At 40.6% G+C, this 58,134-nt stretch overlaps 3 protein-coding genes across 3 annotated transcripts; 2 read left to right on the top strand and 1 right to left on the bottom strand.

Annotated features, from left to right (window-relative positions):
* Nucleotides 1-18,210: 18,210 nt before the first annotated feature.
* Nucleotides 18,211-24,536, top strand: LOC133126509 (cytochrome P450 7A1). Its single transcript, XM_061238798.1, has 6 exons — nt 18,211-18,322; nt 19,463-19,709; nt 20,934-21,526; nt 22,696-22,826; nt 23,214-23,392; nt 23,491-24,536. The coding sequence occupies exons 1-6, from the start codon at nt 18,243-18,245 to the stop codon at nt 23,791-23,793; spliced, it is 1,533 nt and encodes a 510-aa protein (XP_061094782.1). The 5' UTR covers nt 18,211-18,242; the 3' UTR covers nt 23,794-24,536.
* Nucleotides 24,537-24,774: 238 nt separating this feature from the next.
* On the top strand, nt 24,775-30,586 carry sdcbp (syndecan binding protein (syntenin)). Its single transcript, XM_061238799.1, has 9 exons — nt 24,775-25,134; nt 25,998-26,071; nt 26,264-26,348; nt 27,242-27,351; nt 27,833-27,994; nt 28,402-28,577; nt 28,684-28,855; nt 29,332-29,423; nt 29,856-30,586. Exons 2-9 carry the CDS (start codon nt 26,021-26,023, stop codon nt 29,908-29,910), a joined length of 903 nt encoding a protein of 300 aa, XP_061094783.1. The 5' UTR covers nt 24,775-25,134; nt 25,998-26,020; the 3' UTR covers nt 29,911-30,586.
* Nucleotides 30,587-31,238: 652 nt separating this feature from the next.
* Nucleotides 31,239-56,422, bottom strand: nsmaf (neutral sphingomyelinase (N-SMase) activation associated factor). Its single transcript, XM_061238776.1, has 31 exons — nt 56,129-56,422; nt 53,744-53,833; nt 53,121-53,199; nt 52,968-53,032; nt 52,851-52,887; nt 52,423-52,473; nt 52,054-52,125; nt 51,700-51,747; nt 51,389-51,441; nt 50,615-50,744; nt 50,241-50,312; nt 49,933-50,041; nt 48,878-49,054; nt 48,557-48,636; nt 47,228-47,318; nt 47,075-47,138; nt 46,522-46,573; nt 46,079-46,199; nt 45,708-45,839; nt 45,283-45,325; nt 43,747-43,913; nt 43,555-43,666; nt 41,705-41,763; nt 41,426-41,493; nt 41,101-41,168; nt 40,838-40,961; nt 36,119-36,202; nt 35,493-35,643; nt 34,302-34,404; nt 33,369-33,478; nt 31,239-32,654 (listed from the first exon to the last, which is right to left on the bottom strand). Exons 1-31 carry the CDS (start codon nt 56,164-56,166, stop codon nt 32,560-32,562), a joined length of 2,745 nt encoding a protein of 914 aa, XP_061094760.1. The 5' UTR covers nt 56,167-56,422; the 3' UTR covers nt 31,239-32,559.
* Between the last annotated feature and the right edge of the window lie 1,712 nt (nt 56,423-58,134).

Genomic DNA, 58,134 nt, shown 5'->3' with positions numbered 1-58,134 from the left:
ATGAATTTTCATGGGCCATTTATTTTACTAATTAATTGATTGTTATTTATATAGTTATTCACATAAACTATATTATTATAGTTTCAGCAGCAAGTTACTGATGATGGATTTATTTATTTATTTATGTATTTATATATGTGTTATGTGAGCAGACTGCCAAGGAATTATATTAAAGAAAAACAAACTTAAAATGTAATGAATAATCAATTTTCTGTGTTTGATCATATTGTCAAATTAGAGCAATGGATAGAGGTGGAGAGTCCAGGGGTCTGAAAATAAAAGTGCTGCTATGTGTTTCTTCCCCCCATGTGCCTAGCCTGCTGATTTCATTCATTAGTTCTACCTCCTGGCTGAAGAGTTGTGCTAATTAGCAAATCCAGTTGATTGGAGCAAAAATACTGGTGAAGACTTTTGCTTTCTGAACCTGGATTTTCTACCTCTGGCAATAGAACATTAATAAATATTAGTATCCACTTCATTTCTAATGGGGGCGAGTCTAAAAACAGGAAGGTTTGGATTGTTCCATGAATGAGTGTTCTGGCCTATGTTTTCCCCATGATGTCAGAAAACACAAGAATCAAAGAAAGCTGAGCTCTGTCCTGAAAGTCCTCATTTTATTTCACTGCAACGCAGACAAAGAGGCCTTTGACAGATTCCCACATCCTGGACCAAACTGCCCTGTCTTTTCCATGTTTGACTTTACGGTGTGCTTCGTAATGAAGGGTCTCTACATTCCTCCCCTCTAGTGCAGCCGAGGGTCTCTCTCTCGTTCCCATTTCAGCCACCCCCTACCCCGCCATGTTGGAAGGGACCTTCTGAATCACCCCACCGACGAGGCGCTCTGAAATGCCATGCACTCTGAAGCTCATTTGTAGCCGTCCTAAATGCTAATGGGAAACACTGCGCCTCACATGCATATGACCCTGTAAAGTAAACATTAGGAGCGAGAGGGGCCAGACTCCCTCCTCCTGTTGGTAAAGAGAGCCACTGCTGCTGGATCATTGTTCCCAGACAGGCAGAGAGCCAGCAGGCAACATGAGAGCCTTATCGGCCAGTCAGCGCGTTCCACCTCCTGACATTCAAGTCTGGGCCTGGGCCAAACGGGGCGTGTTGTGTTCCTGACCGCGCACGGTGGTGCCGGCCCTTACCCAGTGGGACCCCACACCCTCCGCTGCACGGCCTCGGTGGCCTGAATTCCGGAGCAGATGCCCAGAAACACGCGGGATGGGGGCTCTTCGTGGGAACCTGGCCGCCGGTCGCTCTCCTCTGTCCTCTTAACATAATCTGTGGTTATGACTGTTCGGATTTAATCACCATGGTCAAGGAAAGACAGGGAAAATGCAGGTTCTTAGTTGGGCGAATTTCATAGCCTGCACCAAAATGCAACTTTTCTCAAGCAGTTGTAGTTACTTGTCTTTTGGGTATGTAAAATAAAAAAGGAGTTGAAGAAAAAGGGGCAGCGATCTATTTTTCTCTCTGTCTAGTTGAATCCATTTGATTTTAATGAGCGTACTTGATATACCCTCAGTGAGCAATTTTTTTCTGCTGCTGTAGCCTATCCAATTAGAGGTTTGATGCGTTGTGTGTTCAGAGATGCTCTTCTGTATACCACTCTTGTAATGTGTGCTTATTTGCATTACTGTCACCTTCCTGTCAGCTTTGACCAGTCTGGCCTTTCTCCACTGACCTCTCTCATTAAAAATGGGTTTCTGCCTGCATAATTGCTGCTCACTGGATGTTCTCTTCAAACTCTAGAGAATGTTGTGTGTGAAAATCCCAAGAGATCAGCAGTTTCTGAGATACTCAAACCACACTGTCCGGCACCAATAATAATTCCACGGTCAAAGTCACTCAGATCACATTTCTTCCTCATGCTGACATTTGGTCTGAAAAACAGCTGAATCTTTTGACCACATCTGCATGCTTTTATGCATTTAGTTGCTGCCACATGATTGGCTGATTAAATATTTGCATTAACAAGCTGGTGTACAGGCAGCACGGATGGTGCAGTGGGTAGCACTGCCGCCTCACAGCAAGGAGATCCTGGGTTCGAATCCCCATTGGCTGGGGCCTCTCTGTGCGGAGTTTGCATGTTCTCCCTGTGTCTGCGTGGGTTTCCTCCGGGTACTCCGGTTTCCTCCCACAGTCCAAAGACATGCAGGTTAGGCTGATTGGAGAGTCTAAATTGCCTGTATGTATGAGTGTGTGCGTGAATGGTGTGTGTGCCCTGCGATGGACTGGCGACCTGTCCAGGGTGTATTCCTGCCTTTCACCCAATGTATGCTGGGATAGGCTCCAGCCCCCCTGCGACCCTGTTCAGGATAAGCGGGTTCAGATAATGGATGGATGGATGGAAGCTGGTGTACAGGTCCACCTAACAAAGTGCTCACTAAGTGTATTTGACCTGGGGCTCTGAGCAGGAATAAGCAGGTTAGATAATATATGGACAATATATATTTGGATAAAGTGATCTGGTTTTGGGTGCAATAATAAAAACTGGTCATGCACAGTATGTATATAGTATATTCTACATATCGATAATTGTCATACATTAGTAGGATTAAACATGCATTTACAAAAACTTCAAGACCTCTTCAGAAAGAAAACAATTTAATGGCCTGTCAGGTATAACATCTCTAAAATTAAATATCAGTAGCCAACACAACATTAGAATTCATGGGAGAGATGATGATTTACATTTAAAAGGGCATACAAAAAAGTAGCATGTCAAACACATTTACTACTTCATAGGTGATGATTCATTTGCTTCACATGTTGTGCTTGTTGCGCTCTCCAGCATTTCCTATAGTACACTTGTTTGCAAAATAGCAAGCTTGGGGAATGCAAATTTGGTTAAAGTTGACAGGAAGGCGACGGTAACTCCAATAGTGGTATGCAGAAGAGCATCTCTGAACACACAACACATTGAACCTTGCAGCAAATGGACTACAACAGCAGAATGCCAATAAGTCAAAAGTCTAAGGAATACCTAATGAAGTGGAGTGTATAATGCAGCTTATAATGTCTCGTTAAATGAAGAAGTTGTGCATAATGCTGTCTTCAGAACTGAAACATATGCATAGTAAAATGCTACAGTTAACGGTTCAGTGTTAAATCAACACTAAACATGGTCCCTACTGGACTCATACAGTGGGCTCCAGAATTAATGGCACCCTTGATAAATATGCGCAAAGAGTGCTGTAAACTAAAAAATAATCGTCATTGACGTGAGATTTATTTTCCAGCATAAGCTTAAAGTAGAGCACTTTATTAATGATTCAATGGAATCAACCAAAGTCTTACATTTTTCAAATGAAAAAAACAGGTTCCACAATTATTGGCCCCCCAATTTTTTCTGCAAACACCCCTGGCAAAGATGACAGCCACAAGTATTTTCCTGTAATTTGTGATAAGGCAAGAGAGCATATTTGGGGGTGGGGACTAAGATGGCTATTGCAGAACATGGTTGTTGTTTTTACTTAACATTTATGTGTGGATTTTGATGTATGCTTGGAATCTAACTACGATGACTCCAACCTGATTGCCTGCCAAGATTTCCTAATACTTTGTTGAGTTCATTGTTCTATTGATCTTAAACAGTGCCCCTGGACCACTGGCAGCAAAACACCTCCAAAAGAGCAATGACCCTCCGATATATTTATCAGGTCTGTAGAACAAGTGGCCCAGATACGAGACCAAGGTGTAGGATTTATATACAGGTGAAGAGAGGGAATGGCAATCAGGTGTGGGAAACAATCAAGAGGTGAAACAGGTCAAACGAATGAGTGAAGAGACAGGGCGGCCTGTAGCATAATAGTTGAGGTACATGACTGGGACCCTCAAAGTCACCAGTTCAATTCCCGGTGTGGCCACAATAAGATCAGCACAGTCGTTGGGCCTTTGAGCCGTTGGGCCCTTAAGCCGTTGGGCCCTTAACCCTGCATTGCTCCAGGGGGGATTGTCTCCTGCTTAGTCTAATCAACTGTACGTCACTCTGGATAAGAGCGTCTGCCAAATGCCAATAATGTAATGTAACGTAATGGTGTGCACAGAGGTAACAAAAACAGGGAAACGCTAATGACATAGAATACAAAACATGGAAAACACAAAACCTAACAATATTTCACAGTTGGTATGATGCATATGCTTCTCCTTGTATGCATTCCATTTTGCCACCAAAAATGTTGATGGTGTGTATGGCCAAGACATTCAATTTTGGTTTCATCACACTCTTCCAGTCATAATTCCAATGAGGTGTGGCAAACTCAAGATGCTTGGTCTTTTTTATCGTGCTCAGTAAAGGCTATCCTTGTGCCACCATTCCAAAAAGTTTGCTGGTATGAAGGTGCCATTCAATATAATTGTTTAGGCTTGGTGACCCCAAGACACATTTAATCTCTTCAATTTTTAAACTGTGATCCTTGGGTTACTTATGGCCTCCCTCACTATCTTCCTTCCATCCGTGGGGATAATATGCACTTGCTGCCTCTTCCTGGCGAGTTTGCAACCATTCCATATGTTTTACACCTTTTTATTATTGCTCTTACTGTGTTTTATTTATCCATTTATCAACTTTTTTTCATTGCCCTACTTGTAATTCCTATCTGTGTCTTCTGAATTGACAGTTCTTTGGCTTTTCCCATGCTGATGGTTGACAAAGGGATTTTGCATGCATGTTACCTAATTTTTTTATACTTTAGTGGAACAGAAAGTGATGGAATGACACAATATATTTCCTTTAGACTGAGATTAACTAAATTAAAGTCAAATTGTATAGCCAATCCCGCTTTGTTTGATTTTATCTACAAAAATGTTTTGATTGTTGTGGTTTTCAGAAAAAAATAGATTACTAAATAAACAACATTAAAACATGAGAGTAAATGCATTGAAAAAAAGGTATATAGTTTTCCTGCATGTTTGAACACAAAATATAGATCAATGTTGTTTATTATATGTAGCCTTTTTTCTCAATTTATGTTAAGGGTGCCAATAATTCTGGAGCCCACTGTATGTACTCGGTTAGAGTTGAATTTACACTGGACATCTTATTGTATGGGATAAGCTGGGGTGATATTTTAAATGCAGACTATCTGATAAGCAGCGCACGGGAGTACAGATTTCTCCTCACAGCCTTCTAGACATGATTGCTTTACAACACTCTCTTGGCTGTGCTACACCAACACCGGAGGAAGTAATGTTCTTTTGGCTGTTACTCAATCACTCATGATGTCATGGTCAGATTTTATTCCCCCCAGATGAGGATTTTACACAATTCTGCATCATTCCCTTATTTTTATTCCCAAGAATGCCAAACTCACTTACAATAAAATGTGTTTTATAGGTGCATTGGTTTTAATAAGAACCATATTGCATTCATTTATTTTATCATCCCACTTAAATGTGCTTCCTAGAACTATTCAAACAGCATTATATATCAAACTTTCTTGGTTTATCGCCCGTTTGAGAAAGAAATCTAATTTCAAAGACAATTAACCAAACAAATAATGGCAATCAACATCTAGGTATGAACAACAACAGTTAAACTTTTATTCACAGGACAAATATGCATTACCTAAAGCCTAGTCAAGCATTTACTACACTTTTCTTTATGGCATTTCCAGGGAAACTAAAGCATTTTGCAACTTGGAACTCAAACAAACTTCTGGTCCCCAAACAGTATGACAGAATACATTCAGTATTATCAGTTTGATCATTTTAAATACAATATAAGGCCACTCTTCCATAAAAGATCCTGTGATTTTATCAATGCAGATATTGAGCCTCATTCACAAAACTCTTCTTAAATTCTTCTTTTTTTTGTTCTTAAGAAATGTTCCCTCAAAAATCCAACATGGGCTTCATGAAAAATGCACAGACCATTTTTCAGCATTCTTGGTGTATCAGAGAATGAATGGCAGTTGTTCATAAATGTGCTTGTTCATGTGATTCACATAAGGCACTCGAGCCATCGCTTAAGAGGCAAGTTGACTTCAGGGTCCTGTGCACTCATAAGCCATTCACTGCTCTCTGAAAACATAACTGTGGGGTCCTGGAAGACATGCCATTTCCCCAAGATTGTTAGCCAAGTAATCCAAAAGCAGCAAGTAGCCATTGCTAAGTGTTGAAGTTTGAGTTTGATTGCATGCTTGTGGGTCATTATATATCCTCATCATTCATAATCTTCAGTGTTTTATCTTCATGTGTTCCCAACGCAGTTCTTATCTCAAACTAAAACCGAGAGGGAAAATACTGTCGTAAAAAATAAAAACGACAATCCAAACCTAAACTAGCAAACCCATTCTTAAAACTAACTAGATTAAAATGAATTTAAAATAAAATTGAAAACTAAAACTACTTGAATTGAGCTTAATCAGATCAATTGGTTAATGTAGGCCTACTGTAGTTAAATTCAATAGCCTATTTATGCCTATGACTGTATTGATCAATATTTTGTTGTTAATATAGGTCTGTAACTAACTGCCACTGCATATACATATAAAACATTGTAAATTGAAATGAGAAATAATGAGCGCTGAAACCATGCAAAAGTTCATACACACAATCTACAATCAAATCTGAACGATCTAAATCTAAAAAATTTTTGTCTTCAGATTTCTGCAGTGTATAAAAATATAAACGATCTTGTAACACAATAATATTTTGAGGAAAACGTCATTTTTGTGATGCTAAAATAGTTTCTTGTAAAAAAAAAAAAAAAAAACAATCTAAAAAATATGGTAAGGTATTTATGTATTTATTTACTCATTTATTTATTTATTTATTTATTTATTTGCCGAATGATGTAAACATTTAATCTGCCCAGCACAGCCATCTGAATGTGATTTATTTTATCCCACAGTCAAACAACATCCAACTGCAGAGAACCTCCCCAGGGGTGCTTTACTCTTTCCCAGAAACTACGGTGTTTTTTTTTTTCAAAGTATGATGCATTGTTTGTTCAAACTCTTGGTTTATAAGAAAACCTTTAGCTGAGACTTGTGCATAAGAAGCATACATGCTGGGAAAGAGATTCTGCAGAACTACCCCCATCTGCTTTGCATCTGTTACAGCATGAAACTCAATTACTAAACAACATGAGAAGGGTTTTAAATAATGGCAGTGTGTACTGACCTCCAAAAACAACATGTGGACTTCCTGTTCAATTGAAATACAGTTAAAATCCTCCTAAGTAATCACATCAAATTTAAATTTATGAAAAAGATATGAAGTATTTTTACAAAAGAAGTATTTCAGAGACTTCATCATCATCATCAAAAATGTGTTACAGTATTTACTGTAGTCCTGATGCTGAGTTACGTAATTCAAAAAAAGATTGTTATTACAAAGGGAACATTTCTCTGGAGGAGAACTATTTGGAACAGTTTCTCTGGAGAAAGAATAAATGGGAAGCAGATTTTCTCTCTGGAACCTGGAGAGGGCACAATTCCCATTCTCAGGCACACAAAATGACAGCATATTTTCACTTTCTTGACTGGGCCAGGTTATGTTCCTATGTTCTCTGTATTTTCCAGCTGATAACAGTATCATTGCAGTTTATTTTGCTCACTAGCAAAGGCTACTGACGTACCAGTCTAGAGAAAAGTCCCTGTCTCTTTATTTTTCCTCAGCGATAAGTTATTAATATATTTGAGGGAATATTCACAATTGTAATTGCTCTCGTGTTTGTGTAAATCTAAGAGATAATAACTCAAAAATGAACCCAACAGTTGGTGAGGGTAGAGCGGAAAACACAGGAAAGAGTCCTTCCAGAAATTTGAGAAATCCCATGGTACATGTTCTACAATATAAAGGCATACACACATAATTAGATAATTATAGTTCATTATAGGCAATTAAATGTAATTTGAAAGGAAATGATCTACTGTATTTCCCCAGGTCCAGGGATGAACTGGCGTCTGTGCCGCTGTTCACTCGGCACATGCCATGAGATATGGCTACAGCTCTTCATAATGTAGGGAAACAGGACTGCAGTGAAGTCTGAGCCACGGGAGCCTGAAGAGAAGCACATTATATCAAATGCTAATACATGCTGAAATGCTAATTATCCTACTGAAGAAAAACGCACTGTGACATTGTTCTAATATTTTCTTCTAGAATACACAGGTTTTTTTCTCCTTTCAGTTCCTTGTGACTTTGTTTAATATGTCATGGGAAACATTCACTCAACAAGCTATCGTTGCCTGTTATTCATAATCTTTGAATGAATTAATGAATACATGAATATATGTTGTTCTGTGGTTTAGTATGACGAGTGAAAATCAGCAGTTTTTGAGATATTCAAACCAACAACAACACCAACAATCCACGGTCACTTAGATCACCCCCATTCTGACATTTGGTCTGAAAAACAGCGGAACCTCTTGATCACATCTGCATGCTTTTATGTGTTTAGTTGCTGTCACATGATTGGCTGATGAAATATTTGCATTAACAAGCTGGTGTACAGGTCTACCTAATAAAGTGCTCACTGAGTGAACATTTGAGATGTCTGGTGCTGATAAGTCTGATGAAATAATTTAGATGATACTTTTTCAACAAACACATGATTTTATTTATATTTTTCAAAACTGTATTTCCACAAGTTTCCACATCCTTCTTCATGTGGGGTTATTTACAAAGAAAAATATTATGTAGAAAATTACGGTAAAAAAAAATGGGAAAAAAATGTGTAAAGTACAACGTTAAATTTTAAACTGATTTGAGAATGTTGCCAAAGAATGCGTAGGTTTCACACATTAGCCATGGAGTGGGTGCCTATTGTCAAACAGTCTTTCTCTGTTATAATAAATAATATTTATTATTAATTGTCATTGTGTCATTGTTGTTGCTTTAATTACTTTTTTCCAGTTAGTTCAGAATCCATTACTTTCCTACAAGAGGGTGGTATGATATACAGTAGTAATTACCATATATAGACCATGCTTAAGACTAAAAAACAACCATTGCAATTTTATCTGAATCTGAAACAGAGCCTCAACATAAACTGTATGTTTCATACAAGACTCCTCATTCAGTCTGCCTTTATTCTTTAATGATGCTCTTTTCAACTAGTGAATACAGTGTGGCAGCCACTGTATCCTGTGTCACAGTAGCACTGGCCCCAATGATCAAGCCTTTCAAGCGCTCAAACGTCCCAGTGCGCTCAGTGACGTATTCTGCAAATGTGCTCAGACATGAAACAGTGTGATATTGTCTCGTGAAGTGCCGCAGTGCCGTGATGGTCGTAGAATTTAGGGTAGGCAGTCGGGCAAGCCCATGATTGACCTAAAAACACACATCAAAGAGGGAAAGACTGAACTAATAGATATGGAATCCTCACCCATAGGAGAAAGCTGTTTTAATTGCATGCAATACAATGGGGCCACTATATACAGTAAAGACAAATTATACGAGTATATTATTTCTCTGCTACAGTGGACGGCTGAATTTCTCAGTGATCACCATGATATCGCGTCTGTTTTTCCTGAAAACAGCAATGTAAGCAAGGTCATTCACTCAGAAAAACAAACACAGTATGGCCACTTTTCTCGAGTGGTATCCAGTAAGTTTATATATCCAAAAGAGACTGAATCAATAAATAACAGCAGATGAAACAGTTAAAATATTATGACAGCTACTCAGTGTCCTGTGGTTTTTCTACAATATATAAGTATTATGTTTTCAAAGAAATGTAAATTGTTATTTTGGGTAGCAAAGTGTGTCCAAAAATGTTTTCCTCTAACAGTGTATAGTATATTTGTATTTTAATGCTAACAGATCAGAAAACTTCCCGTTTTAATCATACTATTTTTCATTAAAGGTCAACAGACTGGCTTGGTCTCATCTGTGCTGCCACTGTTTAGGACAAAGACACTGTGCAAGGGTAGTAATGGTGTGTGTGCGCGTGTGTGTGTGTGCGTGTGTGTGTTTGTGAGTGTGTGTGAGTGTATGTGTGAGTGTGTGTGTGTGTGAGTGTGTGTGTGTGTGTGTGAGTGTGTGTGTGTGTTTGGACACGTGTGTGTGTGTGTGTGTGAGTGTGCCTGCGCAAGTGTGTGTGTGAGTGTGTGTGAGTGTGTGTATGTGTGCGGTCAGCATCATCTGTTATATTTATCTTATTGTCCTGTTTGATTTTGTAAATGTTTGCATGCCCATATTTTTCATGGTTGCAAATTAGATTGCCCGAGCATCTAGACCATTGTTCCAACACCCTCTGCTTGTTCGGAAGAGTGCACACGAGTAGGCACATCTGCTCCAGCGTCTCTTTTCACCCTGCAATCCACCAACTCCACCATTCATTGCACCAATGAACTGTACAAATTACACAGCTGGTGCTGGCAGACTGCTGGCAACCTATCGCCAATTTGTTTCTGCAGGACAAAAAAAACAAAAAAACTTTCCCTCATACATTCTGTCTGGGCAATTATGTTTCACCCTATGGGACTCCCAGCCATACTGAAAACAGCTCTGGTAGGGTCAGGACAGGACTGGGATCCTGCTGGAACTCAATGCTGCTCCAAGGGCCACCCAGGGCCACATGACTGGCTCTGGATCAGAAAACGATAGCATCAGCATGTCTGTCTAATGTCACCAGAAACAACTGAGATTTTCACATAAATGCAATTTCACAGTTTTACAGGCTAGGTCTCAGGAGGAAAGCTGTTGGCACCTGATGGCCGGCCTATTGCTCTTCTGGTTTTAGATGTGTGCATCATGGGACTTCTGCTATTTCCGCTGTGAAAATACAACAGCTTCAGGCAAGAAAAAAAAAATGTGAGTCAGTCTACGGCCACCTGACCCTGATTCAACCCTGCTGAAGGGCGATATGGGACTGCCAGTACTTGCATCACATGGCAGTCGAGCAGTAATCATATGGTAGATTAAACTGAGCTAAGAAATCTCTGTGGCCTAGCAAGAGTCATCTACAACTACAGCTCCACAAGCTTATAGCCCAATGGAGTTCTACATTACTTCAGCTACAGACTCGAGCTTAAAGACAGGATGTGCAATTAACAATTAAATACATTGTAATTGATGAATTATCATCCCAGTGGCTCGTGGGAGCAGCGTTTCCTGCTTCCCTCATATAAATCTTTAATATTAGTACAGCTCAGCACAATGTACCATTGTTGGATTTCCCTATACACATGACTCACAGGATTCTCCTACAAGGTAACTAGAGATAAAGATATGTTTTTATCATTATTTATAATTATTCCAGCACATGCATGCTTTTCATCATGTTTTGCAGTAAATACTATAATCTATCTATAATGTGCTTATTTGATTTTACCAGCTGACAACCTTGAAGTGAAATACATGTATACGCATGTCATCGAAGGGTGACGCATGTTTACTTATGCATTATAATGATTATGATTAATAATAACATTGTTATTGTGAGTATGATTGTGAATGTGGAATAGCAGGTTATGAAAACAGCGTATGAGGTTGAAGTGAAGTGGTGTCACAGTATGTCAGTGCTGGCTGCTGCTTGCCATCTCAGTCTTCAGCCTCATGATGGCAGCAGAAGCACAAAGCAACGCTTTAAGCTGAGTCAGAGGCTCCTATGTGCATGCATGTGTAGGTCTGTATCTATGTGCGTGTGTGTGCGTGCGTGTGTGTGAGTGTGTGCATGCATGTGTGTGTGTGTGTGCGTGCATGTGTGTGTGTGCATGCATGTGTGTGTGTGCGTGCATGTGTGTGTGCATGCATGTGTGTGTGCATGTGTGTGTGTGCGTGCATGTGTGTGTGCATGCATGTGTGTGTGTTTGTGTGTGTGTGCGTGCATGTGTAAGTCTGTATCTATGTGCTTGTGTGTGCGTGCATGTGTGTGTGTGTGTGTGTGCGTGCATGTGTAAGTCTATATCTATGTGCTTGTATGTGCGTGCATGTGTGTGTGTGTGTGTGTGCGTGCATGTGTAAGTCTGTATCTATGTGCTTGTGTGTGCGTGCATGTGTGTGTGTGTGTGTGTGTGCGTGCATGTGTAAGTCTATATCTATGTGCTTGTATGTGCGTGCATGTGTGTGTGTGTGCGTGTGAGTGCATGTGTAAGTCTGTATCTTGATAGCAGATGTGGAAATGTGGGTATTATAACAAATATTTTTGCACCCTTATACTTATTCACATATGATGGTTGATACCTGGTTAAAAGTTTAAAACATGCAATAAATGCAGCTGAAAATCTCTTATTTTAATTTAATATGTCTATCTGCATGAAAGCATTTTGACACACATGAAATAAGTGGTAAGAACTGGTTTGTTTTCTAAGCATTGATTACACAACTGCATTTTTCCATGTATAATGAAATGGAGATAATATTTCAGTAATTTTAAAAATTTTAAGTTAATTATTTCAAAGAATACTGATATTGGATAGTTTATGACTTCAGCAAACAATAAACTTGGAATATTACCTTCTATTATACTTTTATATATCTTATTTTAATTGCCTTGTGTAATTCACATTTTAAGGACCATACTCAAAGAAGCAATTCTTATGGAAGCATTGCAAGGGCACACTAAAAGTCATAAGATTTATGAAGAATCCGGCACAAGGGCACTCTCAGGCTATTAGGCAACAGATAATGCTTGTCTTCAGAGACATCTTCTTTAAAATTCAAATCTACCATGAGGCAGCAACTACCTACAACGCAGCAGTTTTTTTTTACAAAAATGATTGTTTCCCATGTTCATTTTTTGTGTGTTATGAAGGGTATTTTAGATGCCTGAGGGCATGTGTTTGGTATAGGGTCATTCATACAGGGAGTTTGTGATTTAAACCAAGACAATGCACTTAAAGTAATTGAGGATTGTGTAGGGATCTTATGCTACCTCCTTCCAGTTCCATTTCTCACTACCCTCCTAATGTTCCAGTAAGGCTCCAGTGAGAAAGACCAGCTTCTGCCTCCATGTTGTTTTGGTGTTAATTCACGTTTCCCCTTCACCCCGGGCCTCACAGACTACGGTGCTTTGTTGCTCATTGTTGTATGCTCTAACTGTGGCTACAGTCCCAGAGAGCTGCAGGGCCCAGTTTCCACAGAGGCCTTCAGCAGGAGTTGTCAGCCATTAGCTTTACCACAGAGCCTGCTCAGCTCATCATGGAGCAGGTAGGCCCCGTACGCTGTCTGCATGCCATGGGACTGCAATGCATGGGAATCGCAACTTAAAATTATTTCTAGCATGAAATCGTTTCATTTGAGATTAGGTAATTTGATTTTTGTCCTTGTTCCTCTGTGGCATTACTCTCCATGGCAAGACCATGTGCTCATCCACCCTGTACGGCACCCTCCGGTGGACCAGAAGCAGATGCTGGCAGTGCTTGGAAACAGGATAACTATATATATATATATATATATATATATATATATATATATATATATATATATATATATATATATATATATATATATATATATATATATTAATAACTTTTTTATTTCAACTAAAAAGGTATTTAACAATTATTTTATTATAAATATATATATTTTTAAACCTAACCCTAATCCTAGCACTAACCCTAACACTAACATTGCTGAGCATGTCGTGGAGAACAACCTGGGAAAGGAACCAGTTGTTCATCCACTGTGGCCTCAGGCCCAGAAATATACAGGCACAGCAAGTACTCCGCCCACTCACAGCCCGCCACACAACTCTAATAGCAACCAGGTTGTCTTACTCACATGAACAGTGTGTGTGTGTGTGTGTGTGTGTGTGTGTGTGTGTGTGAGTGTGTGTGTGCATACACAAACTTACAGGCAGTCTTAAACTTGAGCTGAAATCTGTTCTTGCACTTTGCATTCACAATTACCACCCTCTATTACTTGGGTCAAATTTGACCCTGAACAGTATGTTTGTACAAATATATTGTACCAATTCTACAAAAACATGAAAATGGTAATTTTACATGTTCATATGCACACTATTGAGGATGTCATCACGTTTCATGATGAGACAATAAAAGTATTTTTTGGGGTGTTTCAATTACCTTATAGTCTGAAACAGATCCATTTTCATCCAATCATAACAGGAGGGTTAACCATGAAGCACCAGTGAGATACAATATGTAAATATATTTTTGCACTGAAGACTTAGATTTTTTATGACTTTGACAGAATTCAATTCAACAATTTCAACAGTTCCTATGAAATGAGTGCAACGAGACACTGCAGTCTGTAATCCATTATCTGATATACCTAAGTGTCTCAACTAGATGCCGCCTAGGGGCCCCAAATTGCCGCCTGGGGGCCCCAAAAAGGTAGCATTGCCAAGGGCCCCATCTGATGAAGGAATGCCGAGATTAGCAGGATCACTTCCTGTTAACCACTGTGCCAGGCCCAGTCATTCTGTAGATCCTGGGGGAACAGTTTTGTAATATGAACTCTGTGAATGACGAAATTAAGAAATACATAATAATTACATTACATTATTGGCATTTGGCAGACGCTCTTATCCAGAGTGACATACAGTTGATTAGACTAAGCAGGAGACAATCCACCCCTGGAGCAATGCAGGGTTAAGGGCCTTGCTCAGGGGCCCAACGGCTATGCGGATCTTATTGTGGCTACACCGGGATTAGAACCACCGACCTTGGTGTCCCAGTCATGTACCTCAACCATTACGCTACAGGCCGCCCCAATAAATGAGGTCATAAACAATGCTAGAGTTTTTGCAAGTTGGAAAACAAATTATCAATAGAATATTCATGTTCCTAAAAAGGATAATCTCTTGATTAAAATGAGCTACGAAAATACACACTGAGAATTGGGTTGGATTTGCATTTGATTTAAGATTTGAGTTCTGTAAAATTAGATTTTGAGGTAATATCATACAATAAATCCAAAATAATACATAGACAGTCTTCTTGTATCAACAAATTGAAGAAGTGAAGAAAACTGTGAAGAGCTTTACAGATTAGGAGTCCAGAGCTGGCAGATGGAGAAGTTTGGCTGGTGTTTAGGGTCTGATTATCTTTTGAAAATATAAAGGGGCTAAAGAGTCTTTAACTTCCTTAGTCTTTTAAACTTTAACTTCCTCATCGGCTAGTACCGAGGCTTATAATTTTTATGTATAGCTTATCTGTTGGGTTAGAGGATTAAAAGGACGTGGACGTTGTACCATGGCACAATCACAAAATAACCACACACAAAATAACCACAATGACACAGTTAGAGCCATGCTGTGGGTCTATACTGACTATGGTTTACTGTGTAGTGACTATGGTTTCCTGCTGCCACCCTCTGGTATCTCCCCAGAACAACACTGAATTTAAGACAGCTGCCCCTGGCATCCACATAGCACAGTAGGAGATGTGATTAGCTCACTGAACTAATGCTACAGTAAGGGATCTAAATGCACACATATTATGTCTTGAAATGGGGACTTTACCTTCAATAGTGGATGTTAGTCTGAGCTCATTTACTCAATTACATTTTTCATGATGCAGCATATTGATGGAAACGCCAAGCAACACTCAACCAGAAACGTTGTGCTGTTCTCTAACAGTATTTCAGAAATAGGAAAGTAAATAAATAATACATCCCATTTACAGACTTAAATAATGTGTCCCTATTTTCTTCATTTTCTGTATCAAATTCCCACCCTAAATTGGAATGCCCTACTATGTGTACCCATAGCAGCCATGTTCATGTACAAACCCAACTGCTGATTTGACATCTGTTGGTTTCCTCAGACACAAATGGCATTACGAAATGTTTCTTTTCACAGTACAGTAACTACAGCTCACACAGAGCATACTACAGTAACTACAGCTAAGCTCACACAAAGCAGACTACAGTAACTACAGCTAAGCTCACACAGAGCAGACTACAGTAACTACTGCTAAGCTCACACAGAGCAGACTACAGTAACTACAGCTAAGCTCACACAGTGCAGACTACAGTAACTACAGCTAAACTCACACAGAGTAGACAACAGTATCTACAGCTAAGCTCACACAGAGCAGACTACAGTAACTACAGTTAAGCCCACAGAGCAGACTATAGTAACTACAGCTAAACTCACAGAGCAGACTATAGTAACTACAGCTAAGCTCACACAGTGCAGACTACAGTAACTACAGCTAAACTCACACAGAGCAGACTACAGTAACTACAGCTAGACTCACACAGAGCAGAGCTGGAGGAAGGTCTTTCATACTGTGCCGGTATGCTACTTTAGCATGCAGTCCACGGGTCCCCGATTTACTGGTGGGGGCGGCTGGATAGCAAAGAAACACAGACACCTATACGGCTGATCCCCCTCAAACCTCTCCCATTCCAACTGCACATCGCCCTATGGAGCCACTGCACAAAGTCGTCGCTGATTCAATCTAAGACCATGGGGTTCATCCCCGCACCATAGCTTGGTTACAAAATGAGCCACCCAACAGCTCTGAGAACTGAGGACTCATTTTAAATCACCCCCTTTTGTACTTCCACATTTCTGGAAGTACTAGATATGGTGGTCATGGCTGTAGACAACTAACAACTGCACATTTTACCTTATTCAACCCATGTTCTGTGGTTGTTACTATGAGCTTAGGTATTAACTTATTGTACGTCATTTTGGATAAAAGCATCTATAAATACATGTAATGTAATGTACTGTAATGGTATGCTTACATGTACACTCATACACTAACATTATTGCAAATAAGGCAATAAGTCTTACAGTACATTCATCAGGTTGAGGCTCTTACTGACATTGAGGCAGTGGCAATGAATATGGGTTCAGTAGTAAAATGCCGGAAAATAAATACTTGTTAGTGAACAACATTTTAAGCAAAGATCATTCTGGGTTTGTGTCTAGGTAGACATCACAAGCACCCTTGATTAAAAGAGAAAGCGTGGTGCTGCACCTGTTGACTTGTCGAGGGAATCTATATGCTGTTGGCCATACACTGTTATTAGCCACTCTAGCATTGGTCTAAACTCTATGGTTGTCAGTTGGTTCAAGAAATATCTTACAGATAGAAACCAATGGACTTTCTCAAGAGGCTATCAATCAAGCTTCCTTGGGATAAACAGGTGTTCCTCCAGGTTCAATTTTGGCCCTCTCTTTTTCATTTTAGTCAATGATTTGTGGAGATCCTTCAACTCCAAAATACAGCTCTATGATGATGATATTGTCATTTATACAGAAGTTTCTTCTCCAACACAAGCAGCCAACAAGCTTCATGATCTAAAACTACTGTTGACTACTGTTATCTTTAATAAGGCTCACTCTGAGCTTACTGACCCAAACATCACCACATCTGGAGGAACACCCATTGAAAGGGTATCTTCATACAAATACTTTGGCATTTGGTTGGATGTGAAGTTGTCATTTCACACCCACATAGATTAATTGTATGCTGTTTGTTGCATATGCGTTGTTGTACATGTGAAGTTTCATTGTACAATGTGTATGGCTTGCCACTCTTATTATTGTAAAATATACATTTTGGATCTCAATTTTGGATTTAATAAAATAAATAAATCTCTTATTATCTTCATCTGATTTTAAAGATGATATCAGAATTTATAATAGCACCTTGGTTTCTTACTTATATTCTTTGAGTTTACAGTATATTCATTTGTGGGAGTTTTTGGTCCTTTGATCCAACTAAGGGAAACTAAGGCTTACAGTATAAAAGCAAATGGCAATAAGCCAGACTTGCACAGTAACCTCCTTTAGTACACACACATTGTGGGATTGACCGGACCTAGAGAATAGAACAGTGTTTGATTTACAAGATTCTTACATTCCAAAAAAGATAAATACTTTTGTGCCGTAAACTTATCTCTCTTATTTGGCAGCAGTTGCGCACACCTGGTAATGATAATCTGAGATAAATTGTATTATTTTAATAAACTGTATCCTGACATGTTGTAACAGGATTACAGAATAAACACACCCTATTGCCGATAAATGTGTGGGTTTAGTGACAGATTAAGTTTGAGAGTTTGGGATGAGAAAACTGATGGGTATGGAATGAATCCAATAGAAGTTCAACTTGCCATGGTGACTTTTTGGCTGAAATTAAAGAGGCTCCTAACTTCCGAAAATATCCTAAAATGACTCCCACGTTGTTCTATGCTGGACATTCAGACATAATTTAGAATTCCCTCTTGGTCATGCAGCACACAACATTCGGTTAGATTCCGCTGTACTTTCCCATTGCCTCATCGCGGGGAGGAGCGAACACTGAAAGACATTCTTGCACAGTTCTGTCCCCCCCGGATCAGATGAGCTTAATTTTGACATGGCTGAGTTCACTATCTGCGTTGTGGTTATTTTGTTTTCCATAATATTGACCTGGCTGTTCGGGGTCTCAAGGAAGAGGTAAGGCTGAATACTACATACTATATGCAAAAAACGCTGTGATAATTGCTAAATGAACCTGAACTTAACTGAAACTGAATTGAAACTGTTTTCACCGATACGTCGGAAGACAGTGATTTTGTCCTGGAAATAATTTTACTCGGCTACAACTCCAATAGCCTACAGTAGATATAAATCACCCATGGTATTATTTTTTTCGAATTAACATTGAGACTTACGTAAGGATTAAGACATATGCATTTAGTTGGAAATGGCTCGGAAGAAATATATGAATTCAAAAACTGTATCATGGCATTAAGTACTCTTTTGTGGTTAGGTTAATGCAGATATACAAGCAGTAGTTTCTGGTCCAATTGAAATTGTAAATGTTATTTCTGAAGACAAATTGGCCCGTGTATTTTCAAAAGTGTATTTGAATAAACATTTTAAAAATGCTGAGTAACTAAGACCATATTTATATACTATTCTATTCCAAGTTACTTTATTTCAAATAACATTTACACATCTACATTACATGCATGTTGCTAATGTAATATTTATTCAACGTTGATGTAGATACTTTGTGGCTATATTACATGTGTAAACTGAATATTATTTCGGTCCAAAAATTGATTGGGGAAACCTCCTAATTTTAACCTTGTATCGCTTTCTTTTTAATAATGAAAATGGTGCTCATTTCATGACCACTTACTGTCTGGAACTTCGGCAGCTTTACAGCAGATAAACGGGAGTACTTATTCAATTACTCCTTCGTGTAATGGTACTGACTCATATAATGGATAAAAACTTAAACTCGCGTAAGTGCATCCGCAGTACAAACATTTCATGACGGGAGGCTGGTCAAAATAGTCTCTTCGTTATTTCCTCTGGAATTGATTCTATCACGTCACCCAAATCTCTTCATACACTGTTTTTCATTGCTATTTAAAAAAAAGTAATAAACATTGTCTTGTACATGAATGATATAATGAAAGCTGTTCTGGGATTTACTTAGTTCTAATGCAGTTATCCAAGTAACTCAGTAATCCTGCTTCGTGAAACGGGGATCTGTGTTCAGGGTTACATGTCATGTCGAATGTCATAATGTTTATGTTTATTTTAAAATTCTAATTTTAACAATTGGCATCTCTCTTCTCCAAGGCAACCACGTGCAAATGAACCTCCACTGGTGAATGGCTGGATTCCTTTCCTCGGAGTTGCACTTAGCTATGGGAGAAATCCGCTAGCCTTCCTTAGATCGACTCAGAAGAAGCATGGAGATATTTTCACTTGTAAAATTGCTGGGAAGTACATTACCTTCATTACAGATCCTTTCTCATACAGTGCTGTATTTCGCCAGGGAAGGAACCTTGATTTTCAAAAGTTTGCCCTTGGATTCGCAAGCAAGGTAAATGTAAGAAACAACTGTTCCACCAAGACTTGTAAGAGTTGTCAATGCATGCTTTGTACATATCAGGCAATACAATCCTGTTGCGACATAATACATGGCTATAGAATTTAAGCTAATATTCAGAAGGTGGTATTCCTTCCAATCTAATGACATTACATTACATTACATTAATGGATTATGGCAGACACTCTTATCCAGAGCGACGTACAGTTGATTAGACTAAGCAGGAGACAATCCTCCCCTGGTCCAACGGCTGTGCAGATCTTATTGTGGCTACACCGGGGATCGAACCATCGACCTTATTTCCTTTCATTATTCTTTCTTTAACTTTTGCCTGATTATGTGCCATGGCAACAAGGTGCAGGGTGCAAGATCACAGGCTTTTAATGGCCCAAACATTCCTCACTTGATGGAAACCGAAACAATAAAAGGAAGTGGGGCAGATTAATTGCTAGTGCACTGCATTTATAGAGCTTGTTCTTCGTGATCTGTCATCATTAGCATTGAACACAATTATAATCTTGTTTTATTTAGCAATTGCACCCAGGTAATTATCACTTCCTACTTAGTGTTACATTTTCTTTCATTTGAAGTTCATGAAGCTGCTTGTATCAAGTGCATATTTATTGTGGATTGTCTGTTACAAATCATTTTAACAATTTCACTACATATTTATTTAACTCACTGGCTCCATTAAAGGAATGCTTAAGATGTTTTTGCAAGACAAAATATTTTGCCAAATGTGAATTGCTTTATTTCTGAATGCTTTTCTTACAGTATTGCAGAGTGCTTTGCTATAAAAAATAATACAGATTGGAAACAGATAAAGAAAAAAATGTACCAGTACTCTCAAGAACTAATTTATAAAATTTTTAAATCAATTCTAAATGAGATTAGAAACCAATGATATTGGTTATATGAAATCTCTCATTTGTTTTGGTGAGAAGCCTCACAGCTGAATTCTGCTCTATTTCTGGCAGTTATCAAGACAAGAAAAGATGAACATATGTATGACTTTTTCTGAATCTTTGACAGAGGGGAAGGGTCTAATCTTGTACATGTTTCTCAAGACTGGACTGGACTAGTTTCTTTGTTTTGTATATAGGTCAAAGGGTAAGTCAGGTCAAAGATAATGCCAAGATTCACAGAGGCAGCTTTAATGCAGCTTTAAAGGCTGCCTCTACACCTTGATAATGCGTAATTCATGTCTTTTTGTCTTAGGTTTTTGGACATGCAGATTTCAGCGATCCTGCGTACAGCGGCAGCTACGATGGCATTCATTCCATTTTTCGTCAGACGCTTCAAGGCCCGGCCTTGGAACAGTTAACCACCAGCATGATGGATAATACACAGATCGTCATGCAAAGAAATACGCTGCCTGGGTGGATGAAGGAGGGACTGCAAAAGTTCACCAATCGAATCATGTTTGAGGCAGGATATATGACATTATTTGGCAAGGATGAGAGGGTCCTAGCAGAGGAAGACAGTGTGGAAAAAAGGCCCTTGATGCAGAAAATCATTGAGGACTTCCTTGTGTTTGATAAGGCCTTTCCTGAGATGGCTGCTGGGGTGCCCATTCACTTCTGCTTGAGAGCTTTTAGAGCCAGAGAGGCCTTGGCTGAAATGCTTCATCACAAACACTTAAGAAGGAACCACTGCCTGTCAGCGCTCATTGAGAGAAGAATTGATGCTTTTGACCGGATTAGCCACGTCATAGATGAACTGGGAAAGGCAAGAACGCATTTGAGCATGTTGTGGGCATCTCAAGCCAATACATTACCTTCAGCCTTCTGGAGCCTCTATTACATGCTAAGGTAAAGATACAGTACTGTTCAATGGGTCCACATAACCTGGTGTATGTCTAATTCTGATAGTGTTCCTTGTTTTCCGATGTTGTTATAGGCTGATATTCGCAACACAATCTGTACAGCCTGCCTTGTTCTATATCCCCAAGACTTACAAGTCCAGTCCTGCTCCTGCTACACCACCCCGCTCATGCTGTAGCAAAATGTCTCTAAGCTTTTGCTGAGAATGCTTTCACTTTCACACTTTCAATAACTCATGGAAGGCACTGTGTTTCTTTGGCAATGCTTTTTGTTATACAGTGTCCTCAAAAATGATTTGAAGATTAATAAAAGACCATAAATTAATCAAGTACTAAGCTATATTCTAATTCTCAAACATGTGGAAAAATGTGCTACTTCAATAATCATTAATTGGAATAAACCAAAACATGTTTCTCAAATTATAAATATATTTCTTAAACAAACATTCAAATCTGTTTTCAGTACATAGAAGCACACTTCCTTCAGGAGGAAAACACCACTGACTGGTCTTCTATAGTGCTTTATGAGATTGGCAACATCGGGTGTATGGGGGAGCCATACATAATATTTCAAGATCCTTCGGCGTCTTTGGTCGAAATTTGTACACCACCTTCTTTAATATAAACCACCATTTTTTATTGATGCCAAGTCTATAGGTTGATTTTGAGTTATGCCTGAGATCATTGTTTTGCTGAAAGTTTTGTGGTCAAGCTGGAGCTTTCTGGCACTTGTGCTGCTCCCTGTGAATGCACAATTGTTGAAAGCGGAAAATGTTGTGAGGTTCTTATTTATCGTTATGTTACTTTTGGCAGTTATCTGTCCCTTCCCTTGTGACGATATGGAATTTACGTGTGTGTCACCTTATATTTATACATCAGTGAAGCAGGAAGCCAGTGTTGGCCACAATACAAAAAACATGTCAGTTCAAGTTTATTTTTGTTGGAGTTAAAACTAATAATAAGGGGTGTGAATCATTCAGATCTTTCAAGGAATAAAAACTTTTTTTTTTATCTGAGCAATTATTCTTGTTATATTATTTTAAAATGTATAAGTAAGGCCAAAAAACTTACTTGGTCAGGAGGGGTTTTATTTATTTTATTTTTTTTGCATGTATTTCAGTATAATACAGACTAAAATCCCATCTTTTCATACTGCAGGTCACCCGGAGCTTTGAACGCTGCTCAAAGAGAAGTAGACAGGGTGCTGAGGGAGTCAGATCATAATCCAGTCATCCCTGGGAGACCACTCATCCTCTCTAAAGAACAGCTAGACAGCATGTCTGTCTTGGGTACATTGTACACTGTGCACAAGCTGAAAGCTGAAAGGCAGCAGTGCTGATAACGCAATGCTGAGCATTAGAAGCTGAAATCTTACCTGTGACACTGAACATCTGTTCCAGATATTCCCTGTTTTGGGGATGGACTGTAGTCTGGGATGTAAAAATCTGAGCAGCCATTTCCTTCATTTCATTTTTTCTTGTGGTTGTTTTGTGCAAGCAAATATAGTTCCACACCACTGAATTAAATGGATGCAATACTTTGCTAACCACTGTATCTTATATGAAGTGTGTTCTGGAAGCATGCACGGTCTCAATCATGAATTTACTGAAATTCATCATTATTATTGAATATTATTATGCAGTGACATATGTTTGTTTAACTCTGGTTCATTTCAGGCAGCATTATTGAGGAAGCCTTACGTCTTTCCAGTGCATCAATAATGATTCGTGTAGTGAATCATGACTTCACCTTGGCCTTGGATTCAGGATTGACACGTGACATTCGCAAAGGGGACTACATTGCTATGTACCCCCAGATGATACACATGGACCCAGAAATCTATGAAAATCCCACGGTATGCTTTAGTCTTTCAGAATTAAAGGATATTTCTTGGGGATCTTCAGTATTTTATAAGATAAGTAATACAATACAAATATTTTTGGTTCTTCACAGGAATTCCGATTTGACAGGTATTTGGATGAAAATGGACAAAAGAAGACAGATTTCTACAAAAATGGAAGAAGGCTGAAGCAGTTCCTGATTCCATTTGGGTCTGGGACCAGTGAGTGCCCTGGACGGTTTTTTGCCATGTGTGAAATAAAGCAGTTTTTGGCTCTGGTGGTTTGGCACTATGAAATGGAGTTGGAGGATGTGGAAAACAGTCCCTTGACCACAGACAGTACCCGCGCAGGCTTGGGAATCCTCCCACCAAAGCGCGACGTTGAGCTGCGATACCGGAGCAGAGAGCATGCCTGAACCAACGGAGGGGAGACCTCGCAGTAGCTAACTCGGCCTGGTGAACACCTAATGGTGTCATAGCACGACATGTGTCTTTCCTGCACATTTTGATTGCTGTTGCACTTGAGCATTCGGTATTATGTCTCAGTGGGTGTATTTTTACAGCATATAGTTACAGCTTAGCTCGAGGTGGAGAGACTGGGCCATGTCTGGGCTAGTACTGCATGCTCTATGTGTTTCTCTAACATTTCTAATGGACACCTTCATGAGGCAACTACTGTTAAAAACCTGCAATGGACTAGACTGTCAGTATTTAACAAGGTATGTATTCAATGTGCACATATGCCTACCCTTCCTACAGAAGAAATAGCCTATCCTGTCATACCAATACCAATGTTTCATTGTTAACTTGTAATAACCGAACACTGCAACTGCAAACTATATTAATGTTCATGTTAATCCTGCCTGAATTTCAAAATGTGCATGATTGGACAGTGAGCAATATGCCTGTGTAAATGGCTATATGGTGATATCATACCCCTAGGGTAAGTATTAAATATTATCAAAAAAGTTGAATAACTGTGATGATCAGCATTAACACTCTTATGTTCCTGTGGCCATGTGTGTGCACTTGACTATTGTCAGCAGTAATAACAAAGATATCGAAAAAATAATAAGGCACTATATTGTTTCAGGCTGGCACTTGAATGTATTTCAATCGTAAATATATCTTCCTGAAATAAAGCTGTATTAAAACGTGAGTCTCGTATTGTCATATCTGTACGGAGTTTTAAATAAATTATGACACTACAGTCTCCATGAACAGACATTGAGAGGTATTATGGTTGGAAATCGTAGCCCAAATAATCGTCAAGCGTGTTTCTAGATGCGATTTTGATGGTAAATGTTTGTTATCACCACTGACCTCTAAACTGATGAATTGCTGAATTGTATTACTACATACTGTTTTTCTCCTGGTGCTTGTGTTCATAAGAAGCTGAAGCAGTGTTGTGTTGTGTTGTATGACCGGGACTGGAGATTAGAACTCTGGACCAGTTATGTGAACACACTTCGGCCACCATCGCGTCAGCAGGCAGGGCGCTCCTAGAGGTGAAGTAACAGTTCTGCGCCTGATACCTTATGGAGCCTCGGATGCGATGTACAAGGTCGTAGTCCTGGGTGTAAATAGAGCAACATCGGGAGCAGAAAAGGGGACTGTGCAGTTGCTGGGCAGTATTTGCCATTTATCCTTGACGATATTTTAAATCGAAGCACAAACGGGGATATAGCTAAATTAGCCTACCAGATCATCAGACCAAGAAAAACGCACACGAACTGCAAACATATAGCATCCTCAAGGTGAGTGACAGCGTTTGGTTGCTTGCAGTACTTGTCATATAACGTTGCTTTAGTGTTGTGCCTACGATGTTCAAAAATGCCTAAAATAAAGCTCACAGACTGTATTGCGAACCAATACGATCTGAATTGAAGTAGCCTACTGTATAATCTCATAAATAGGAGTAGGAGTAGAAATAGGCTACTACTCCCTGTTTTCCTTCGAGTGTTCATTAGCGTCGCACTATAAAGCGCTCTAAATCATAAGATGCGAAGAGCTTTTTTTGCTGAATTTTGCTGATAATTGTTTTTATTTTATTTTTTTGTGCAATTTGTAGTTATGGTGTGTATGAAAACGGAAACGTAAACCGATCAAGAACGTAAACGCTCATTCCCACTCAAAGGCGATCAATACCAATATGGCCAGCTCTACATTGACTCACAATTCCCGTTGTTCTCACTATCCTGTTGTAAAATTTTGACGCATGATACATAGCGGGAAAACGCATGTTTGCGTTAATAATGGCCATTTGTGTCGATTGTGGTGGACCTGATTACCCAATTTTTCTTTTTTCCAAGTGGTTGGGGCCATCCATTATTTATGTCCCTACGGAAATGCTTTTGGATAAATTTGACTGTGCATTGATGGTACTGCATTAGCCCACTATTAACCTGTTGTAATGCTAGTATATTTGTTTGTTTCAGATCCTATATCGGCTATGCCGTGCATAAAATAAGCAATGTGAGCCAAATAATTATTTATAACACTCCGTTTCAAAACAAAGCGGACGAGGGCTTGCTTTGCATCAACTCACTGCACCATAACACGCCCTACAGTACCACATGGATGTAATACCCGCTGTGGCTTACGTTTTATTGTCTTTCAGAATCAGTCAAGTGCATCAGAAAAATGTCGCTGTATCCGTCGTTAGAGGACATGAAGGTGGATAAAGTCTTGCAGGTATGTTTAGCCTTTAAGTTCATATGTGTCATTGTTTCAGTGCTAATGCCAAGGTGGAATCAGTTCTCTCGTATGTTTTTGTTTTTCAGAATTAAAACTATCTGGTGTATTTTGTTTTTATGTACCTATATTGTGCACAGTCGATAAGTTGTTCCATTGTGCTTGTTTTCTCCTTTCATAAATGTTGCTCAGGCTCAGAGTGCTTATGCAGCAAGCCCATCAAAGCCAGCTGCACTACCAGAGGCATCCAATCTGAATTCTGCTGAGGAGAGTAATGGTAGGGTACTGCTTTATGATGCATTGTAAAGACTACTGAGACAACTTAACTGATTTAAAATACAGGATACCTTTTAGCAACATCAATACATTATAAAAGAATCTCAAGCAACATTGACACTTCCATGACCTTATCTGTATGGTGCATTGTTGTTAAGAGGGGGTTGTTGACATAAATCATGTATTGATTTTTTTTTTTCTCCAAGGTTTTTCTGTGGCTAGGAGTTTTGCAGTATAAAGCACTAATTTTGACACACCTATACCTTGACTTGTCTTTAGATGTAACCAATTCCCAGTATTTAATATACACTATTAGGCATACCTGTACACCAGCTTGTTAATGCAAATATTTAATCAGCCAATCATGCAGTAACTAAATGCATAAAAGCATACAGGTCAAGAGGTTTAGCTGTTTTTCAGACCAATTATCAGAATCGGGAAGAATGTGACTTTGACTTTGACTATGGAATGATTGTTTGTGCCAGACAGTGTCATTTGAATATCCCAGAAACCGCTGATCTTCTGGGCTTTACATGCACAACATTCTTTGCAGAGTTTGCAGAGAAAGGTGCAAAAAACAGCAGCAGAAGACCAATAACTAAAAGATATGTAGTATCTTTGTAAAATGCTTGTGGTTTCTGGCCCATGAATCTAGTTCCCAGGCACAGAAAAAGCTGCATAGTTGCATATTGAGCAGAGAACATTTACACTAAGCAGACAAATGCACTTTCAAAGAGTCAGAAAACTGACAAAAGATTACACTTTACACAAGTCATGACATGAGTGTTCTATTTATTTATTTTTTCATAACACAGATGATAAAGGTCATAGGAATGTTTATATTGCATGACAGTTTGACAGGAACATTTTTTTTCTTGATTTCTTCCCCCCCAGGCCTGTACCCAAGACTGTACCCAGAGCTGACAGAGTTTATGGGTCTGAATCTGACAGAGGATGCTCTGCAGCAGGCATTTTCAGTGGTACCAGCAGACAGTTACTCTGGGGTAAATCGTCCCCAGTGAAATCAAGTTGTTGTAGTCTCACCAAAAAATTTGATTATTCTGTGTTTAGTTTCATTTGTTAATCAGTGGAACAGGGGCCTTAGTTAGATGAATAACTGCAGAAACTAAAACTTGGAACAGCAATTTTGACTTCAGTTCATGCTCTAAATTTGGGCAGGGCCTGGGTTTTACTCAGTGCAGTTATCTGGCAAACTCAATAATCCAGCGTTTTGTCTCATGGTGTATGAAGTAAACTAGTAAATTAGAAGTAGCTTTAATTCTATTGTACCCTTTAAATGATCCTTTTATCCATTTATCCCACTATCCCCTTTTTGAAATTTTAAAATAGTAATCAGGAAAACGAAAAGCATTTTCGTTAAATTTTCCAGGAATAGAGCTGTGGTTAATCCATAATTCCTTTGTGTTTACCCTGCGTTCTTTGTTGTTCACTCTCTAACACATCCCATTCTTTTCTTACTGGCAGCAAATTGCAACAAGGTCCTCAGCTCTGAGTTACATGACTGCCCCGATCACAGGGAATGACTGTGGATTGCGCAGGGCTGAGATAAAGCAGGGCGTCAGGGAGGTGATCCTGTGCAAAGACATGGAGGGCAAGATCGGCCTGCGCTTGAAATCTGTGGATAATGTAAGACACCAATGCTACCATACCAACGAGCCTTTCAGTCAGTGGAACACTGTTCAGGTTTATTTCAAATATAAGAAGAGTTTGACTACTTTAGATTTGAAAAAATAAATGCAATTCATTTTGTATGATATATTTAATCTGTACAGGTCTACAGCCTGCCATTTTGAACATCCAAATTCACCATTGTAAGTGTTTATAAAAGTGTATTTTACAGTCTGCACTTTAATGTTTATATGTTGTGTGTGCTTTCTATGTATGAGTAAAGCTATTGTCCTTGGCAACATGGACAGGATTGTTGTAGTTCAAGGGAAGCAAGCCACAGATGTGTTGGTGCTGATTAACCGGTTGCACGACACAGAGACACAGGCCCATGGCTGTGTTACAATGTGGCAGGTGATGTTTTGCAGGGAGTGTTTGTCCAGCTTGTGCAAGCGAACACAGCCGCCGCACTGGGGGGGCTGCGTTTTGGGGACCAGGTGCTCCAGGTCAACGGGGAGAACTGCGCAGGGTGGAGCACAGACAAAGCCCACAAGGTGCTGAAGAACGCGCCCGCTGAAAGGATAGCATTTGTGCTGCGGGATAGGTAAGGGCTTCTCCCTGCATTATTTATGTCTGGTGACAGTTGCGTCGCTGAAATATTCATCTGGTCACTAACCCAGCACCGACCTTCCCCCCGCCTCTTGTGACAGGCCGTTCGAGCGCTCAATCACCCTCCACAAAGACGCCAACGGACAGCTGGGCTTCATTTTCAAAAAGGGGAAGATAACGTTCATCGTTAAGGACAGTTCTGCTGCCCGAAATGGGCTTCTCACTGACCACCACATTTGTGAAGTGAATGGACAGAACGTTATTGGGCTCAAGGTAACCAAGGCCGCATACGTACCTATCTGCTAACTCATTTTGCTCCTTTAACAAGCTTTTTTTCAAAAGTAAAACAGTATGAAATAATTTTGCCTGATTACAGGATTCTCATAGTCAGTGAGCAGCTTTCCTGCTTAGTCAGGCAGTAGGCTCACTTCAAAACATCAGTCTGTACTGTAGTTATCACACGCATGACATATTCTATTTTCCTAGACATAGTGAAGTGTAACCCTAATAAAGTAATTTTGTATTAGCAGTGTTCTCTTGTACGATGATTTTAGCTGTGACTCGAGATAAGTCAAATCACAGCTACAGTACTCAAGGTTTCCCTAGCACTACAAGCACTCTCTCAAAAGCTTCCATTGTTTGTGTAACTTCTTATATCTTCTTTTCACTTGTTTATATTGGATGGTCATTTGAAATATTCAAACTGTCTGAAAGAGCTGTTGGTGTTTTGCCTGTTTTTATTCTCACAGGATCCTCAGATTTCTGACATTCTGAATTCGGCTGGAAATGTAATTACAGTAACTATCATGCCCACAGTTATCTTTGAACACATGATGAAAAAGTGAGTATTACTGATGAAATCAAGGGCTACAACTGGATAATCCATTAAAACATCTTTCACAAAAAGGCACAGCTTGTGTACAGTTGGCTGAAATTGACCTTTTGTCTCCAACCTTCACTGAACTTGCATGTACACACAAACACACACAGGCAAACACACGTGTACACAAATCCTAAAGTAACACATATATTGTCCAACTATGATTTTTGCATGATTTTAATAAATATATATAGCATTATTTCTCCATGTTCTGTACAAATAAACTCTGCGATAGGGCAAATGTTTTGTGTCCTTAAAGGTGGAAATATCGTTAACAAATCTGATGCAACATTTTCCCTTCCTTTAAAACATACTGTATGTACAGTGCTTAATGGCAATCACTGGAAATGGATCAAGCCAAATTATGCTGACATTGTCGTCTTCCCTATACAGGATGTCTTCGAGCATTGTGAAGAGCTTAATGGACCACTCCATTCCTGAGGTATAAAGGTCAAGTCATGCGTCTGAGAGCTCCTGTTGGGTTTCCCTTATTTCCCCCATCGGGATTCCACGAGTCCCTGCTTCACAACAGCTTCCTGCCTTTAGACAGCCCAAAACCCTGTCTGTACCCTGTATTAAAAACAACTACTGCTGCAGCTAGTTTTTTTGTTGTTGTTGTTTTAAATTGTTGCACAAGTATGTGTGCTCAACCCAGGACTCAACAACACCTTTTTTTTTTCCAGCAGAGTAATCTTCAATCTTGCCGGTTTGAAAAATCTCTTAATATTTTGTGCTGTCTGCATAAATGTCAGGAACGGACATTTTATGGGTGTTGTTTTACGCAGAGGTTCATTTCAGTCCTAGACCTCTAAACATTTATGCCTTGATTTTCAATGTCTACAATGTTGCCTTTTTGTTTAATAAAACCCATTTGTTGAGCAAGTCTATATTTAATCTTGATCACATTTAGAGGGATAAACTATATTATTTGGTTGAAGTATGTTCTGTTAATTATTGTATTGTGCTCCATATATCTTTGGGGAGTTTCCTCCCTACAGTCTCCTCTCCTCCAGCCTTCAGATGCTGGGACAGTAACTCATGTGAACTCTACCAATGCACATTGGTTGACTGCTCTGTGATTGAAATTTCTCTTTGAAAGCCATTAAAAAAAATCAGCTATGAAATTGATTCAATGTATTTTTTAAAATATTTTTAGAATTAATATATTTACAAAAATATTTAGCATAATGCGAAGAATTATATTTTTATTTTTCATAACATAACTTGTAATTAAAAATATGCTAGCGCATAAGCTTATGTGATATTTACCACGGTTGTGGTGCTTTGTTACTCATTTCCCACATTGGTTCAATGTGTTGCCACAGCAGCACAAAGGTACATACATACCACAAATCTATACAATGACATATTCATTTCATCCAGGAATCTTCACTGAAAAAACATTAACCAAAAAAACAGAAAATGGTCAATTTCAACATTCTCATGTTCTTGTTTCAAAAATGAATACTTTGTGTTATTTGCATTTAAAAAGGCTGATGTTTTTATTTATAAACATGATAGAGAAATGTACTATGCTGGCCTTATGACTCCAAAGCGTCCCGTTCTGAAGGGGATTGACTATTCTGAGCATCCAGGAATGCAGTTTAAACACCGATCTGAAACCAGGGCATTCAGGAAATGGAGGCATAACGGACATCTTGAATGTACAGTGTGACTGAAAGCTGCAGGTAATCTGACATGATCTCCAAGTAAAGGTGACCAGCCTCACACACAGATTAACTTGATTCCATATACTTCCATATCTTGAAACAGAAAGAGGTTATATTTTAGTTTTATTTCATTCATGGCATCAAAGTACACTCAGATGCTTTTCATCCAGGGGGAAAAAAATGGTTAACACTAATACTACTGCAATCAGGTTCTGCATGAAAAAAATAAAAATACAATAAAATTAGACTATTAGAATGCACATGCTAACAACGATTAGACCTACATTACAGTGACATACACCTATTCTTTTAAGATGTATGAATCTCCTTTCCACATTTCCAAAGTAAATATATGATAGTCAATATATAACTGGCATACAATAATAACTTGAACATCCATGTACAATTGATGTTGAGAACACAATTTTGGTCTTAAATCAATATTCTCTGCTTGTTAGAAGTTTTCACAAATATAATCAGTTACTGTGCGCATATGAGTATTTCTGCATTTAATGTATCATACAGTGTTTTGTATACATATCTTTATCTGTATATTTATATATATATATAATACACAGTGAGGTTTACATGCATTACCATCATTGTAAAAACATGAAATTCCAGATGCTAGAGAAAGCATACAATGAAATGAATACATGTCGAAGCTCAACAAGAAAAATAGATTACATTTCAATACAAACAGCATTTCAAGTTGTTGCAACACTGAACGACATGAAGAATCAGTTTTGTCTGTCAGAACAGGATGGTAGACGAATACATGTTCGGTTGGAATTTGTTTGAAATATTATAAATATGAAGACGTTATTGATGTGTAGCATGTATACTTACTTGTACTCATAATGGACACAATACAGACAGTTCAGCAAATCCATTCCTCTTCAGAAATAGTTCTGCTTTCTTTGCTAATACAGCTTCAGTTTTTAGACAATAAATGCTTGCTTCATGGAAAAAAATAAGCTTCTCTGATACAGACACTAAGGCACATACTTCAAGAAAAAACCCTGAAATTACACCACACGCAACAGAGAACTACATATTTTGTACAAGGTTGCACAATAAAAAGCAGTTTCAGAAGAAACAACATTGACCTGTGTACAGAGGCTTGACAGAATGGCAAAGCATTTAGTGCAAATAATTTTTGTATTATTGCAAATAAATAATCTTAGATTGTTTGGAAAATTGACAAAAAACCCAGTGGGAGACGCATTTCTGTGCCTACAACAGAAAGAAAAGTATTAAATGAGCGTACTGAAATGATGCAACGGGTCATGAGTCTCATCGTGAATGAGGGATGCAGAGTAGGAGCACAGTGTGGGAGAGTCAGTGGGAGCACTGGGTGGGAGAGCCAGTGGGAGCACTGGAAGCACTGGGTGAGAGGGCAGAAAGGCACTTTAGACCTGTCAGTATCAGTACTGGGGCTTCCAGAAAAGGATCTGCTTATCCTCCCCTCCAGTAATAATGCTGCTGCACTGCTCATTCATCCACATGGCTGTCACTCCACCTGCGGACGGACCAGCAGAAAACACACCTTATTACAGCACTGCCACCTGTCCGCAGATTACACCCCCATGAGGGCCCAAAATAACAGCCCTCGAATAAACTTCCCAGAGGCTCGGTTGATGAAGGAGCTCACAGTGAGTCAGCACACATAACGTCCTGCAGGCTTTCATTACCAAACTGGCAGACCTGATTCTACTCATTAGGACCTCAACAAGATCTCCAGCGGTTGAATGAGGTGTGAGTGAAAGCCCACAGGATGGTAGATCTCCTGGATCAGGGTTGGGCAGCCCTGCCCCATAACAGCACGGGTTGAAGAGTAAGCTTGTCATTAGCTCAGAAACAGGCACACACACACACACACGTCTCATTTCTGGATTCACGGTGCTGTTTCTTGGTCTGAAGCGTGGGAACAGTGACTGGCATGAGTGCATGTTCAGCAGGAGCCCTGGTCCCTGCATGTGTATCAATAATGGCATTTTGGCAGACGCTCTTATCCAGAGCGACCAGTACGACAGCAGCCCCCATGACCTGAATGACACAGATTACTGTTGTCCTGTCCCTTATTTTAATGTCACAAGCAAATCATTCGGGAACTTTTTGAAGGGCGGGGAATGGACTTTCCTGACGTCAAATGAGCAGAGTGAAGAATGCACGCAGCTGCGTGAAAGAATATTGATTTGAACTGACAAACATGATACTGAACTGAGGATCTCACCTGAATGGCCAGGGATCTTCTCAGTAACCTTGGCAGCCATGAGGTCCCAGACCAGCAGGTCCCCTGACTGGTCCCCGGACAGCACCGTGTTGCCGTCCCAGCAGAAACACCTGTCCCGCACAGAGAGGGAGGGAGGTGAGCGGGCCTGTGCATTATTCACCAGCGTGTTTGGTAAAGGGAGGTGAGCGGGCCTGTGCATTATTCACAAGCGTGTTTGGTAAAGGGAGGGGGAGCGGGCCTGTGCATTACTCACCAGCGTGTTTGGTAAAGGGAGGGGGAGCAGGCCTGTGCATTATTCACCAGCGTGTTTGGTAAAGGGAGGGGGAGCAGGCCTGTGCATTATTCACCAGCGTGTTTGGTAAAGGGAGGGGGAGCAGGCCTGTGCATTATTCACCAGCGTGTTTGGTAAAGGGAGGGGGAGCGGGCCTGTGCATTACTCACCAGGGTGTGCGGTAAAGGGAAGTGAGCAGGCCTGTGCATTATTCACCAGCGTGTTTGGTAAAGGGAGGTGAGCGGGCCTGTGCATTATTCACCAGCGTGTTTGGTAAAGGGAGGGGGAGCGGGCCTGTGCATTATTCACCAGCGTGTTTGGTAAAGGGAGGGGGAGCAGGCCTGTGCATTATTCACCAGCGTGTTTGGTAAAGGGAGGTGAGCAGGCCTGCGCATTATTCACCAGCGTGTTTGGTAAAGGGAGGTGAGCGGGCCTGTGCATTATTCACCAGCGTGTTTGGTAAAGGGAGGTGAGCGGGCCTGTGCATTACTCACCAGCGTGTTTGGTAAAGGGAGGTGAGCGGGCCTGTGCATTACTCACCAGCGTGTTTGGTAAAGGGAGGTGAGCGGGCCTGTGCATTACTCACCAGCGTGTTTGGTAAAGGGAGGTGAGCGGGCCTGTGCATTATTCACCAGCGTGTGCGGTAAAGGGTATTGCCTCACCTCTGCTGCTCGTCAGCTGTCACCGTGGAAATGAGCATGCCCGTCTGCACGTCCACCACTCTGAGGGAGCGGTCCTCCCCCGCACTCAGAACATGCCTGCTGTCTGTGCACACACACACACAGTACAGTCTCACAGCACAGTCCTGGGGCCACATGGCTCAGGCAGTAAGAGCAGTCGTCTGGCAGTCGGAGGGTTGCCGGTTCGATCCCCCGCCCGGGCTGTGTCGAAGTGTCCCTGAGCAAGACACCTAACCCCCAAAATGCTCCTGACGAGCTGGTCGGGGCCTTGCAACGCAGCCAATCGCCGTCAGTGTGTGAGTGTGTGTATGAATGGGTGAATGGAGAAGCATCAATTGTACAGCACTTTGGATATAGGCGCTATATAAATGCCTGCCATTTACCATTTACCAAATCACAAGGTCACGTCCTCAACCCCCCTCTTGCACTATGGGATATGGAACCTACCGTTACTTTGTAGGTTAGTGTACTGATGACTGCTGTTGGGTGTGATAATAATGGTTTGCCATTGTCTGATCCTGCCTGAATGCACTGCTGTGAGCTGCTCTGGATAAGAGCAGCTGCTAAATGTCTGACTGTGAATGTAGAGGTAAAATAAACTGGGCCTCTGGCCCTGATCTTCTGAAAGGGACACCTCACCCCCCAGCTTAATACTCAGTGTTCCATTTCCCCAGGACAATATGGCAGCAGCCTGCAGAGCCCTGCACAAGCGCCTCAGTTACACTTAGGCCTGGTGTTGGATGACACTAATTTCATACCCAGTTACATCACTCCACTATAGTTGTTCTGCCCTGAACCCCGCAGTGTAACTGCACTGTTTGTGTAAACGTCAACTGTGGAAATATGATACATTCAAAATGACACATCACTCATGCTTTTAAAGAACCTGCATGACATTTTACAAAACTCACTGTAGGGAACACTGTAGAGTTCTTATGCTTAGGGGCATAGAAAAAAAAAATGAACAAATACGTTTATTCACTACGTTGGATTTTTGGATACCAGATACTTCCTAAGACCTGTCAGTCAGGCTGTGCAACCAGAGAGAAAGGTTCACGTTCAAGCTGCAGATTTATGGGCCACAAAATACGTAAGGTGAGGAAAAAGAAAAATAAGTGTTTTCAGCTGGATGTAAAGGAAGCACAAATGCACAAGCAAATGCAGCATACATACCAGGGCTGAATGCAATGTCGTGGATTGTCCCTGAATGGCACTGCACTTGGTGTAACAGCACAAAGTTAGTGGTGTCCCATATGCTGACGGCCCCTTCCTTCGAGCCAGAGGCTAAGAGAGTACCTGCTTGGTTGAGGTTGATTGTGTTTACCTGAAAGATGGAATAACGGAATTTGATTGGATGCAGGGGGCAATCAGAATCAAATTGTAACCGTGGGAAACAGCAGTCATCATGAAGTCATCATGAATGAAAGACTAAACCAGATGGATGTCTCCTTAGAAGGGACAGCACAGTGCTGGCTAGTGGACTGATAATCGGAAAGTGACATGCATAAAACCAAGCTGGCATATTGTGCAAAAGATTGAATGTGAATCACATCAGTAAATATCCAGCTGGTTTAAGGGTAGCTCGGGTAAGGACACGCGCTATGCAAAAAACACCAGTATTCACCATAAACAAGTGTTTACAGCCATTCTACAGTACAAACACATTTCAGACATGCATTTGCAGTGATTTTGACATTAGTTGAATACAATTTACTAGCTGGACTACTTTTATACTGATTTCTAGTAATCAAATGAATGGCTTGTACATTAAATAATAATGTTCCACAGACAGGACTCACCCCAGCATCATGTTCAAACTCAGCCAGCAGCTCAAACTGGCTCCTCTTATTACTTGTGATGTCAGTGGAAACGCACCTCCACACCTTCAAATACAAAGAGGCTACACGTTACTTCACTAATAATCTAACAGCGAGGCCAGATTTGACCAAAGCTATTGTTAAATATTGCAATTGCTTTTTGAATGCAAAAGCATTCGCTACAAGGTTGCAATATCCACATTAGATTTACTAAATTATCACTGTTAGGATGTGATTTGCAGGGATCACTTCACTGTAACTTTCCATTTTAATGAAATGTATTCATGCTTGTGTACACCTGGGGTGAACACGATTTGGTAAATTAGGTTACGGGATGCAATTTTAGATATGAAAGCATGCGTAAATTGCCACTCTCATCTTTGTCTATGGATTTTAAGAACTCCTGAAAGCAGGCAGTAATTTGTGAGCACTGATATGGCATAATTCACATCTCGTCTATAAAAGCCAGGTTCAAAAGGAGTTCTCTCTCCCAAGCATGGTAGCAGTCATCTGAGCCAGGAGAAGACAGAGGACAAAGGCAATACAGAAGAGGGTCTTATCCAAGATCGGCCCTCTTTCAGTTAACTGAACAGCAAAGAGTGAGGACACACAGCCAAGTTTCACAGAAACCTTACAGACACACAATTGGAGGATTCAAAAGAGGAACTTGATCCACAGACTCAAAGATAATGAAATTCTCCCCCAGCTCTCAACTTCACATTAACTTAGTCAGGATGTTTTCAAACTGCCTGCGTCCCTATTCCAGCCGAGTCTGTCCTTTCCCCAAAACATTGCTCATTTTGCAGGGGAGTGTCTGTTGTGCGCTGCCTGACACAATATCAACTGCTCGTTTTGTTATGTTAACTGTGTTTGTGATGTCATTGCAAACGTCTCTCCTCTCTGGCGGTTTGGTTTTCCTACTATATGCTGTACTGTAAATGTAAGTAAAATGTTACCAGGCTGCCTCACTATTGGTGTCTCTTTGCCCTGCATCCACTCCTCCACACCATGAGTGACCTGCTCGCATTCAATGTAGTGCTCCATCAATTTCTTAATAAATCTATCCCTTAGTGTTGGAAACATGACAACGTCTTTTGCTGGCGTTCAATAAACTGTTTAAGGGTACTTGTAAGTACTGTACAAAATGTAATTAATTTTGATTTATAGTCTCAAAGATCGTCAAGAGTTCACAGTCTCATGAACTGATGAAATCATTGTGATGAACTCAATGACGCAACTCAAAACCCCCAACATGTTCTGCTTCCTAAAACTGCAGAAAGGCTGAACTCTTGATGTAGGAACATGATAAGGAAACTTAACACAGAAACAAGAAAGACAATACATGAGTCAGTCAGCTTCTTAGAAGTGACTTCAAAGAAATGTGAAAACATCTTAGTCATTATCAAAGGAACAAGTAACACTGTAAAAACATAACTTCTTCTATTGTGTCAGAAAAATAGGCTAATGTGCTCCAAAACCAATGTTTGCAAACCTACAGACCTGCATTACTGAAATATTTTTTATCACAGTATCACTATCATATGTCAACTATTGTGTATCCCATAAGGCCAATTGATACAGGCAAGTACACTACATTACATTACATTATTGGCATTTGGCAGACGCTCTTATCCAGAGCGACGTACAACAAAGTGCATACCCATAACCAGGGATAAGTTCGCTGAAAGACCCTAGAGGGAAGTACAATTTCAACTGCTACCTGTACAACAAAGATAAGGACGAGGGCCTTTTTTATATATATTTTTTTTTTGAGAACAAAGAAACAAACAAACAGAGCAAAAGTGACCAAAGTTAACTATCCAAACACTGCTTACCTAGCCAACTAAAAATACCGATACACAAAGCAACAGAGACAACAATTAAGGTTCACAGGGAGGTAGGGAGGGATGGGGAGAGGTGCTGCTTGAAGAGGTGTGTCTTCAGCTTGCGCTTGAAGGTGGGGAGAGATTCTACAGTTCTGACCTCAACGGGGAGTTCGTTCCCCCGGTGGAGGTTCGGAGAGGGGGAGGTGCCAAGCGGCCTGTGGAGGCTGAACGAAGAGGTCTGGCAGGGGTGTAGGGTCTGATGATTTTTTGTAGATAAGCTGGGGAAGACCCTTTAACTGCTTGGAAGGCTAGCACCAATGTTTTGAATTTGATGCGAGCCATGACAGGCAGCCAGTGGAGGGAAGTAAGCAGGGGGGTGACGTGTGAGTATTTGGGAAGGTTGAAGACCAGACGGGCTGCTGCATTCTGGATGAGTTGGAGGGGTCTGATGGCGGACGCTGGGAGGCCAGCCAAGAGGGAATTGCAGTAGTCCAGGCGGGACAGAACCATCGCTTGGACCAGGAGCTGGGTCGAGTAGGGGGTGAGAAAGGGGCGGATTCTCCGTATGTTGTATAGGAAGAACCTGCATGACCGGATCACCGCCGCAATGTTCTTGGAGAGGGACAGTCTGCTGTCCATCACCACGCCGAGGTTCCTTGCACTGGGTGACGGCGTGAGTGTGGTATCCCCGAGGGAAATGGAGAGATCCAGATGGGGAGAGGTTTTAGCAGGGATGAATATCATTTCAGTCTTGCCTGGGTTGAGCTTTAGATGGTGGTTGTCCATCCAGCTCTGGATGTCCCTCAGGCAAGCAGAGATAAGGGCTGAAACCTGCGTATCAGATGGCGGGAACGAGACGAAGAGTTGGGTATCGTCCGCGTAGCAGTGGTAGGATAGCCCATGTGCAGTGATCACAGGGCCAAGGGAGCGAGTGTAAAGAGAAAAAAGAAGCGGGCCTAGGACTGAGCCCTGGGGAATTCCTGTGGCAAGGGGCCGAGGTGTCGATACCGAACCAGCCCAGGCAACCTGGAAGGAGCGACCAGAGAGGTAGGACTCAATCCAGTCCAGGGCTGTGCCACAGATGCCCGTTGCTGACAGGGCAGACAGGAGGATGGAGTGATCCACAGTGTCGAAGGCAGCAGAGAGATCTAGAAGAATGAGGACAGAGGAGAGGGAGGCTGCTCGTGCGGCATGGAGTGACTCACTGACGGAGAGGAGCGCAGTCTCTGTCGAGTGGCCCGATCTGAAGCCAGACTGATGGGGGTCTAGCAGGTTGTTGTTAGACAAGAAAGAAGAAAGTTGAGTAGAAGCGGCTCGTTCTATAGTTTTAGAAAGGAAAGGAAGAAGAGATACCGGGCGGTAGTTCTGGATGATGGAGGGATCCAGAGTAGACTTTTTTAGCAGCGGAGTGATGTGGGCCCTCTTGGAGGATGCCGGAAAACAGCCGGAAGACAGGGAGGAGTTGACAAGGGAGGTGACAAATGGGAGAATGTCAGGTGTGATAGTTTGGAGAAGAGAAGAGGGGATAGGGTCAAGGGCACAGGTTGTAGGGCGGTGGCAGAGCAGGAGTTGAGAAACATCAGAGTCTGCAAGGGGGGAGAAAGTGGAAAAGGAAGGGATGGGCCTAGAGGGGGGGAATGGCACAGTGAGGGGGGCGGTGGTTGTAAAGGATCTACGGATGACTGTGACCTTCTCATCGAAGAAATCAGCAAAGTCATCAGCAGCAAAGGAGGACTGAGGAGGAGGAGGCAGTGCATTGAGGAGAGAGGAGAAAATAGAGAAAAGTTTCCGGGGGTTAGAACTGGAGTTCTGAATTTGTGTTTGAAAGTATTTTGCTTTGGCGGCAGTGACAGCGGAAGAGAATGCCGCCAGGAGAGACTGGTAAGTCGTGAGGTCTGAAGCGTCTCTGGATTTCCCCCACTTCCTCTCTGCTGCGCGGAGGCTGGCCCTGGAGGTACGGAGGGTGTCAGATATCCAAGGACTCAGACACAGACACTAGTGGATCACTAGTATCACTAGTGTCTGTGTCTGAGGAATATCTCACTGAGGAATATATATACCTTCTATATACTGTGGGTGAAAGTATGGACTACAGCTGACTACAGCAATGCAATTGAAGGGAATGTGTGGTGCTTTTGCCTGGCTTTATTCAGATTAGCTACCAACAGAGCATTTTGCTTGTCTGGCAGCGTACTTACAAAACAACCACTAAGACTAGCTGGTTAGCCAGTGACATATTGTTATTTACTTTTGTTACATGGCTCCCTATCTGTCTGGCTAACTAGCTAGCTACCAACCTATGCTTCAAGTGCGCCATTAACAACATTGCACTTGCTAGCTTTCCTGTGTCATGTCTACAGCTACAGCCTACTTGCTAGCTAAAGCAAGATATCTACTGCTAGCTGCTTTTCCGGAAGCTACTAAAGCTAATGGAGTGCAATACAACAGTTAAATAGAACAATACAAAATATCCTTCAAAACAGCATGCTTATTTCAACTAACTTGACTGAAACAACATGTAGTAATATGGGTAGAATCAACAGTGAAACATAATCAACAAAACAGTTACCAATGGCCTAGATTGTGTGGCAATAAAAGACTATTCTAGTCTAACCTAAGCTTTATAATGTATTTTCTATCTGCCAACAGTTAGTTGACACATTTGCTCCCTTGTGGTTCCAGGCGTACCCCGCATTAGATTTAAAGGCATGGAGCAAGTGAGCAAAGCTGCCTACGTATGTAGCGCCTACATTTACCGTAAGTACACATCAAGCCCCAGAGCCTGTGATACAGAAGGCTGACCGGCACAGAAACTCAGACAGGCCCAGACTGCACGGGGGGGGGGGATCTTGGTCAGCACTCCCCAGACACTGACCTTCACCGTGGAGTCCCAGGATGCTGTGAAGAGCTGATTGTCCCGCCAGCACATTTTACTGATTGCATCATCATGTCCCATGATGGTATCCTGTCGCCGCCCGTAGGCTATCGAGTAAAAATACCTACAAAGGCAGAACGATGGAATGTAAACACCAATATTGTGCTTCGTAAGTGATCATTTCAATGATGTGCTTAAGTGTCACAGTGGCTCAGAAGCATCAGAAGCAGGAGGGCTGCAGGAGAGGGGAGGTGAATCCGTACACATTGTTGTCCCACGAGGAGCACACCACGGTGGCGTCTTCTGGCAGCATCAGGCAGGAGGACAGAGCCTGCAGAGAAAGAACACAGCCTGTATCCATACTCACATACTGCGCACAGGAAACGGGTCTCTCAGTTACAGTATCAGAGGAGTTGCATCATTATGCTCTTAACCGCTAACTACGCATACTGAAACATAACACACATAACACATAACAACTGAAAACCATCAAGTGCAAATATTATGGTATTATATTATATATGATATGATAAAATATGATTATATGATACTGTGGTGTTGTACTTGACAATAATTCTGAAACCGTACCATATTGGAGAAGGACATGCTTCTCTGTAATGTGCTGGACTCTTTGGAAAACATCTTTAGTGTGGAATCTGTATAAAAAGTAGCACACTACATTACATAAAGATTCAAACAAGGCCCAACCTGTCAGTGAGAAACTGGTTAGACCATTACACAAACTATCACAGACTTCAGATTGCTATACTGCAATACACCAATGTTGGCAGTGCACAAACATCATATCAATATCTGAAACATATCAATATCTGACACATATTTTAAATATGTGGAAGTGTCTCAAACCTTGTGATGTTGTGAAAACAGAGGTTCCGCTTCGAGTCACTGCTATTCCAGTGATAGCTCTGTAGATCGAAGAAGCAGCGATTTAAGGGCATGCACATTTTCACACAATATTCACAATGTATGCAGTACACCCACAGACATGTTATCAGCTACAGTATCTAAAACGATAGCCATAGAACATAGCTGATTCAACAACCTGAATGAACCATTTGTCTTGAATAGAGTCATCCTTGCATGGCTTAAATTACATATTGTCATTGAAATTAATGTAATTTGTCTGTTCATGATTCATGTATTTTATAATCAGCCTTTTCCAATTAACTGGTGCTAGCCACTGGCAGACGGGCTTCCCCTCTGAGTCAGGTTTTGCTTGAGGTTCTTCCCATGACCAGCCAGGAACATCTTCCTGGCCACTGTCACCCAAGGATTGCTCTTTGGGGTTCAGGCTCAGATCTCTGTAAAGCTGTTTTGTGACAGTGCCCTTTGAAAAAAGCTTGATACACCACAACAGGCTGAAGTAAACTGGGTATGTTTAAACAGTGTACTACAATTGTGTAACACCTTTGGCAAAAATGCAAGTGCAATGGCATGTAGCAATGGCATGTAGAGATAAAAGTGATGTTGCTGCAGCAACTGTGGTGAAAGAGTAGTATTGTGATAAAGCTAAAGCTATGCCGTCACACTGTGCACATAGTCAGAGCAGTACTCTGTGATACAACTGAAGCTGTTCAGTCACTGGGCACACAGCTCAGAGTAATACTCTGTGATACAACTGAAGCTGTTCAGTCACTGGGCACACAGCTCAGAGTAATACTCTGTGATATATCTGAAGCTGTTCAGTCACTGTGCACACAGCTCAGAGCAATACTCTGTGATATATCTGAAGCTGTTCAGTCACTGTGCACATAGTCAGAGCAGTACTCTGTGATATACCTGAAGCTGTTCAGTCACTGTGCACACAGCTCAGAGCAATACTCTGTGATATATCTGAAGCTGTTCAGTCACTGTGCACATAGTCAGAGCAGTACTCTGTGATATATCTGAAGCTGTTCAGTCACTGTGCACACAGCTCAGAGTAATACTCTGTGATACAAGTGAAGCTGTTCAGTCACTGGGCACACAGCTCAGAGCAGTACTCTGTGATATATCTGAAGCTGTTCAGTCACTGGGTGCGCACAGAATCGTACAAACATGCACAGGAAACCCTCAAAACATAACAAGGCTATAGTACTGAGAACTTCCTTTCACCACAAGCGCACAGAAACCTTTAAACAAAGCTACTTTTCCAGTAACCCATAAAACAAACAGGGGTAGACTGTTTAGTTTAGTCTCACCCAGCCCAGTAAAACAACAGCTTTGTTATGTTTTCATTGGAGCATACTTCAACTTGGTGCCCACAATATATTTAAAAACACTTCACTTCACTGGAAGATTAGCTACCAACACTTCATTATCACTGGAAAATATTTTAGGGGACTAAACTAGTTTAGTCTTGTTACAGTGGGTTTGTATTTATTTAGTTTGGCAAAGTCTCATTTGTGAAAAGTGAACTCAATGAGATTTTAAGCCTTGTGTTTTTCTACCTCTCTGTGCTATAAAGCAATCTCCAGAATTCTGTAAATGATTAAACACACTAGTACACTGACGGTGGGTGCTGCATGCAAATGCTCTGTTCAAAGTTCATTACAAATCTCTGAGAATTGCCGTAAATGATCAATTCCAGTTGTATTACTCTCACAGTATTACTAGGGATCATTCCAGGACAGAATGAAACATCTGGTACAAAATGGAGGGCTTCATCATATCCAAAGAGGTTTGAGAAATTCCATGATTGTGTAAAATTCACTCACTCTTTATGGATTTTGTGGCTGGACACCAGTTTCAGCTTGGTCATATTGCTCCACGAGAGCTTCTTGCTCTCCTCCGTCAGGTCTTCAAAGGATGAGTCCTCACTGGGGGAGACTGAGACATGGCACCATGTAAGCACACGGCCGCGGGTATCCGGCACGTCTCTCATCCAGCAGGGAACAGCGGAGCGTTACCTGGGGACAGCTCACTGAGGGAGGCATTCTGGCTCGGCGTCCGGGACATGCACTGGAATTTGGGCGTGATCCTCTGAGGATGAGGAGAGCTGAACAGCTGCTTCGGTGTCTGTCCAAACTCCAGAATCTGGGTCAGCATTGCGATCTTCTGATCCGGATCTTCAATGCTACAAAGGAAAATAAGACACGATGAACAAACAAACTGTAACCGTGTAACCACACTTTTCAGTTCAAAATTTAATGTAACCAATAGCTTTCAGATACACACGTGGACAAAATTGTTGGTACCCCTCTGTTAATGAAAGAAAAACCCACAATGGTCACTGAAATAACTTGAAATTGACAAAAGTAATAATACATTTTTTTTACTGAAAATTAACCAATGAAAATCAGACATTGCTTTTGAATTGTGGTTCAACAGAATCATTTTAAAAAACAAACTAATGAAACAGGCCTGGACAAAAAATGATGGTAACCCTAGAAAAGATTGAAAATAATTTGACCATAGGGACATGGCAGACAAGCATGTTAAAGGTAAAGGCTATAAGACCATCTCCAAGCAGCTTGATGTTCCTGTGACTACAGTTGCACATATTATTCAGAAGTTTAAGGTCCACGGGACTGTAGCCAATCTCCCTGGACGTGGCCGCAAGAGGAAAATTGATGACAAATTGAAGAGACGGATAATACGAATGGTAACCAAAGAGCCCAGAACAACCTCCAAAGAAATTAAAGGTGAACTCCAAGGTCAAGGTACATCAGTGTCAGATCGCACAATCCGTCGTTGTTTGAGCCAAAGTGGACTTCATGGGAGACGACCAAGGAGGACACCACTGTTGAAAGCAAATCATAAAAAAAGCGAGACTGGATTTTGCCAAAATGCATATTGACAAGCCACAAAGCTTCTGGGAGAATGTCCTTTGGACAGATGAGACAAAACTGGAGCTTTTTGGCAAGGCACATCAACTCTATGTTCAAAGACGCAAAAATGAAGCATAACAAGAAAAGAACACTGTCCCTACTGTGAAACATGGCTAAGGGCAAAACATTGGACTATTCTGAAGTGGCCTTCTATGAGCCCTGATCTAAATCCTATTGAACATCTGTGGAAGGAGCGGAAACATGCTGTCTGGAGAAGGCACCCTTCAAACCTGAGACAACTGGAGCAGTTTGCTCACGAGGAGTGACAGTTGACAGTTACAGAAATTGTTTGATTGCAGTGATTGCCTCAAAAGTTTGGGCAACAAAATATTAAGTTAAGGGTACCATCATTTTTGTCCAGGCCTGTTTCATTAGTTTATTTTTTATTTTTTATGATTCTGTTCTGTTTATGACATAATTCAAAAGCAATGTCTGATTTTCATTGGTTAATTTTCAGTAAATTTTTATTTATTATTACTTTTGTCAGTTTCAAGTTATTTCAGTGACCATTGTGGGTTTTTCTTTCATTAACAGAGGGGTACCAACAATTTTGTCCATGTGTGTACATGCACCAGAGTATGGCTGCACAAATCCAGAGAGATATTGCTTATTTACCTATCACAATCAATGCCTCCTTCATATGTCAATGGATGAAAAACTGAAAGGGGAAAAAAGGAAGTGGCTTTATTTCACAGATGAGATAAGAGGTCAATTTCATTTCAAGAACAATAGTACTTTCAATTGAGAAGTGCCTGTACTTCCTGAACTCTATCCATGTACAGTACACATGTTGTACTATAGACAATAGTGGATTTCTACCTTTGCATTTCCAGTGCATTTCCAGGTAACTCCAATCACATAGAGAATGAGATCAGTTATTCAGCCTGGTTTCTTTGGTAAATACAAATGTATCACAAAATACAAAGGGAAGTTGTGACACATATGAACAAAGGTCTGGGATCTCCATCATTACAGCATCTTTTATTTTGACTTGAAATCTCCTTCACAGCAACCTACTGTATACTGAACAGATGTCATACCATTGTGGGCTGCCACAGCCTCACTGCCCCTCTGTCTGAACCCAAAAATCAGGTCGATCCACTCGTGCAAGTGCTCCGATACGTACTGGCTCTCCAAGGCCTGCTGACTCTTCAGTAAGAACTGGCCTATGTCTAGTAACACAATGCACACACACAAAGAAATAAATTAATCTGTGTTAGTGATTTATTGTAAATGTTAAAGCCTCATAATGGGTAGTTTGCTGAGAAGAAATACAAGCAGTTACACAACTCTACTCAGAAATGTGCACTTTTAATTCATATAGGGCTTAATTTCATGTAAATGAGATTGTACATGCTCATAGCACATGGCAATGGAAAGAAACAGGTGACTTTTAGCTGTGTGACTCTACCTGAGGCCCAGGGAGGAAGAACTACATCTCCCACCATCTTTCCCCCTTGCCGCTTTCCCAGGTTCAGCCCCGGGCTGTTCTCCAGGAAGCTGGGGTCGCTCCCATAAAACTCTGGAATTAACTGCCATTTAAAAGTGCCAATAAATGAACATGTAAAAAGTAATGTACAGGAAGCGCATATTAAAATACAAAACATACAGGGCTGTGAAAACTATTCTCAATCCTGAGTGTATTGAAGTTAACACTGCATTTGAATGATTGGATTTAATTTAATTAAAAAAAACAATGAGCTGAGAAACTAGTTTACGTTCCAGAAATTATACCATTTGACAATGATGCCATCTGCTGGACAACATAATAGAAACTTGCAGTTGCTGCATAATATATTTTACAGTGCAAGATTAATGGTACAGTACAAAAACTTTAGTGTTGTAACTTCCTACCTCTTTGAAGTCAGTCGCACCTTCCAAGCAGTTTTTCCATGTTTCCGCTATGCTGCAGGCAAAATATTGATTATACTTACACGTAATTCATATAGACTGTGTACAGCAGAGTGTACATAACTTATACACAAGTATAACATGTATACATACATAGTAGTGTATTATGTATTATAACCTTAAAAATATCTAAAGTGAAATATTAGCATTCCAAATGATAACCATTAAATCTGATTTTGCAGAAAAGGAAATGACATCACTAATGTGACTGTGACTGATGAGGGGACCCAAAAGGTTGGTGGTTCAGGCCTCGTCGTAGCCATGATGACACTCAGCTGTTGGGCCCTTGAGCAAGACCCATAACTCTGCGTTGCGCCAGTGGGGACTGTTAGTCTGTTAGTGGTAGTGACCGTAAGTCACTTTAAATAAGTGTCAGCTAAATAACAAATGATGTGAAAGGTGTCTTAAGTCTCTGTTGTTCTGAGATATAAAATCTGAAAAAAATAACAAAGCCTATTTTAACTCAAGCAAATGAAATACGGACGTCTTAACAAACCTGTTGAACATTCGATCTGCGTGGTCATATCGTCCATTCTGCAGACAGAGCATATACTCTGGAGCTGGAGAGGACACAGAGGAAACGCATTACATAGAGTCTACATCTTCTGTGGTGCTCCAGGTGTAGGGGGCGCTGTGGGGCAGTACATACCCACTCTGACCAGGTAGAAGAGCACGTAACCGGGGGAGGAGTAGTGGCTTCCGTACATGAACTTTGGGTCGGGCATGTCCCGATACCGGGCCTAGCCATACAGCGGCAGAGAGAAATATGTCACACACCCATCACAGAAGAACCACCGACAAATATTCATGTTGTGATTCAGATACATCCATACCTATACCTTATTTTTAGGTATATCACTATGAATTCACATAACGATATGCGGTTTTGAAAAACCACACTGATAAATGTTTTTTCTTCTCATTTACTTTGCTTTTCATTCCATTTCATTCATAAATATTAAAGATTGTACATTGGACCAGCGTGATAAAGAATTTGTGATATACATTTTGAATGTTCTTACTGAAAAATAGTGAAATGTGTTCATTGGTCCTTATTTTCCTACTGTATAAGTGTCTTGTGTAATTTGTATTGGAAAACCAAATATCAGTAAATACCATCATATCGTCAATAATGTAAAAAAAAAATGTCATGATAGGATATTTTGGCCTTATCGCCCAGCCATAATTTCTATTATCACGCAGTTGTGTGGAACAAGTACCTGCAGCACTGTACTGTACTGTGGCCCCTCAGCACTGTACTGTACTGTGGGCCCTCAGCACTGTACTGCACTGTGGCCCCTCAGCACTGTACTGTACTGTGGCCCCTCAGCACTGTACTGTACTGTGGCCCCTCAGCACTGTACTGTACTGTGGCCCCTCAGCACTGTACTGCACTGTGGCCCCTCAGCACTGTACTGTACTGTGGCCCCTCAGCACTGTACTGTACTGTGGCCCCTCAGCACCGTACTGTACTGTGGCCCCACAGCACTGTACTGTACTGTACTGTGGGCCCTCAGCACCGTACTGTACTGTGGCCCCTCAGCACCGTACTGTACTGTGGCCCCTCAGCACCGTACTGTACTGTGGCCCCTCAGCACTGTACAGTACTGTGGCCCCTCAGCACTGTACAGTACTGTGGACCCTCAGCACTGTACTGTACTGTGGCCCCTCAGCACTGTACTGTACTGTGCCCCTCAGCACTGTACTGTGGCCCCTCAGCACTGTACTGTAGTGTGGCCCCTCAGCACTGTACTGTACTGTGGCCCCTCAGCACCGTACTGTACTGTGGCCCCTCAGCACTGTACTGTACTGTGGCCCCTTAGCACTGTACTGTACTGTGGCCCCTCAGCACTGTACTGTACTGTGGCCCCTTAGCACTGTACTGTACTGTGGCCCCTCAGCACTGTACTGTACTGTGGCCCCTGAGAATAGCATTGTGGCTCTGTTGGGCGCTCAGGGGCAGAGTCGGCTCACTCACCAGCAGACGCTCCAGTCTCTCTCTGTTCAGAGCTCCTACCGGCTTTCCCAGCTCCCGAAAACTCAAAGGGTTCAGCAGGTCTGAGAGAAAGACAACCGCACAGCAGCCGTGAATCTGGTGACTCTCAACAATGCAAAACAAGCAATGTGGTGACCACAGGATAACCATAGAACATGCAGAAAACTCCACACTGGCAACGGCCACCTGATCTAAGTGCTGATTACTATCATTATGTTCAGTGGGTGGTACTGAAACACGTTTAAACTGATATTATCTCTACACAAAGCAGAAATAGCTCTTTTCTTGTGGTTGTCCACTCACCCAACTCAGGGCTGGTGTAGTCCGCTATGACCCAGGGGAAGACTGGGTACTGAGACAGGTCGTTGCAGCTGCGGTCTGCCAGGTTGTTGAGGTGCAGCAGATACTGGTAGTTACTGATGTGGCCTCTCTGCCACTGCAACATGTAGCTCTCTGCTGTGTGCTCCACCATGTGGTTCTCTGTGGGCAGAGGGAGAGAGTGATAGTGAGAGAGAGAGAGAGAAAGAGAGAATGAGAGACAGAAAGAGGGAGAGAGAGACAGAGAAAGAGGTTATGAATGAGAGTTGAGAGTTATGAAACCAGTACACTGTGTAGGGAGTACAAAAATACGCAAGGTCTTCATTCACTACATAATGAATGAATAACTGCAAAAAATTACATTCAGGACAGAAAATTTTGGAACATTTTGTTCAAATATCCAGTTGTATTCATCACAAAAGTATGATCTGCACTCACTTCGTTGTTAAGAAAAAAAAAAAACATAAAAGCTCTTATGAAAAGTGAGACAGGCACTGCAGATACAAAGACACTGAGTCTGACAGGACTGGGTCATCAGACTTAATGTGATGGGACAGACTCCTGCTGTCCAGCAGTAATAATGTAAATCAATTATCTGCGCTAATGTAATGTCAATGCACGATACGTATATGACTGACACACCAGTATAAACATACACAACTCAGACAATGAACAAAACAAACTGAACATCATAGTAGTAGCAGTAATAATAGTAACAGCAGAACCAGCTCCTAATTAGGTCCCTTAATATTGGTTACACATTTGATCACCAAGTTTGAATGCTATGCAAAAGCATAATCACTATGCATTGTAAGACAGTTTATTGATTGTTAATTATGACCCTGGAAAGTGGTGGTTTCTGTGACTGATATGAGATATGAGATATGATATGAGAGACTGAAAGCTTGCCGTTAGCCCCATCACTGCCACAGGTCTGGCTCCATATCTTTTTCATAGCATTTTATTTTCTTCCCATACCATTAGCCTGAGTGGCATTCGGAAAAACAGCGGTTTGCAAGAAACTGCGCTTTCAAACTGACCCAGAAATGTAGCAATGTAGTAATACAGTTCATCTCTGTCTTTAGTGTTGTAGAATTTCAGATATATATCTGAGCAGAGATCATTTTCAGTGCAGAAGACTTCAAGTCCCTGTAAATGGGAGAATTAGAAGATAAGTTAACGCATGAGCATGTCATGCAGTTTTAAAGAAGAAGCCATAATTGTTCCACTTTGTTTACAAGTTAACTTCCATGACATCATACTGTGGCCTTGAACAGTCTAGTATTAACAGGGCGAGTACTGTTGGCATATGCAATTATCCTGGGAAGAATCCAGCAGCAAGACTCACCAGCGGTCTCAGACCATGTCTCCTCTTATAGATCCTCCTAACACTGTGAAGCATGATTTGTACCACTTGCTCCTACAATTACAATGCAGGAAGTCAAGAGAATAAATCAGCAGCCAAATTAGCAAACATACAAATGAGTTTGGTTAAGGAAACACAAAAATATCAAAATTACCCATGAGACACTGGTTCAAATAAAAAGTGCTATTTTGCATGCATGAATATAACAGTTACAAAGACAAGCTCAGATGCCACAAACCAAGAACAAAAATAATCCTTATGCAAATATATTGGACAAATTAGAAACGAATGCCCCAGCCAACACGCTGCGATACCGTATGCACTGTGTTTTTGCATATGAGGGAAGCAGAACTGACCGGGTATCCATTCAGAGGCTGGAAGTATAGATTCTGGTCAGTTATGCACACGTGACCTGGATTGGTCACCAGGGGAGTGACCATCTCCGCTTCACACTCCATATGAGGCTTCTCAGAAACACTCTGAAAACTGAAATTAGACAAAAAAACAAGCAAGTCATATTTCACAATCATTACAAATAGTATATTAAGGCCTTGAATTATTTTACCTTCAAAACCGGGTATTAATTTTCATCAGGAATGTTCAAGGCATGAATACACCAGCAGAGTACAAACATGGCGTAAACATGGCCTGAAGCCCCAAACCTCCCACACAGACACAGACCAGCATATACTGAAACCCTGCGCCATGCTAACAGCTGACTGGAGGATGCAGTCAGCATCGTCAGCGTGTTTTAAACAGTGTAAAAACACAACTCTAATTGGTGGAGGTGGACCGTGGACTGCTTTGTGTTAAGCACTGAATGTACAGCGGGTTCTAGCAGAGCCTGTCTCTCCTTAGAGGGTGTGGAATGTGAGGCTGGGGTGTAGCACATCGTACAACTGGATATTTTATTCCGGGTGAATGACTAAGGGATTGAGTTGCACAGAACAAAGTGCTAAAGACTTTAACCTGTGAATCTTAACAGCATTTGTGTTACAGTACATGTAAACACTATGTTGTTAAAAGAGAAACAGACTACAGCTTATTTGGATTCGATGTATCTGACCACAACATATTTTAAGCAAAATGCAAGCGCTCACTATTAGAGTTAACATGGAAAATGACAGTACCTGTTCTTGTCAAATGAAGTCCTAGCCAACCTTGACTGCAGATTGGCAGCAATCTGCAAAAATGTGTAAACAAATTCTGAAATGCCAGACAAAATATTTCTGGAAAATAAAGCCAACCATTATAAAATAAAGTGGTCACTAATGGACAGGGCTGGTAAAATCTATTTTTAATTGACCAAATTGGGCACCTCCTATTGCTTCTGCTTAGTCTTGTTTCAAATCGTGTGGTCAAAACATACAATGAATACTGTAGATACACCAAAACCTTGTGATACATTTCAAAAGTAAATGAAAACATTTGAAAAACTGACCATGGCGGTCTGATCTCCCAACTTGTCAAGGCATGATGCTCTGTGAAGCTAAAAATAATTAGGAATTCACATTATTTTCAGGTTAAACAAACAGACATGCATGCATGAATTTTCCATAACATCTTATCCAACACACCCTCAGAACAACAATGAGACAAGATAAACATCACCCTGATATGGCAATGAGTCATGCCAGGCAATTCTGAGATAGACAGGGCTAGCTGTCATAGTGCTATGCAATGCAGTGAATGTGACAGTGGGGGATGGCATTAACGACACAGTATTTACATGGCAGGCCCTCCGTAGTGTGCTTATATCCTGCATGCTATAAAGGCCTCAAGTATAAATCCAGACCTGGAGCAATGTTTGAACAACATCTTCTGTTTTCCTTGAAACTTCAAGTTGGAAGAAAAAGCTGCTGCCTCCCTGTCCAAAAAGGCAAAAAAAAAGAGGCTTAGATGCTCTGTAAAGGCCAGACTGTGCCAACGTGATTCTCTGGACTAACTAAAATAAGCACATGAATGAATTCTCTTCTCAATCATATCAGCAACAACCTGTAAATACATATGTAATTGATCTAAAGTAGACAAAATAAAATGAGCAGTAAATCATGAATAGAAAAATCACACTATATGTGTAAATGTAAATAACACTATATGTATATACGACATGAAATAAAAAACAGAGTTGAATACTGGTATCGAGGGAAAACTATATACTTACCCTCTCAATCCTATAAGGGCCAACAACATTGCTCTCTTTGATGAAATAAACCTGAAATTGCAGATGTTTATTTACAAACATCAACCCAACAAACTCAGTATTTGTAAGGACTTAGGGAATAACAGATATATAATTAATGAAGCCTTTGCCATACTACAAAGCATGTGTCCAACAGCTGATATACCATGCTGGTAGCATCCTTTCAGAGTATGCAAGGCAAGAGTAAAGTATATCCTTTGGGGAAAGCTATCTAATTTGTGTTTAACTACTACAAAGCAGAGGTGCAATTTTGATGTTAGGCATCCAAAACTGAACCTTATGGAGAATATTTGAATTTGTATACTAGCAATAGGAAAGCAGAATTAATCTTCCCATCAAGTATGTGAGTCGGATTTCTAGTCAGGCAACATGATCAACAGTCAACATACCTGCTGACATTCAATGAAGATTCCTGCAGGCCTGCCTCTGGAAAGAAAGGAATTAAACAGAATAAACATAAGCATATCATAAGCAGGTCAATATGGCAGTTTCTAGATGACACTTACTCATTGAAAGGATTACGATCATTTTCTTCAACTCCTTCAATTTGTTTGCAGTCTCGGAGCGGTATCTGAAGGAATTAATAAATTAAGTTGATCAAAGGGTTGAGGAAAGATTGAGGATTTTGAAATCGGAATAGAGAATATGCAATCACATACCTTTAAGATAGGTTCAGCAATTTGTTCAGGTTCAAAAATTATGGATTTAGAGCAGATCTTGAGAGAGCCTCTATTTTTTCTAAAATAATAAACATGCTATTAGTCCAATTACACAGATACAAACACAGATTGTACTTTCAATGTCAAATGTATGCAAACAATTTCCACAAATTAGGAAAGATGCATGCATGTTCACTGAAACTACTGTTAGACACAGAATAACATGCTGCCATAGACATACTACACTTCATATACCCTATACAGAGTCAGATTACAACGCCAATAGGCTCATCAAGCCGGTTTGTGCAGCTCACAATTAAAATACTGTACTGTAACATCTTGTGTTGGGTACAATGCCAGCCAAAAGTCAAACTGGTATCCCTGGAAACAAAAACTGCCAAACAACAGCAGCTGATTAAAGGAAATCTGACACGAGCAAATGGCTTCCCATCTGTCAGGCATGTGACCCAATGACTTGCATCACTTGAGCTCAGTGTTAAAGAAAACAGTACATTATTGCATTAATATAACATTTGCTGCCAAGGGCCTTTTTACTAATGTGCATTAAAAATGGCCGTCTGGAGAGAGATTGTGGCCTGTCTCCAGGTTTTGACTTTCAGTACCTTTTCTGGGCAGTGTTTTTGCTGTTCAGCTGGTATGCGGTATGCTGTTCAAAATAATACTCTTCCAGGTCAAGTAACAACAGCGAAAACCTGGACAGGAACACATATATCAAAGAATCAGAACACATCGCTCCACCAATTGCATGCATTCATTGGCAACATGTTTTCACATATACAGTACAGTAGGCCTGACACAAATATAAACATTTATACCATGGTCTGGGTGATGCTAGGTGGTGTTTATTTTTGTATAATCGTTCAACGTTTGGCAGATAGTCCCGGTTAAGCCTTATCATTGTTCTAAAAACAACATATGACAGGCTCTATGTAGCTTACAAAGAATATCAGCATATTGAATATATTTTAGCATCTCGAGGTGTTCCGTGTATAAGTATATACCTCTGCACTTATGGCTCTGTTGTTTTACTGAGTGAATTACAGACAATAAAAGTTTGATCATCCTCTCCTCACTCACTCGTGTTTTAACTTATATTATTAACGTAAACTCACCATATTCCGAACACCATTCTATGTTTCGAACAGTGCAACTTTCATGAAGAATAAAAAAGAAAAAAAATCTGCGAAATCAATGGCAATGCACAAAAAATACTACAATACAAACAATAAACGATATAAATATTGAGATAAAAAACTCCAACATGTGAAGAATACTATTTTGGAACCAACCAAATCAAACATTTATTTAATGAGAAATAAATTTCACCATAATCATAATAATTCATAATTATTGGCACCCCTGGTTTAGTACTTGGTGCATCCTCTGGCACAACATGGAGTCTTTTTGTGTAATGCTTGACAAGGTTAAGGAGTACGTGGTATTTTGGACCATTCCTCTCTGCAGATCCATCACATTCTTGAATTTGCGCTTATGAACTCCTTTTATGCATCTCTGTTTCGAAGCCAAGCATGCTGATGCTGTAAAGTATCTGACCAAAACATTCAATGTTGGTCTCATTTTGTCATTTAAATTACGATTGAACAAAGTTGCTGTGGTCAGATGAGACCAAAATTGAATGTTTTGGTCAGATACAGGATTGGCATGTGTGGCGTCAAAACAGAGATGCAAGCTTTTTTGTGCATTGCCAGTCAGGGGTGGCAATAATTCTGAATAATTCAGTGGTTCAGTTTCTTTACAACTGCTGCACGTGCATATTAATACAGGATACAGGAAGACAAATGCCAATAACATAGCACCATCACTGCTTCCCAGGTGTGAAAATTCAGTCATGGCCTCACTACTTATTTGCCATGTCTACAGCATTCCCATGATACAACATTCACCATGCTTTTCATAATCAATACATTTCAAGGGCACTGCTATCAACTAACAATCCATAAACATAAAACTGAATTTGAAGTAGGTATTAGCAGTCCAGTTGTAAACATACTAATGTGTACTAAGGAGTGAGTTGCAGAGGAGGGACAAGACCAAATGCATCTGCCATGCTGGTAATCATTGACAAGCAAGTAATGAAATGCAAACAGAACTTCACTGTATGAATAACAAAGATCCTAAATGCACGCCCAACCGCCATGGCAATCATGAATAATATATAGCACATGAAGTCCAAATATCTGAGTTCACATAGACCTACAATGTAGCTAATTCCCCTTAAGTGAGGTCGGTAATTGATCCATTACACCATGGTAGTCAAGACAAGGCATACAGAATGCAAGTAGCAACTAATATAGTCAGAGACGTTAACACAAGTTATGAATTAAAATGACAACATGACACTCAAAATGTAGAAAGAGACATTACTGGAGAAATAGGCCACATAAATTAACTAATTTAGAGTTTGGTTACATTCCTTTTAAAAATATTATGAATCTAATAATAATAATAATAATAATAATAATAGTAGTAGTAGTAGTAGTAGTAGTAGTAGCAGCAGCAGCAGCAGGAGGAGTAGTTGTAGTAGTAGTCGTAATTTGAAAAGGTTTAAAATTAAGTTAGCTTACAGTAGGCTACAAGGTATGTAGCTAGCTCGGAGAAAGTTAGCGCTATGCTTCCGACAAACAGAACAGACAGCCTTCAACATTGATTCCAGGGGAAACGCGGCGGTAACGTCAACGACTAAACGGGCCTATAGTTAGTACATAATCCAGGTAAGAATTAAAAACAAGACTCAGATATGACCAGTGCAGCACAAATCCACGTGGCCTACAGTATGATGAAATCCAGGACCTCCCGTTAGCATTCGCCTGAACTAAGAGCTCTCCGTCCAGGAAGCACGGGCACACTTTAACCGGTCTGTCTCTACGAAAGCGATACAGGAAAAAATGGCAAGATATTTCAGATGCTGTGGATAAAAACATATTTCACAAACGCTCGGAACAGATGTAGTTTCACAAATTACAAACCTCTCTTTGGATCGTTCTTTCTTCTTTATAAAAGCCATTGCACATAGCCCGTAGCATTTGTGAGGTAAGCGAATAGGATGTGCAGTGTAAACAAGGAAATTGTCAGTGCAACCTAGAGGCTTGAGGGCAGGCAAGGCGATACATCTGGTTGTACACGAGTTGAGATTATACAGTAGGATATAGCTACGACGGCGGTCTAGTAGCCGAAAACGGAATGGACAGTATCCAGACAGTTACAGATTAACGACGGAATATTCCATATCCATAATGCTGCAGGTTTGTTTGAGGCTGAGTCTTGTTCAGTTTCTTCAAGTGTGTATGCTGCATTCATGTCCTTCTGTAATAATAAAAACAGGTTATATTTGCATTATTCATGTTTACAATAGCCTTTCTATTAATATTTAAACGAATAGTTTACATTACAAAACCATGCAAGTTGAGTTTTTGGAAGACATAAAACAGCACACAAATGAGTAGGCTATATTTTTCCGAGGACTACACTACACTACAGATCAAGAAATGTACAAGGTAACCTACTGAAATTTATTCAGTGAAGAACGTTTGTACATTAACTTACCTGGATAACTAAAATGTAGAAATAGCATGTTTGAATATGAAACAATATAAATATCAATTCACCAAAATAAATAAATGGAAATGTGTATGGAAAAATATCCAAATGCCTAAGGCTATAGTCATAGGCCTGAAATAAATGTCACTGTCAAAATGTAAATCCCCAATACTATGTAAGAAAAAAAGAAAAGAAAAAGTCCCCCCCCCCCCCCCCCCCCCCCCAATCGAGAATAAACAATTGCGTTAAACCTTTCCTGAGCTCTGAAACATAACCAAAATCTTGCCTCAACCCTTACATGTTCGTAACTCTAGCCCTGGAGTGAATTTGGTAATGTGATTATTCTATGAAAATGAGTGAGAAAACAGTTGTTATTTTTAAAAATGAATTTCACAGAAAAATGTCAAATTACACAATACTGCAGTCATAGGCCCCTATATATATATATATATATATATATATAAATGTCTCCAGAATTGAGAAAAACGCTTGTCCTATCCCTTTCCCTTGTAAACATAACCAAAATCTTGCCTCCAGGTCAATCCTAAAATGTTACATTTTACTTACCATAGTTCTAACCGTAACCTTAACCCAAACATCCCAAAAACAGGATGGTCAGCCGGTTGCAGTTTGCTAAGAAGTACTTAAAAGCATTCTTAGCAAGAGTTCTGGAAAAAGGTCTTGTGGACTGACCAAGATTGTATCAGATTGATTGCAAGAGCAAAGTGTGGAAGTCAAGAGGAACTGCCAAAGATCCAAAGCAAGGACAGTGACAAACTATATCGCTGGGACCACTTCCAGAGCTATTTTTTCCAACTGCATGAACGATAAAATGCTGACAGCCAATCCATCCAAAATTCATCCATATTTACAGGGAGTCACATTAAAAATGGCAGATGACATAGCAAAGAGGTTATTTACAGAACATTATCGTTCATCAGTGTGGATGCTCACACCGTTATTGTTATAGTTATGGTTCTTGGTGTGAACGAGGCTGAAACATCAGAATGTGGAAGAAAAGTTATGTAAGTGACATAGGTCTATAAGTATTTAGACAGTGACACAATTTTAAAGGGCTGTAATTGCTACAAGCTTCAGTCCATATGGATGTACAGCCTCAAATTAAAGCTGACAGCTCATACTTTAATTTGGGGAGTAAATCAATATGGAGTGAACCACGTTGGAAATACAGCTCTTTAAAACACCCCTAACAATTATTGTAACTGATGGAACTTTTTGGTCCTACACAACATCAACATGTTTGATGGCAAACGAGGAATGCATATGATGATAAGCACCTCATACCTACTATAAAATATGGAGGTGAGTCATTGATGTTTTGGAGATGTTTTGCTGCCAGTGGTCCAGGGGCACTATTTAAGATCAATGGCATGATGAATTAAACAAAGTGCCAATAAATCTTGGCAGAAAATCA

The sequence above is a fragment of the Conger conger genome, chromosome 4 (genome assembly GCF_963514075.1).
Source record: "Conger conger chromosome 4, fConCon1.1, whole genome shotgun sequence".
Taxonomy (NCBI): Eukaryota; Metazoa; Chordata; class Actinopteri; order Anguilliformes; family Congridae; genus Conger; species Conger conger.
Note: the sequence above shows the minus strand (reverse complement) of the source record. Positions and strands in the feature narration are given on the sequence as shown.

Bases quoted from the DNA above. Each gene is read 5' to 3' on its own strand.
- sdcbp (XM_061238799.1), top strand. From the start codon at position 26,021: ATGTCGCTGTATCCGTCGTTAGAGGACATGAAGGTGGATAAAGTCTTG. The intron at 28,578-28,683 runs GTAAGGGCTTCT...CTCTTGTGACAG, and splicing joins GCATTTGTGCTGCGGGATAG to GCCGTTCGAGCGCTCAATCA. The intron at 28,856-29,331 runs GTAACCAAGGCC...TTATTCTCACAG, and splicing joins AGAACGTTATTGGGCTCAAG to GATCCTCAGATTTCTGACAT.
- nsmaf (XM_061238776.1), bottom strand. From the start codon at position 56,166: ATGGCTTTTATAAAGAAGAAAGAACGATCCAAAGAGAG. The intron at 52,888-52,967 runs GTAAGTGTCATC...CTTTCTTTCCAG, and splicing joins GATCGTAATCCTTTCAATGA to AGGCAGGCCTGCAGGAATCT. The intron at 34,405-35,492 runs GTATGTATGCTG...GTGTGTGCACAG, and splicing joins CGACATTGCATTCAGCCCTG to ACAGCAGGCATGTTCTGAGT.
- LOC133126509 (XM_061238798.1), top strand. From the start codon at position 18,243: ATGGCTGAGTTCACTATCTGCGTTGTGGTTATTTTGTTTTCCATAATA. The intron at 18,323-19,462 runs GTAAGGCTGAAT...CTCTTCTCCAAG, and splicing joins TTCGGGGTCTCAAGGAAGAG to GCAACCACGTGCAAATGAAC. The intron at 23,393-23,490 runs GTATGCTTTAGT...GGTTCTTCACAG, and splicing joins AAATCTATGAAAATCCCACG to GAATTCCGATTTGACAGGTA.